The 72,089-nt window shown below is 39.6% G+C and overlaps 2 protein-coding genes, 1 long non-coding RNA gene and 1 pseudogene across 6 annotated transcripts in view; 1 reads left to right on the plus strand and 3 right to left on the minus strand.

Annotated features, from left to right (window-relative positions):
* Positions 1 to 11,953: 11,953 nt before the first annotated feature.
* On the minus strand, positions 11,954 to 47,823 carry CAV1 (caveolin 1). Of its 3 annotated transcripts, none has more exons than XM_061414042.1 (3): positions 47,428 to 47,823; positions 45,816 to 45,980; positions 11,954 to 14,153 (listed from the first exon to the last, which is right to left on the minus strand). In XM_061414042.1, exons 1-3 carry the CDS (start codon positions 47,455 to 47,457, stop codon positions 13,812 to 13,814), a joined length of 537 nt encoding a protein of 178 aa, XP_061270026.1. In that variant the 5' UTR covers positions 47,458 to 47,823; the 3' UTR covers positions 11,954 to 13,811. The 3 variants fall into 3 exon arrangements, with proteins under 3 accessions (XP_061270026.1, XP_061270027.1, XP_061270028.1); XM_061414043.1 differs by lacking the exon at positions 47,428 to 47,823 and adding an exon at positions 46,721 to 46,840; XM_061414044.1 differs by lacking the exon at positions 47,428 to 47,823 and adding an exon at positions 46,115 to 46,214.
* Positions 22,212 to 31,938, minus strand: LOC133246090 (uncharacterized). Its single transcript, XR_009735900.1, has 2 exons — positions 31,856 to 31,938; positions 22,212 to 23,697 (listed from the first exon to the last, which is right to left on the minus strand). It is a non-coding gene; the product is annotated as an uncharacterized LOC133246090 (long non-coding RNA).
* Positions 47,824 to 60,486: 12,663 nt separating the features above from the next.
* Positions 60,487 to 61,409, plus strand: LOC133246795 (mitochondrial carrier homolog 2-like; annotated as a pseudogene).
* A 5,989-nt stretch (positions 61,410 to 67,398) lies between these two features.
* CAV2 (caveolin 2) overlaps positions 67,399 to 72,089 on the minus strand; it is a 7,457-nt gene continuing 2,766 nt past the window's right edge. Inside the window, exon 3 of one of the 2 annotated variants that reach the window (XM_061414045.1) lies at positions 67,399 to 69,635. In XM_061414045.1, coding sequence (XP_061270029.1) covers positions 69,485 to 69,635 — 151 coding nt within the window. In that variant the 3' untranslated portion in view covers positions 67,399 to 69,484. The remainder of the gene's footprint in view (positions 69,636 to 72,089) is intronic. The other variant, XM_061414046.1, reaches the window with a different exon arrangement.

Consider the following 72,089-nt stretch of genomic DNA (forward strand, 5'->3'; position numbering starts at 1 on the left):
TTTGACCTTTTTTGGAAGGCATATGTGGGTTTTTCCTGTGTAAGAAAATACATATAATCATTTGCTCATAGCACAAGATCATTACTATAATAATCATTTTTAAATGTTACTTAATTCAAAATAAATAACAAGGGTAGATTAATGTTACTTATTTTGAATTAAGTAACATTAATCTACCCTTGTTATTTATTTTGAATTAAGTAACATTTAAAAATGATTATTATAGTAATGATCTTGTGCTGTGAGCAAATTAAAAGACACTTACTCCTTGGAAGGAAAGTTATGACCAACCTAGATAGCATATTGAAAAGCAGAGACATTACTTTGCCAACAAAGGCCCATCTAGTCAAGGCTATGGTTTTTCCAGTGGTCATGTATGGATGTGAAAGTTGGACTGTGAAGAAAGCTGAGCACTGAAGAATTGATGCTTTTGAACTGTGGTGTTGGAGAAGACTCTTGAGAGTCCCTTGGACTGCAAGGAGATCCAACCAGTCCATTCTAAAGGAGATCAGCCCTGGGTGTTCATTGGAAGGACTGATGCTAAAAGCTGAAACTCCAATACTTTGGCCACCTCATGCGAAGAGTTGACTCATTGGAAAAGACTCTGATGCTGGGAGGGATTGGGGGCAGGAGGAGAAGGGGATGACAGAGGATGAGATGACTGGATGGCATCGCTGACTCGATGGACATGAATTTGGGTGAACTCCGGGAGTTGGTGATGGACAGGGAGGCCTGGTGTGCTGCAATTCATGGGGTCGCAAAGAGTCAGACACGACTGAGCAACTGAACTGAACTGAATCTACCTTTGTTTAGCATTATATATTTTCACACATTTAGTCTTATTTGCTGTTGACCACATCCTGGGATGCAGGCAAGGCAGATAGAACTCCCTCAATTTACAGGTAAAAAAACAAGTAAAGTGCTTTTTATGTTAGTGAAGTGAAGTCACTCAGTCATGTCCGAGTCTTTGCGACCCCATGGACAGTAGCCTGCACCAGGCTCCTCCATCCATGGGATTTTCTAGGCAAGAGTACTGGAGTGGGTAACTGAGCTCCAAAATCTTTCAGCCAATAGACAGTTCAGTAGGATTAGAACCCAATAGGTTGTTTTTCTACATGACCACTCTGCACAAAGCTATAAGACTGGAAGTGAAAATAGGGTTTGTAAATAACTTATTCTTACACCAATCAGTTACTTTTAAGTCTGTCTTTCAAATTAGCCATAAAAGACTTTCCTCACAATATCCAGTGAATGATCAAATTGGCTCTTCCTTTAGATCACACACTTAATCCCAACTGAGACAAAAGAATTGTACACAGAAAATTATAAGACACTAATGAAAGAAATCAAAGATGACATAAACAGATGGAGAGATATTCCATGTTCTTGGATAGGAAGAATCAATATTGTGAAAATGACTATACTACCAAATGCAATCTACAGAGTCAATGCGATCCCTATCAAATTACCAATGGCATTTTTCACAGAACTAGAACAAAAAATTTCACAATGCATATGGAAACACGAAAGACCCCGAATAGCCAAAGCAGTCTTGAGAAAGAAGAATGGAGCTGGAGAAATCAACCTTTCTGACTTCAGATTATACTACAAAGCTACAGTCATCAAGCCAGTATGGTACTAGCACAAAAAACAGAAATATAGACCAATGGAACAAGATAGAAAGCCCAGAAATAAACCCATGCACTTATGGGTATTTTATTTTTTACAAAGGAGGCAAGAATATGCGATGGGGCAAAGATGGCCTCTTCAATAAATGGTGCTGGGAAAATTGGACAGCTACATATGAAAGAATGAAATTAGAACACTTCCTAACACCATACACAAAGATAAACTCAAAATGCATTAAAGACCTAAATGTAAGACCAGAAACTATAAAACTCTTAGAGGAAAACAGGCAGAACACTTGATGACATAAATCAAAGCAAGATCCTCTATGACCCACCTCCTAGAGTAATGGAAATAAAAATAAAAGTAAGCAAGTGGGACCTGATTAAACTTAAAAGCTTTTGCACAGCAAAGGAAATGATAAGCAAGGTGAAAAGACAACACTCTGAATGGGAGAAAAAAATAGCAAATGAAACAACTGACAAAGGATTAATTTCCAAAATATACAAGCAGCTCATACAACTCAATGCCAGGAAAGCAAACAACCCAATCAAAAAGTGGGAAAAAGATCTAAGCAGACATTTTTCCAAAGACATACAGATGGCTAACAAACACATGAAAAGATGCTCAACATTGCTCATTATTAGAGAAATGCAAATCAAAACTACAATGAGATATCACCTCACACCAGTCAGAATGGCCATCATCAAAAGTCTACAAACAATAAATGCTGGAGAGGGTGTGGAGAAAAGGGAACACTTTTGCACTGTTGGTGGAAGTGTAAACTGATACAGCCACTATGGAAGACAGTATGGAGATTCCGTTAAAAACTAGGAATAAAGCCACATATGACCCAGCAATCCCACTCCTAGGCATATACCCTGAGGAAACCAAAATTGAAAAAGACACATGTATTCCATTGTTCATTGCAGCACTATTTACAACAGCTAGAACATGGAAGCAACCTAGATGCCCATTGACAGATGAAGGGATAAAGAAGTTCTGGTACATATACAAAATGGAATATCATTCAGCTATAAAAAGGAACACATTTGAGTCAGTTATGATGAGGTGGATGAACCTAGAACCTATTATACAGAGTGAATTGAGTCAGAAAGAGAAAGATGAATATCATATTACAATGCATATATATGGAATCTAGAAAAATGGAACTGAAGAATCTATTTACAGGTCAGCAATGGAGAAACAGACATAGAGAATAGACTTATGGACATGGGGAGAGGGTGAGATGTATGGAAAGAGTAACATAGAAACTTACATTGCCATATATAAAATAGATAGCCAATGGGAATTTGCTGTATGGCTCAGGAAACTCAAACAGGGGCTCTGTATCAACCTAGAGGGTTGGGATGGGGTGGGAGATGGGAGGGAGGTTCAAAAGGGAAGGGATATATGTATACCTATGGCTGATTCATGTTGAGGTTTGACAGAAAACAACAAAATTCTGTAAAGCAATTATCCTTCAATAAAAAAATAAATTCAAAAAAAAAAAAAATCCCAACTGAGCCAGGCTAATGTTTAGGTATTTAAATGCTCCCAGTACTCTGGTAGGCTGCAGTCCATGGGGTCACTAAGAGTTGGGGACGACTGAGTGACTTCACTTTCACTTTTCACTTTCACGCATTGGAGAAAGAAATGGCAACCCACTCCAGTGTTCTTGCCTGGAGAATCCCAGGGTCAGGGAAGTCTGGTGGGCTGCCGTCTATGGGGTCGCACGGAGTCGGACACGACTGAAGCGACTTAGCAGCAGCAGCAGCAGCAGCACTCTGTAGCTGCCACCTGTTTGGAGGGATGTGGTCTTAGGAAGGATAGACATGTCATTCATTCATTCAGGAACATTTGAATAGTAACTACCATGTGCAATGCATCATACTAGGCTCCAGTGCTGCTCTGTCCAACATAATAGCTGTGAATCACAAGTGTCGACTTAAATTTAAATTAATTAATTACAATTTAAAATTTCAGTTTCTAGTCAAGCTAGCCACATTTCAAATGCTCAAGAGTCACATGTGGCTAGTGGTTACTATTGAACAGTGCAAATAAAGCTTTTTAGAGGGAAAACTTTCCTTTTGTTGCTCTCCATTTTTTGTACTGGAAATAAAGCATTTCTCTATTCGAATAAAGTTCATTGGATAGCACTGCTCCAAAGTGACAGAGATGTAAAGGGATCAGACTGAGACCTACCATTTGAAAAACTTATTATTATTGTTTGCCTATGGCTGAACAGAGTACATTGTGGTAAGTTCAATCACAGAGTGTCATTTTAACAGATATTTATTATCAGTCCTTTTGCTGAGCTCTATGGCCATACTGATGGCTAAAAATTGGTCTCTGCCCCATAGTAGCTTACAGTTCAGTGGAGATACGAATAAAATGTCCCAAAGCCTTGAGGGCAGAGCAACTTTCTCTGCCTGGGAAAGTTACAAGAGGAAAACAATTATGTCCATTTTCTTTCGGCTTCTCTATCCATGTACATGCCCCATTTTCTGAGCAACACAGAAAGTACTTTAATAACTGTATTATGTAATAAGCAATTATTATAATTTTGCATTGGCATTCTCAAAGCACTGGCCTCCCTTTGCTTTATTTTACAAATAATCCTGAACTATAGGGTGGGAACCGTGACAACTCCCAAATTGGCCTGGCGACATTATTCATAAGGCAGGCAGTTAGACCTCATGCCAGTGACGCTTCTCTTTGTACTCTGCTGCTTAAAGCTGAGAGAACCTTCCTCCCATCTTCTCTTCCCACTACGAGTCAGGTGCAGAAGGCATTTATGTTTAACATGGTCCCAGTGTTCTAAGAGTGGCCAGCGGTGATTTTTTATTGAAATTTCTGAGAGCTGCTATTTTGTGTCTCTTCTCCTTTTTTCATGTGTTATTTAAATTTGCACAAATAATGAAATCATTATATCTTTTAGAGTAAGATAAATCCTCATTTAATTTGAGGGTAGTGGCCGAAAATTAACTGTGTTTTCTGAGATTTATGAAAGAGACATCTATTCACTGGCTGAATTATTGGATGGGGTTGGGGAAGTTCTCCATTGCCCTCAGGGTTAGTGCCAAGCATTTAACCCTAGGTTCTTTCTGACTGGCATGGATATTCCTCTACAGAAAGAAGTTGCCCAGGAGTGAAAGCACAGTACTGTCAAGACACAAGTCCATGTCAAGCTGATTTTTTCCTTTACTTTAGTGACTTGGGGTAGTTCCTTCTAGTTGTACCTGTATTTCTGCCTGTACAATTGGTACTGATGCAATTGGTACTATACTTGTTGCCCTTGCTGTATTTAGAAATCTTTGCAATCTTAATTGTTAAAGAGAAACCAGGCTTTCTAAGCTCTCAGAAAATCTGGATTTATTTCCTGCTCCATCAGTCACTCATAAGTGACCCTAGGTAAGTCATTGGTCCTTGGTGTTTTATTCTTCCCATATGTAAAATGAGACTATGAGGCTACTTCCCTTCCTATCTCATGGGAACATGGAAGACACAGATGTGGAAGAGTTCGGAAGATTATAATTTTACAGATATTTAGGTTATAAGAGGCATTTGGCTAGTTTGCTGGTCATATCCCTATTTCTAATTAGCTTCCCCTTCCTTCCATTACATCTTAAATGGATAACTTTTCAAACCAGCTGACAGTGATGCTGTAGAGACCACTGATAGGTTCAGAATGGACAACTAATGTAGGAGAAGCCTATCTATGATCTAGTATGAGCCAATCAGATGTATGAATATAGAGACAAGAAATGGAAGTCGGACAATGACAGGTTCTTGAAATAAAATGTCAGGTATATTTGGGGCACTTTGACTCAGTCCATTTGATAAGCACTAGAGGAAATACGGTCCATGAAGACAGGCAAGAGGATGGCTCGGATGTATTAAGAAAAATCAAGTGACCCAGAGGCACTGGAAAGAATGAAATTGGGTGGTGGATTGAGAGACTGTTTGAAACCCTATTTCCCATGAGGTTTGGCTCTATTTTAGTCATTTTTCACATTTTTATTTGAAGCACAATCTCATGAGATTGGAGACATTATGACTGCTGGTTTAAGAGACTGTAGTTATATGACTTACCCAAGGTCTTATAGCTGTTTGGTTGCAGATTTGGTTACAGTTCCCCGCTTCTGTTCCAGGTTTTTTCTGCTACAGTATGGCTTATTATTCACATTCATTATTGTTTAAGGTTGATGGTGAAAAAACAAGGACTAAAGAAGTTTTTCTAACCCAGTGTAGATACTGAAGGCTGATTTTTTTTTTATAAGTTGCTTGAGCAATATTTGACATCATCTCGGATATTTGTCCTAATATCATAACCTCAGTGTTAAATTTGTTTCCTCCTCAGGAATATAAATGACACTCCCAGTTTTTTCCTACTCATCCCACTCAAATTCTCAAATTATTATTCATTTCTGTTAGATCTGGAGTATGAGATTTTACAAGGCTATTATATATTTATTATGATTTTGATAGATCTTGTCTGAGTTTTGTCTTTTCAGTTGAGCCTGGATTTTCAAAGAATATTGTTAGGACATATTTGAGTAATAATCACAAAAGCAAGCACCAGTCTTTCATAAGATCTAAGTTGGTATAAAAGATGTATTTATTTCACCAAGGCAGAGGTTTTCAAATTTTCTCAGTGATGGGACTGTTTAATCAAGCAAAATATTATGCTGAAAACTCATGAGAAAAAAATTAAAATGGAACTTGTTTGTTTGAGAGAAAGTATTTGATACTGTTCCTCTTGTCTCTACTTCTAACCCAACCTTGTTCTCTTAGGAAAGCTATCAGTGTTTATGGATTCTATAGTTCTGTGTTCTACAGTTTTAAAGCCATTGTACTGAACCATAAAATTTATTGTTAGTAATTTTATTTTACAAAAAACTTATTTTCTCAGAGAAAAATAGCAAAATATCAATTCTGTTGTATCTTAGAGTTGACTTCATTTGGTGCTTCACTGAGCTTCCTTGAAGACAAAGGCCTACCCATCTGTGTCTTACTTATTTTTCTATTTCCTACTACACCAAAGAGTTGCTTCCTGCTGAAGGAATAAAATAAATAACTATGTGAACAGATACTTGGATTACAGAGTATATTATTTGCATGACTTTTAACCATTTACTGTCTTTTTTTTAACCTTCAAGGACACAAAATGCTATTTTAATACTGCCAAATGATGCTCCACTTTAGCATTTTCTCCCAAGATCATAGTGAATTTCTCTATAAAGAAAAGCTTTGGAACTAATAGTTATGGGTATTAAAGTGTTTGGGTAACCTTGAGCATTTAACTATTTAATCCATCTGAGCTTCTGTTTTCTATCTCTAAAACAGAGCAGTGGCAGCCACTTGGCCTAAAGAAGGTCCCATAAGCCATAGGGATGTCATTAGGAATATTTATAAAATGCTTAGCATGCTGCCTTGTGTGTGGCGGTGGTTTAGTCACTTAGTGATGTCTGTCTCTTTGTGACCCCGTGAACTGCAGCCCACCAGGATCCTCAGTCCATCGAGTTTTCCAGACAAAATACTGGAGTGGGTTGCCATTTCTTTCTCCATCATGTGTGGTATATGCTCAATAAAGGAAAGGCAACGAGCAAAAGGACAAAATCACAGTGAAAATGCAAAGTCAGTCTCAAGCCAAATTATATCCATCAGTGTGAATATTGTGTTGTGCATTTCACAGAGTACTTACTTGTGTTATGCAGTTGATAGAAATTTATTTTAGAGTTGACAGGTAACGAAATCTTACCTTTTCCAAGAGGTTGTGTAATGTGATAAAGAGTTTAAGAAATGTCCTCTCAAGAAGGACTTTGACTGATACCTGGGACAGTTACTATTTTGTTAATATTTGGCATGATAATAATACAAATGAAGTAGAGGAGTAGATTTCTTTGCTGCCCATTCATAGAGTGGCTCAGACTGGCAGCTGTTGCCTTTTTAAATGACCACCTTCTTCCTGCTGAAAGTACTTTCCCTACTTTTTATGCTAGTTTCCACATGTTTTCAGTTGTTCTATTAAAGTACTGGGTAGATTATAGTTTTTTCATTTTGACATATAAATTACTTAATTTTCTTTTAAAATTTATTTTTTAATTGAAGGATAATTGCTTTACAGAATTTTGCTGTTTTCTGCCAAATATCATCAATCAGTCATAGGTATACATATGTCCCCTAATTACTTAGTTTTCTATAGCATCAAATCCTCATTTTTGTTGATTTTGTTCACTTTCCCCATGTCTAACTCTTCCCACTCCTCTCTGATCACAATAAGAAATCCTCTTTCTTGCATGTAACTTTCTAGCTCTGTGGAAGTTTGAGTGACTCATCACATAGTGGAACTGATGAAGTCAACAGCTGCTGGCAAATCATCTTTTTTCTTAATAACTATATCAACATGTGTTTTCCATTATTTAAGTAAGAAAAAAGTGTATATCAAATATCCATGGTAGTCCTCATTAGAATTTTCATTTGGGAAACTCATGTTTTGACATATCAAAGTGTTTAAATGGGTACAATAGAGAAAGTTTCAATGGAGGAAAATCATGGAGGAAAAAAATGAAGTTGGGGAATAAAAACAAATGGCAAGTATGTTTTGATAATGCTGTACTTTACTTCAGAATGGATTAGAAGACCATCTTTAAGACACTATTAGTGGTAAAGCATAAACATGGCACTTTATGCCTTCATAGTCTCCCTTTCTACCCATCCATCCATCAATCCATTCATTTACCAAATACTAATTGAATGTCTATTATGATAAAATCTATGCTTCATGGAGTTTATATCCTAAGGAAGACAAAGACAAAATATTGTAAACAGACAAAATAATTTCTTAATATGGCACATGCAGTGAAGAAAATAGGCAAGAGGCTAAGATAGTGACTAAGACAGGAGGACTTGCTTCAGATATGGAAGACCACTCTGAGCAGTAATATTGAGGCTGAGACTTAAAGGAGGAGCAGGTAGCAAAGTAGAGAGGAAGGTGTAAGAGCATTCCAGTCAGAGTGAACAGCTGTGCAAAGTCCTGTGACCAGATAGGACTTCCCATGCCCTTGGGAATGGAAGATCAGTGTATCTAGAGCACAGATAGTAAGAGGAGGTGGTGGTATGAGCTAAGATGGAAGATATAATTAGGGTCTAGGTCATGTAAGACTTTGTGGGTCTTAGATTTTATACTGAATACAGTAAGCTACTGGAGGTTTTTAAGCTGTGTGTATGTATGTGTGTACGACAGTTGTGTTTCTGTATCACAAAATGACCAAATGAGTTAGATTAAGGGGCAAGAGTAAAAACATAAAAACTAGCTAGGATAGTTCAGGATTTAAATAATGGTTGCTTACACTGAGGTAGTGACAGTGAAAACGAAGCAAGAGTTCAAAAGCAAGATAATAGTGAAGATGGAACTTCTTCACAGAATCCAGTGAATTAATGATAAAAGGGAAACCATCCTAAAGAAAAAATTGCTCATGATACATAAATGATACATGATATTTGTCTTTCTCTGTCTGACTTAGCTCGCTTAGTATGATATTCTCTAGGTCCACCCCTGTTGCCGCAAATGGGATTATTTCATTCTCTTTTTTTTTTTTTCAGACACAGCAGTAAATTAATTTATTTAAAGAAATTTTATTTTATATGTGAGTATAGTTGCTGTGGTGTTGGAGAAGACTCTTGAGAGTCCCTTGGACTGCAAGGAGATCCAGCCAGTCCATTCTAAAGGAGATCAGCCCTTGGATTTCTTTGGAAGGAATGATGCTAAAGCTGAAACTCCAGTACTTTGGCCACCTCATGCGAAAAGTTGACTCATTGGAAAAGACTCTGATGCTGGGAGGGGTTGGGAGCAGGAGGAGAAGGGGAGGACAGAGGATGAGATGGCTGGATGGCATCACTGACTCAATGGACGTGAGTCTGAGTGAACTCCGGGAGTTGGAGATGGACAGGGAGGCCTGGCGTGCTGTGATTCATGAGGTTGCAGAGTCGGGCACGACTGAGCAACTGATCTGATCTGATCTGATAGTTGATTAACAATGTTTTGTTAGTTTCAAGTGTATAGCAAAGTGATTCAGTTATACACATGTGTGTGCGTGTTAGTCACTCGGTCGTGTACAACTGTTTGCGACACCATGGACTGTAGCCAGCCAGGCTCTCCTGTCCGTAGAAATCTCCAAGCATGAATACTGGAGTGGGTAGCCATTCCCTCCTCCAGGGGATCTTCCCAACCCAGGGGTCAAACTTGGGTCTTTTGCATGCCAGGCAGATTCTTTACTGTCTGAACCACCAGAGAAACACAGTTATACATATACCAGTATCTGTTCTTTTTCAAATCTTTTTCCCATTTAGATTTTTAAAGAATATTGAGCATAATTCCCTGTGATATACAGGGAATTGTTGGCTATCTGTTTTAAATATAACAAAGTGTACATATCAATATGGCTTTCATTGTGTGTATTTATATGTCTTCTTTTTTCCTTTATCCATTTTTTTCTGTTGATGGACATTTAGGTAGCTTTCACATCTCTGCAATTATAAATAATGTTGCTATGAACATTGGGATGTGTGTATCTTTCCAAGTTAGTGTTTTTGTTTTTCTTCGATGTTTACACAATAGTGGAATTGCTAGATCATATGGTAGTTCTCTTTTTAATTTTTTGTGAAACCTTCATACTATTTTCCACAGTGGTTGTACCAATTTCCCACCAACAGTGAAGGTGGGTTCCCTTTTTTCATATCTTCTCCGACATTTGTTATTTGTGTACATTTTGATAATAGCCATTCTGACAGATAGGAGGTGATATCTCACTATGGTTTTGATTTGCATTTCCTTAATGATTAGTGATGTCAAGCATCTTCATATGTCTGTTGGCCATCTGCATTTCCTCTTCAGAAAAATATTTATTCAAATCTTCTATGTATTTTTCAATTGAGTTATTTTTTTGATGTTGAGTTGTATATTTTGAATATTAACTTATCAGTCATATCATTTGCAAATATTTTCTTCCCTTCAGTTGGCTGTCTTTTTATTTTGTCGAAGGTTCCTTTGTTGTGCAAAAGCTTTTCTTTAAAGTCACTTCATTGATTTTGCTTGAATTGGTGGAATAACTTTGGCCAAGTAATGACATCTTGCCATGGTCAAAAGCAGGTCTTTATACTGCATACTAGAAATGGATTTGCTGGATAAACACAAATACCAGGCTGCATTACTAAATAATGAGCTTCAGTGCATGCTTGAGAGCCAAGCAAGAGGGACTCTGTAAACCACATGAAAGGAGTTTCAGGGCAAAGAAGTTAGAAGATTCCTTTACAAAATTTTATTTGGAAGTTGTAATGATTAATTTTATAAAAGTGTCAAATTGACTGGAGCGTCCAGATATTTGGTCAAACTTTATTCTGGGTGTTTTCATGAGGATAATTCTTGGATGGAATTAACATTTAAATTGGTAGACTGAGTAAAGCAGATTGCCCTCTCTAACATGGGTGGGCCTCAGCCAATCAGTTGAAGGACCAAACAGAACCAAAGAGCTGATCTTTTGTGTAGGACAGAATTGCTCCTGCCTGACTTCCTTTGAACTGGAACACTGGATTTGTCCTGCCTTTGAACTCAAACTGAAACATAGGCTTTTCGTGGGTTTCAACCTGCCAGCTTTTGGACTGGAACTGTCCCATCAGTTTTCCTGTAGCTTGTTGACTCACCTGCAGACCTTGAGACTTTTTAGCCTTAACTTGTGTGGACCAATTTCTTACTCCTCTCTCTTCCTGTACTTTCCTTATATACTCACATGGGTATATTTCATATATATATGTATGTGTGTGTGTGTGTGTGTGTGTATATCCTATTGGCTTCTCTGGAGAACCCTGACTAATACAGAATATCTTAATGTAAACTTAGCCAAAGCCAAAATAAATTACTTCTGAAATGTACATCTTAAAAAATTCCAGTTAAGAAATGGCAAAGAGTCAAAGTATAACTGCCTCCCTGAATGTGTCAAATACCAATAGAGAAAGTTACCAATCACATAAAGTTGTTAGTGGCTCAAATTAGGTGACAAGTAACAAAATATTGATTAAACTGCTAAACAAATACTTATTAATTATAACTTTTATCTGAAGTAACTTATGAATGGTGATGACCTTAGAAGAAAGATCCCAACTAAATGACTTTTTAATAGTTGAAAAATGGAAGACCACCACCCCCTAAAACATACTCCAATAATGTACAGACTCTATGTACATGCACTTCACACACACACACACACCACACTACAGAAATCAACACATGCAGGCCTGTTTTGGGGAAAAATAATAAATCTGACTATTTAACTGTTAAACATTTTTATTGTGTAGACTTATTACAGGACATGCAAGATAAAAAAAGTGTAAAATATCAGTAAGCATATAAAAATTTCAGCAGTCTTTTGGACCAGCACTTGATTTGCACAAGGGAATAAGCATCTATATAGAACAGACATGTCTTGGGATACACAGTTTACAGATTGAATCACAAAACAATTTCCCAAGTGATTTTCCTCATATAAAGATAAAAAAACTTTTCACTTAAAAATTATTCAGTATAGTACATTTTCAGTTATGTACACAGTTTAAAAGTAAAACTATGTCCATGCCAGTGTCTGTTTTAATGCAGAAAACCTAAATAGATAACAGGCTGGCGATTAAAGTGCCAGGAAAACTGGAAGAGGCAAAAAAAGAAACCAAGCAGAATTCCAACAGGTGTATGGAAATAAAAGCATAACTGAAGGTTAAAAATAAAGTCCCCCAGGGAAGAATCTTACTATGAGCAGGAGGAATAAAAAGCTTTTGGATGTACCAGGCAGCTTTCTGTATGACTCAGGTTTACAGGTAAAATTCCTCAGTTTGAATTCAGAAGAATTTGAATTTATTCCAGCAAAATTACCTCCATCTTTTATTACTGCCTCCTCCCCCATCTTCTCTCTGAGCAAAGTGACGCTTGGCTTAAGTCCAAAGCTCGTGGCAGGGGGAGGGGCCATGTGTCACAGCATAACAGGCAGTTGCAAGTGCTTTAATTTGAAGGGGTCACATTTGCAACAACTCTGACAGTCTCACACAATGGCCTCCATTTTATGAGCCCTTCCCCGGAGGCCCACTGATCAGCTGAAAAGGGAACACAATGTTCAGCCACTAAACCACCCCGGTGATGGATTAGTTTGGAGTCAGGAAAGCGTGATTATTCTTGAAAATAAACGAAGCTGAATAGACATGCTGACCTCATTCAGCTAGTGAGAGGCAGGGAAAGTTGGCTTCCACTTCTGCCAGCCCAGAGGGCTTGGCCCCATTTATTCACCTTAATTCATTTAATGGGGCTGATGTGGACCATACCCCATATGGATAAATATGTTGTGTGATCAAGTACAGACATGAACTTCATCTGATCCCATATCTTGGAGTCAGAAATAAGTGTGAAGAACTAGGTAATGGATTTTTCTAATTTTGGTCTTCAGGAAGGCTGCTGACCTAATAAATGTTGATGAGGTGGACCCTATTTTAAAAGGAAAACCTGGAGAACAGGAAGGCACTTAGGTGTCATCATCTATGTAACAAATATCCAGGCATACAAGTATCTATCACAGGTTAAAACTTCAAGAAAGTAAGGCAATAGATCATGTGCAGATTATGTTTTCTAACTTGATGAATATCGCTAGATCCCATTGAATCATTACAGTGAATGGCAGCAATTCACTAAACACTTCAGAGGGAAGAGTTTGCTTAAAACTGCCCACATATCTGTACACTCAGTGACAATAGCCTGGAATACTTGAATACTTCCCTTACCATAAAATGATCGACATTTTAGAACAGGCAGTTGAGGTTGTTAGTTCTTTTTTTCCTCCTCAGTTCTTCATATTTCTCTCAAGTTATCTTTTAACAATAGGTTCATATCTCAGCCAATAGGACAATGATCCAAATGAAAGAAAAATATTTTAAATGGGTTTTAAAAGTTCAGACAACCCCCAACACAGACAACCCAATAGCTCAGAGGAGAAAAATAATAGTTATGAAGACTGAGAGAGTGATATCTTTGTTCTGAACCAGGAAATTCATTCATATGCTGTTGCTATACTAGCAACTTGAAATTGGCACTGAGAAAATTAAAAGGGAAGAAAGAATCATATATACTTCTATCCTTGAAATGTCATTTATATTTCTTTCTGCGTGTTGATGCGGATATTGCTGAATATTTTGCCAATAGCCTCAAACAGCGGGTCACAGAAGGTGTGGACGTAGATGGAATAGACACGGCTGATGCACTGAATCTCAATCAGGAAACTCTTAATGCATGGTACAACTGCCCAGATGTGCAGGAAAGAGAGAATGGCAAAGTAAATGCCCCAGATGAGTGCCATTGGGATGCCAAAGAGGGCAGACAGCAAACGGTAAAACCAGTACTTTGTCACAGTGAAGGTGGTGAAGCTGGCCTTCCAGATGCCGTCGAAACTGTGTGTTCCTTCTGGTTCTGCAATCACATCTTCAAAATCAATCTGAAAAGAAGAAGTGACAGAACATGAGCTTGAAATAGAAGAAACAAGAAAAAACCCATTTCTGAGTATGCATAAATATATATTAGCTTTTATGTACAGATTCTGTGTAAAATGCTTAAAGGCACCCAGCAGCATCAGCCTCACTCGGAATATGTGGGAAATGCAGATTTGGGCTCCACCCAGACCTCTAGGGGTAATGTCAAGGTGGATTTCTAACATGTTCTCTGGGTGTTTCTTCGCTATGTGAACGGTTAAGAACTGCTGCTCTAGGGAAAACTAAAGGGATATGATAAAATTCTTGCCTTCAAGTAAAGCCCAGCAATATGGATAAGTATACTAGGCATTCAGTAAAATGTAGATAACATGATCTAAGTTAACTGCATTCCAAGACAACTACACAAACAGTGTTAAGAGGTAGTTAGTTCATATGTGCTAAATCACTTCAGTCGTATCTGACTCTTTGTGACCCTATGGGCTGTAGCCCACCAGGCTCCTCTGTCCATGGGTTTCTCCAGGCAAGAAAATGAGTGAGTTGCCATGACCTCCTCCAGGGGATCTTCCTGATCCAGGGATCGAACCTACATCTTACATCTTCTGCATTGGCAGGTGGGGTCTTTACCACTAGCCCCACCTGGGAAGCAGTTCATGACTGATTGTCAACTCTCCAACACTCAGCTGGTAGAATATCTTCAGGAAATTAGATCATTGTGGGCTCTGAGGATTTAAGAAATCTTCATTGTGTGACGGGATTTGAGCAGGGATTGGAAAATGGGGTATGGCTTGGAAAGGAAGGAAGAAGGGATCTGGAAAATGCTGTGATCAAGGCCCCAGGACAACGAAGGATGATGCAGTGAGTGTCACAGATAGATAGACCTGTGTGGCCATGGCTGAAAAGAAAGGTTGAGGGCAGACTCAGTTTTACTTTATATGAAGTGGTGATGGGGGCGGTGGGGGGGTGAGGGGGTGGTGTCTGTTGAAGATGTTGGAGCAGAGGAATGCAGCCACAATCCAATTCAGTCATTTACCAACATGAATTTGATAGCAGTGTCTAGGCTAGGGGAAAAGGAAAAGAGACTCAAGGAAGAAAGATTCTTGCAGTATCCCAAGTTTGAGATGGCAGGGCCAAAACTGTAATAGTGACCATGAAAAAAGAGAAGAATGAATTTCAGGGATGTTAAAGGAAGAGTGCCCAGGACTTGGTTACTTTAAGGATAAGGAGAGAGAAAAGCCTAGGATGAACTTTGAGCTTCAGGTCTGCCTGCCAGAGAGAGTTGGGCATGCATGCCAAGTTGCTTCAGTTGAGTCCGACTCTTTGCACCCCTATGGATCATAGCCCGCCAGGCTCCTCTGTCCATGGGATTCTTCAGGCAAGAGTACTGGAGCTTGTCTGGACTGCTGCTTAATCTTGAGCTTTAAGGATTAAAGCCATGCCCTCTTTCAGGGGATCTTCCTGACCCAGGGATCGAATCTGCGTCTCATATCTCCTGCACTGATAGGCAGATTCTTTACCACTAGCACCACCTGTGAGGCCCATTACAGGTTGAATTTGTCTTTATTCAAAACTTTTACTGTTTCTTCAATTTAAAAACTAAGTTCTCTCTTAACATTTTCTTAACTGCCTTCCTAATTTTCTTCTTGCTGTTAATGTCACCTCTGCTCTCTCTAGGGGCTTCCCAGGCAGTGCTAGTGGTAAAGAACCATTTGCCAGTGTAGAAGACATAAGAGATGTGCGTTCAATTCCTGGGTCAGGAAGATCCACTGAAGGAAATCAGGGCAACCCACTCCAGTATTCTTGCCTGGAGAATCTCATAGACAGAGGAGCCTGGCAGGCAATGGTCCATAGGGGTGCAAGGAGTTGGACACCACTGAAGCAACTTAGCAGCAGAAGCAACACCTGTACTAGTCCCTTTTGGTGGCCACTAGAAAATAATCAAATTAGTTTGTAGTCATGTAGCAGTTAACTAAGTGCTTCTACATGTATTGTCTCCATGTGACCTAGGGTTTCAAACCAATCTGGGAAGGTAGGTTGTCATTTTACAAAAGAAGATACATAGATTCAGAGACATAATGGTGGCTTGCTAAAGTCAAACACAGCAGAGGTGGGGACAGGATGCAAGCCTAGCCCCTTTCCCAATAGCATTCTTTCCCACAGAATTAATTTGCAGGAGCTTTTATCCATCTGGAAGGATTATATACACTAAAGCATGGGGTAACAAAATTACCACCAGAAGTGTAGGACAGAGCCAGTTTAACTGCGGAGTGGTGGCAGCTATATGAAGGATATATGTATATATCCTTATATATAAATATATAAACCATATATATTATGTGGTTTGAAATATAAACACATTGATGACTGCCAGAAGCAATCCAGTGGCACCCCACTCCAGTACTCTTGCCTGGAAAATCCCATGGATGGAGGAGCCTGGAAGGCTGCAGTCCATGGGGTCGCTGAGGGTTGGACATGACCAAGCGACTTCACTCTCACTTTTCACTTTCATGCATTGGAGAAGGAAATGGCAACTCAGTCCAGTGTTCTTGCCTGGAGAATCCCAGGGACGGGGGAGCCTGGTGGGCTGCTGTCTATGGGTTGCACAGAGTTGGACACGACTGACACAATTTAGCAGCAGCAGCAGCAATCCACGCAAGCTCAGGATTAAGGAATGAGGACTTATGTGACTCCATGGAGCCTCTCAGTGCCAAGGAGCCACTTTTGGTTAAACACAATCAACTTCTTTTGGAAAAAAATACATGATGCTTACCAATAGTTAATGTTTATTTTCTAAAACATTCTGTTTCTTGATCTGTTGTCCAATGTCCTAAGAATATGTAATACATAGAAAAGGTATGTCCATAATTATCTAAAGGAAGTTAAATAAATTTATTGTTGTTCTAATGTTTTCTTTCCCTGTTTAGATCTACACTCAGAAGTAAACATGTGTGTGTTTTAAAAGATTGTTGTAAATGTGTGGCAAGTCAGATCAATCTTTCAATGAAGTTTCTGTGCAGATACTTGTTTACTATAGGGTTTTGTTCTGGTACTGGATTTTCCCAAAGCTGTTAAAAATAAAGGTCTGTGCTTTTCCTTTGAAAGGTCCCCAAAGAATTTTATTTTTAAAAGATGACTATTTTGTAAGAGGATTTGGTGAAGTCAAAATGAATGCACTAGAGCAAGATATTCTTAATCTGAATCAAAGGTTGGGCAATGGTGGTCCATGAATGCCCTGAAGGGGGCACTTAATAGAAGAGGGCCATCACTTTTATAGAAAATAGCCTATTGCCAAAGGAGGCTGGTAAGGACTTTACAGGAACCAAGGATTCCTGTCTCTTTACAGAACAGAATTTAAGCATGTTTGCCTACAGATTCTTTTCCAAGGGAATGGATAGTTACTAACATTTGTTGACTGGCTATCGTGATCAAACGCTGTTCTCATTTAACTCACAGCAACTCTGTAATTTATTATTGCCATTTAATAGAAAAATGTGAAGTTTAATAGATTGTCCAGGTAAATAAGAGGTAGATTTGAATTTCCAACCTGGTTTGAAAGATATTGATTCTTTCTTTTAATACCACATTGCTTAAAAAATATTTTTCAAATTTTCTCTAAGGCAATCAGTATTTCATAATTAAAAGGCAAATTGACCAAAAAAAAAAAGAGAGAGAAAGAGAGAGATTATTGAGTTTAACCCTCTGGTAACTGTACGAATTCCCATAGCCTAGTCTCTGAGAACAGTGTTAGGATGAGTTCATACACTTATATACATGATTGGTCCTTGTTGAAGATCTATAAACATGTGCCATCTATGTAAGATTTCTTACTGATAATTTAATTTTTCTAAACATAAATATAAATGCTTTTTTCAGTGAACATTTTAGAAATTCTTAAGTTTTAAGTTGCTTAAAAAATTTGAGTGGTTACTTTTTTAATGCTTTCCAAAACTGCAGTGAGTATGATTTATCTTCAAATATCCAAGTGAATTTAGAGCAAGTCTCCAGGGGTGGAAAGCAACATGACAAAAATAACATGTTATATAAATATATTCCTTAGTTAGTTGCTGCTTTAGTCTTAAGAATGTAACGTGGCTTAAAATAAAAGTCAATTAGATGCAGTTCAAGAGAGAAAAGGCAGGTTAAAGAAACACAGTGAAGCCAGAAATAATCTTTAGTTTCTCTCTACCTCCATTTCTGCAACAGTAATAGTAATATTGATAGGTGTTTGTGAGGAGGACATGAGAAAATTTACGTAAAGTGCTTGGCATGGGGATAGATCATTGCAATATAGTAAATACTCAATAAACAGCATTGAAAATTACTTGTTGTGGGTGACTACATTTTTAAATAGGCAATTGAAATAAGAGAAACTATCAGTTGCAAAGTACATGGTGGCTGTAAATTCAAACCTCATCAGTGCTTCAAAAGAGCTAACTTCCATCTGTAATAATCTTTACCACAACCTCTGAGGTACGTATCATTATTCTCATTTTACATAATGAGGCTACTGTTGGAGGTTAAGACATTACCCAAGGTCATATGGACGATAAGGGGCAAAACTGGAACTTGTCCTTCTTTAAGTCTAACTTCCTTTTGCTTTTGTATCCCTGGGACTATAAGCTCTTCTAATTAGACCTGTTTGCTTAATTTTCACCCAGAATGATATGCTTCCTAAAACATGCACATTTTGATTATTAAAGAAATTACTCTTGTTAATGTTTCTATTTTAAGTTAGAACATCTAGTAACTAGGATGTTTTGCCTTTTTGGTACTGACTGAATTTCCATGGCCCTGCACATCATGTTCTCACAATCCTGGGCACCTAGCCAAGAACTCTCTCTCTAATTGGCAGATAAGGAAACTGAGGCACAATTTAAATGGACCAGATTTCTCAAGGTCCTAAGTGAATCAGTGAAATTAGAACTCTAATTTCCTGATTCCCAGGCCTAGGTCTACCCCTAGCCGCCACACTATTTCCTTATGAATGTACATCTTTCTCCTTATGTCCCTTCTCTGCCTACCCCATTCCTAACTCTAGGTCTCCTGTAAGTCTCTCATTGTCTTCTAAGACATGGACTTGAAATATATCACTGTGTGAGGTTAGGAGAAATGTCCTTTTCTCAGCATGAATATAGACATTTCTGTATACCTATTTAGGGTGAATAGGTGAAAACCAGAGGGAATATTTTGGAAAATATCCTCATTATACATTTTGAAACACTCATAATCGATTGAACCCAACAAAATTCTGTTAGTAATCAGTCATTCCATTTAAAGGCAGTTCACAATTCCATCCAAGCATAGTTGCCTTAGCAGATTCATAGATATATAAAGCTGAAGGGATTCTTAAAGAAAAGGAGATCCACTTGAGAGAGAGAAATTGATGGACAAAGCTGTCAGATGACCAGATCAAGAATGCTGCTGTTGCTGCTAAGTTGCTTTAGTCGTGTCCGACTCTATGCGACCCCATAGACGGCAGCCCGCCAGGCTGCCCCGTCCCTGGGATTCTCCAGGCAAGAACACTGGAGTGGGTTGCCATTTCCTTCTCCAATGCATGAGAGTGGAAAGTGAAAGTGAAGTCACTCAGTCGTGTCCGACTCCCAGTGACCCCATGGACTGCAGCCCACCAGGCTCCTCCACCCATGGGATTCTCCAGAATACTTTCCCACTTAATGGCAGGCGCAGACTTGGAATTCAGGCTTAGAAACTTTCCTGGGCTTTTCCACTACTGTCTGCTTATCACCGCACGCCCTCCATCATCTGGATGCTACATTCCATTGCCAATGGAAAAGGCAACTAGGCTTGAATGTGAATTTGAACATCATTGAATGAAAAGTGGTGCCTTTTTCTGATTATCTCGTGTGCTCATTGTTCATATGCATCATGGGTTTGATTTATCCCTCATCAAAGCTGTCACTCTGGAGTCCCATTCCTCAGGGACATGACCCTCTTACCCCTCTAGAGGAAGTCTCAGAGCAGGTGTTACTCAGAGTGAACTGTATTTGCTCACATAAATTTGGAGCAGAGCAAGAATTAGAGGTTTCCTTTTGGACAAACACAAAAGCCAAGAAATGCAGGTGCCATTTAGTTTCTTAGAATGGGGATGCTTCAGATGAGGTTGAGCTGCTCCTCCAATGAGCTGATTTTCTGTTCTGTAAACTATGGAACAAGTTGCCCTTCTGGCAAGAATCAGACTTCAAAATCAAAGGCATAAATAAACTTCAGTATTTGTCTGTCTTAATAGATGCTTTATAAGGAGTCAAGAGTTTATGTTATTAGATTTTTATAAATGACATTAAATACTTTTGTACAACACTGACTTATGATGCTATAATTTTTGAAACATAAGTTAGCAAAAATCTAGCAGCAGGCGTCAAGAAAAGCAATCTGTCTCATTGTGTTTTAATAATAGTTGTTGGCTAGTGCAAGTCATTTTGTTAAATGTATGTGATGGAAATATTAAAAAAGAATTTTCCATGTACACAGGATTAAAAAACATGGGCTCATTTTTTTTGTCTCAAAATTTGGACATTTTATTTCTGGATAAAGAATTTCCAAGAAGGAAACTTTAAGTACATTTGGGATTTAATAAGCAAAGATGCTTGCCTATTCTGTTTCCATGAGAAAATATCATTTTAGATTTTTGTGAAAATTGTGATAAAATTATGAAACTGTGATTATACTGGATATATGGAACACATAAATAATAACAAACAAGATGTTTATAGAAGATGTGTGTTGTCTGCCTGACACCCACAGTCCCACTTTTCTGCCAGTGAAGCTTCATTTGTTCAGGTCATGGAAATAATTCTTTTATCTTAGAGATAAGTTATAGATGGTTTAGACTTGCCATGGTAATCTTAGTCTCCTTGTCAAGTGGTCAGTTTAGAGTAGACATGTCACCCTATTCTCGCCAATGAGATTAAGTAGAAGTCTGCCCGGCTAGACTTCCGGAAAGCTTTATCTTTCTTATGAAAAGAAACAGAGGCATTTGGTATGGCCCTTTGCCCTTCTTCCTACTTAGAAAATGATGTCTTGCCTTAATGTAGAGAAGTCATCTTTTGACCATGAGGTGACATATATAATTAAAAGACCAAGAGAATAGAAGAAGATGCTGCTTTTGTGCTACCAATCTACTGAAACAATTCAGTAGCTATCTGCCTCTAGACTTCTCCTTATGCTTTTATTTTTAAGCCACAGCTATTCAGATTTTCAGCTACCTATATCAGAAAGCATTCTGAAGTGATATAGTAACTAACACTCTTTCCTTTTGGTTAGCATAGTAGGTGTACAACTCCTCATTTATAAACCTAAGTTCAATTAGTAACTTCAGAATCTTTTCAGCACTACTATACTCTACCCTCAGAATACACTCCCTAACCTGTATCAGAAAAGTTTGTTTTAGCAAACCATAAGTAGGATGATAAATTGACAATAAAAAAAGCAAATTCATGTGTTCTGTGATAGACAACATCTAAGATGGCTCCCAACGATCCCTCCTCCTCAACTTCTTGGTATTTATGCCTTTGTGTAACGTTCCCCCCACTTTCGAGTGGGCTGGATTTGTTGATTTGCTTCTAAATAATAAAATGTGGCAAAAATGATGGGGTAGTCTCTTCCATGATCAGGTTACAAAAGACCATGGTATCATCTTCCTTCCTTTCTTGCTCTCTTGCTTGCTTGCTCTGCGGGAAGCCAGGTGCTGAGTTGTGAGCTGCCTTTTGGAGAGGTGTGTGAGGAAGTTAACTGAGGCAGAACTATAGCCAATAGCCACTGAGGAACTAAGTCCTCAAACCAGAAGCTTGGGAGGAACTGAATCCTACCAGTGGCCATGTGAGTGAGCTTGGAAGTGGGTCTTTCCCCAGTTGGGCCTTGAGACGAACTCGAGCCCTGCCACGTGCATGAAAGCCTGTGAGAGGCCCTGTACAGAACCATTCAGCTAAGTCACATTTGGATTTCAGATACACTGTTAGATTATTTAAATATTTGCTATACAAAGCCACTGAATTTTGAGGCCGTTGGTTATGCAGCTATAGATGACTAATATGATTCTAAAACAAACCACCTTTGATGATCATGTTTTATTTTTCATTATATTATTCTTTTTCTGTTATATAATTCCGTTTTCATGCTTATAGAAAAACATACACAGTCAGTCAGTTCAGTTCAGTCGCTCAGTCATGTCCGACTCTTTGTGACGCCAGGCCTCCCTGTCCATCACCAACTCCCGGAGTTCACCTAAACTCACGTCCATCGAGTCGGTGATGCCATCCAGCCATCTCATCCTCTGTCGTCCCCTTCTCCGCCTGCCCCCAATCCCTCCCAGCATCAGGGTCTTTTCCAATAAGTCAACTCTTCGCATGAGGTGGCCAAAGTATTGGAGTTTCAGCTTTAGCATCAGTCCTTCCAAAGAACACCCAGGACTGATCTCCTTTAGAATGGACTGGTTGGATCTCCTTGCAATTCAAGGAACTCTCAAGAGTCTTCTCCAAGTGATGTGATGCTTCAACCACAGTTCAAAAGCATCAATTCTTCGGCGCTCAGCCTTCTTCACAGTCCAACTCTCACATCCATACATGACCATAGGAAAAACCATAGCCTTGACGAGACGAACCTTTGTTGGCAAAGTAATGTCTCTGCTTTTGAATATGCTATCTAGGTTGGTCACAACTTTCCTTCCAAGGAGTAAGCGTCTTTTAATTTCATGGCTGCAGTCACCATCTGCAGTGATTTTCGAGCCCAAAAAATAAAGTCAGCCACTGTTTCCACTGTTTCCCCATCTATTTGCCATGAAGTGATGGGACTGGATGCCATGATCTTAGTTTTCTGAATATTGAGCTTTAAATCAACTTTTTAACTCTCCTCTTTCAACAAGAGGCTTTTTAGTTCCTCTTCACTTTCTGCCATAAGAGTGGTGTCATCTGCATATATGAGGTTATTGATATTTCTCCCGGAAATCTTGATTCCAGCTTGTGTTTCTTCTAACCCAGTGTTTCTCATGATGTACTCTGCATATAAGTTAAATAAGCAGGGTGACAATATACAGCCTTGATGTACTCCTTTTCCTATTTGGAACCAGTCTGTTGTTCCACATCCAGTTCTAACTGTTGCTTCCTGACCTGCATATAGGTTTCTCAAGAGGCAGGTCAGGTGGTCTGGTATTCCCATCTCTTTCAGAATTGAGTGAATATAAATATCCTGCAATCCGGTCCTGGAGTAAAGTCCAGGAATATATGAGAAGGAAATACAGCATTTAAACTTTCAACAATTCATATTAAACTGAATATTGGAAAAACTGTACACAGTTGATAGTGCTCTCAGTTCATATTGCTAATATGCTTGGATTTCTACCCAGATATGCACCAAAGACTAAGAGTCAGCTCCACCTTGAAGACATGCCACTGAATCTGGACTTTTGATTATGTGTTGAATGCACCAGCACAGGGGTAGTGTGGCAAAGTTAATGGGAGGGAGGGAGAGTACCTGTTAAAATGCAGATTCTTAGGCTCCTTTCAGTCTAGGATCACACTCTCTGGGGTGGGCCTGGTGAATCTTATACAAAAAAGTGAATTAGTGAATGACAACCTCTGTATGGATTTAATGACAGCTTCTTTCTGTTGTCAGTACTCTCTTCCCTCTGTGCCTGGAAGCCCTAATCTGCTTCCTGCTTCTTTCCTGAAACTCCTCCCGTGCCGGCTGGCATATGGAAATTGGTGGATAAAGAATGAATGGAAATTCTTTTGAAAAGCTTTCCCTAATTTAAACCTATAAATATTTATTGGACAAGGATGAATGACTGTTATTATGGAAAACACAAAAACTGGCAATAGAAATCCTGATTTATTTTTTATGATTTTAAACCCAGTATAAACAAATGAATGTTTTAAAAATCAAATACGTACTTCTAAAATCCTACCTACTACATGAACCAAGCCCACACATAGAGAAAGAGGGTTGAAACTAATTTCAAACTCCCCTCAGTGTTCTCATACATATTTCCAACATGTTGAATGGCCTTTGAAGTTAGTGGAATAAATGTGGTCCATGAGTGTGTGGGTGTAGAGAGGGTTGAGAACTAGCACAATTAAATGTTACCAGAACACAGGAACTCTGCCCTAATGCCTAAGTGTTTTCTCAGGGGCAAGGGCAGATATCCATTTGTTTATTGAACTGAGCTGGCATCATTGAGGGGAAAAAGCGGCAGTGAAAGCTGCAGTGTTCTTGCAGCCTCGACTGAAAAGAGGAGGCCTCTATTGTATCCTTAATGCTTGTGATTATTTGGACTTCCAGAAATCTACACAGAGAACTAGGAAGAGTTTAAACCAAGGGTGGGAACACTGAAGTGTTCTTGGATTGCCTTGGGGTAACAGGTGCTAGGCAACTTCACCCTGTGGGAGAGCACTGGGCTGCCTTTTGACCTAAAGGGAGAGGGCTGCATTAGTAATCAGAGTTTCAAACTAGAGAACAGAAAGGTGGGTATTTGCATACTTCTGAGTGACAGGAGAGGGCTGGGTGTACAGGGAAGGGTGCAAAGGGGACCTGTAGCCCTTGACCCGGGCTTCTAGCTGGAACCCTTGAGTCTCTCCCTCAGGATTGCTTCTCAGACATTACAGAGACCTCAGAATAGATATTATACACATTTAGTGTCCTACTTCACTCATCTGCTTCTCTTCACAAAGTTGTAAAGTTCTAGGTTATTTTCATAATAAGAATAGAAAATAGTCTATTAATTCCCTGACAGAAAAGGTCACTTAACTAATGAATGAATGGAGCAAACCAGGATCTAGGGCAAGTTGGTGTCCACTGCATCCATTTTGGTGTCCTCCACAATTCCTGGTAGTATTATGCATACATTAATTAGCAAACATTCCATTTATATATATTTTAAAGGTGCTATAAATAGCCATTGAAAGGCTGTAGGCGTACATTAACCATCATATTATCTACTATGAATTCTAATCCTGATTTCACAAGTACATTTTTATTATCAAACTTTTTGGTATTCTATTTTATTCAAAATTATATTCTTTTTTACCATAGCTCTGTGATACCATGATTTGATCAAAATGAAGTGGAGGGCAAGTTACTTGAAAGGCATGGAAAGCCTACAGAGGAAAGCCTCCTCCTACAGAGGAGGAGGCAATCTGGACTCAGAAGTTTTCAGATTTAAGGAAGAATGATTTAGAAAATACTGATTATGTTGTTGCTTGGTTGAGTTTTGCTGCAATGATCTGAATAACTATAATTGTACCGATGTGGCGCCAAAGCAAGGGGTGTGCACTGGAGTATGCTGAGGAAGGGAAGCAGAGGTAGAAGCAGAAATAGCAGCCCAGCTCCTCAGAGAATTAGTAGAGCACACCAGTGTGGATGAGATGGGGTGAGAAGAGTGAATTTGTCCTTTTGGTGTTTTTAGCCTCCACTTTTCCTTGTGTGTGTGTGTGTTTCTCCAGAGCAGGAGGCCTACAATGCAATTTGTACTTTAGAATGAATTTTGGTGACTATGTTGTCTTTCCTGGCAGAGGCACAGGGACGCACAGAGTAAGGCAGAGCATCATTTCCAGTTGCCCTTTGTTGTGTTATTAATGGTCTTAGGGCATGAGTGTGGCATATATATTCTGAGTCAAGAGATTTTTGGAGCCCTTGGAATAGCAATAATAGAGTACTATGTCTCAGTGAGTTCACATCCTGTATGTGAGGACCTTCAAAGCAGGTGTTATTTTCCCCATTTTACAGATCAAGAGCCTGAGCCTCAGGGAGGCTATAATCAGTGACTGAACCAAACACAGGACTTAAGTCTCTTGGATCCTCCATCATACCACTTGCTTTAATCTCATACCAGTACTCATTCTGTTTATGAAACCCTGCTCATTCAAATAGAGTCAGAGTAAGAATTTCTGAATCTATGTGCCCTGGTTGCTCTCCCTTGCCTGCAACCATGTTTTTCATCCAAATGAACAGAAAATGCTGTCCTGACTCAGCAAATAACCATTACTAACAGAACAGGGCATGTGCATCCAAGTCGGAGGCTATGGCTGGCCTATTTCTGCTATCAAACCTCCACGTTCAGCATTACCTTCACTCTCCAGCAGCCAAGTTCTTCTCTGCTCAGGACCCCCTGAGTCATCTGACCATTGATTACGAGGTCCCCATTGCCTTGTCACCTCTCTGTGGCTTTTTCTAGTTAACCTTAACATTGGACTTTTTTCCCTATTCCATTCCTGTTGGGCCAGTGGTTCTCAAACATTAATCCACTCATTTGTTTTCAAAATGCAGATTTCTGGCCACTGAGATTCTGAATCAGTTGTGTCTGAGGGTAGAGTCCAGGTGTGTGTACCTTTTCCCTCATTTTGATACAAGTGGTACAGGGAAGACACTTTGAAAAACAAACAAAAAACTGTTTGCTGTCTTAGTTCTCTACTGAGAGGATTAAATATCCTAAGTGGGCATGATAGTAAGTTAGTTACTGTGTTTCTCCCTACTGTTGAAAGGCAATATGGTAACATGGTTGGTAGTTTGGGGGCCACTTTGGATCTCAGCTTTGCTAAGATTATTAAATCTCCCTGTGCCTTACTTCTTACCTGTAAATTGTAGATATAATAGTATCTACTTCATAGGATTTTTCTGTGTATTAAATAACTTAGGCAAAATATTTGGAACAGTGTCAAGGGTAGTGATCAATACTGCATTGGGAGCTTCTGGCCCAGGCACCCAAACCGGGAGAAGTGGGGAAGTGTCAGGGATTTCAGTAACAGTGTTGGGAGGATGGAGGAGCTCTTTTGGAACGATAGACCCTCTTGGCATTCCTGAAATCATTTTGTGCAGGAGGGTGCTTATTCTGCATTCTGCCATTGAGCAAATAAGCAGAATTAGTTCATCTCTTGCATGTGCGTTAGCCTTCTGGAGTTTATTACAAACTTGAAGCATACATGCCCTGGGGGAGAAGACGCTCCAGCTGACGAGTGCATGGACGTGTCTGAAAGCGGCAGCAACACCAAGAAGACACGACTCTTTCTTTATATTAATTCCTTTTCGCCTTATTCTTCCTTTGTTTTCACCTTTAGCCTGAAGGGAGCCACCAGGTGTCTCCATCTTTTGCTCTTTGTATGAGGGAGTATAAATGATCCTTGGGTTTGTATTAAAGTTAAATTTCCCTGTTTTGATAACAAAAATATACATTCATAGTTTACATCCTGTTGTGCCTTGAAGTGTATTCCCTGTCAAAAAATATACTGAAGTCTGAATCCCCAGTACCTTGGAATGTGACCTTATTTGGAGACAGGATCTTGTAGATGTAATTAGGATGAGGTCACACTGGTGTAGAGTGGGCTCCCCATCTGAGATGGCAGGCATCCTTCTAAGAAGATGGTGTAATGTGAAGACACAAGAAGGCCATGTTATTGATTGAAGTTATGCAGCTGCATGCCAAGGAATGCCAAAGATGGCCAGAAAACCAGGAGAAGTTAGGGAGGGACAAGGATGGATTCCCCTGCAGATTTCAAAGGGCACATGGTCTTGCTGACATGTTGATTTTGGACATCTAGCCTCCAGAACCATGAAACAGTAAATTTCTATTGCTTTAAGCCCCTAGTTTGTGATACTTTTTAAGGCATTCCTTTGAAATGAATATACATCCTTCTGAAATTGTTAAAAACTGTCCTCGATGATGAGATGATTTGGAGGTTCCATAGCATTTTTGTACCTCCTTGAGTAAGCTCAGTACTCTTTCTTCTTGGGATCCCAGGCAGGAACCTAAAACCACATTTGGTGCACCTGAGACCAGTTGACCATAAGCCTTTTGCAGGAATCTGGAACCATCTCTCCCGTCTGCATGGCCTCACATTTTCATTATTACAAAAAATACCTAGCTTCAGATGGCTTGGTACAAAGCAGCCTGCATGTGTTTTGATTCCTTTTTTTAAATTTTCAGGCTTCTGGTATTTATTTATTTGGCGGCACTTGTTGATGTCAAATATTACCAAATAAATGACATGGAACAGCGAACAGTGTAAAAATAAGCCAAGCAAGGGCTGGTGATAGGAGCACTGAGACTAGAGCGCTGAACTTGAACGGGGAAGGAGTCATACCTTGGGGGAGTTTATGTTTGTTATCCTTGAGAAGTAGCTAGAGCCCTTCAAAGTGGTGGGAGCTTACTTCCCAAATAGAAAGTCTTGTACTGTTTAATGCATGGAAATCTTGTTTTATCCAAGCATACAATGATAAGGATTCATCCAGAGGTCTCACTCGCTCACAAAATTCTGTTTACCCTTGGCAGTTTGTTATTCTTTAAGCTTTAGGGCATGCCATAGGATAAATATGAATGATTACCACGCTAAAGAAAATAAAAGCTCTTTCCATTCTATCAAAGACATAAGAAACGGAAATGTCTTCACTGTTTTCAAGCTACCCATTGGTTCACATAGATATTTGTTTGAACCAGAGCTTTTTAAACACTCTTAACTTTTTTTTTCAGTTTCTACAACTCACTTCCTGATGGCAGATGTTGTTTCCTACTATTCACTTAAGTCAAACTAGGGTTACTAATAGCCTTCATCTTACTTCACTACTTGAGTATTTTTCCCTTCAGTGCTTCCAGTCTGTTTATTAAACAAATAGAAAATGAATGAAATAAATCTCTGCAGGTTTGAACATTGCTTGGCTAGTGAGGAAAAGGATTTACACTAGGGTCCTTGTAAGGCCTAAGCAAGGATAATCACAGCCCATTATGTGGCTCCCAAGACACAACTTCCAATCTCTCTTACAGGGTTTCTTCATCTGGGCACTGTTGGCATTTTGGGTCAGCTAGTTCTTTGTTGTTAGGGTGAGGGTTGGGGGGCTGTCCTGGGCACCGTGGTGTGACTCTCAACATTCCTGTCTTCTAACCACCAGATGCCAGTAGCACCTCCTAAATTGTTACAACTAAAAATGTCTCCAGACATTGCCAAATGTTCCCCGTGAGGGGAGCAAACAGTTATCCCTGGTTGTAATCTGCTGCTCTAGAAAATCAGAGTACGATTTGATGAGGCTGTAACCTAAACTTTAGAAACATTTATAGACTAGAATGCTTGCATATTTATTTCAGGCATTTTTGGTTTACAGTTCTGTGGCCTTGTGAGTTTATTCAGTAGTTATGAAGTACCTACTTTTTGAGGATGGAATAAATGAAATGAAGAAACAGAACCAGGATAGGATCTATGATTTGGGTACGAGTATCTTTGAAAAGGGGACAGTGCAGATGAAATAGGGATGGCTTCTGGCTGCTCAAGCTTGCTCAACAATCATTATCAAGGAGGAGTGATGTCTTTCTGGGGTACACTTCCTTACTTTTAAGGTAATAGAAGAATCACTTTTTTTGCCCCTCCCCAAATCACTAACCTCTTGAATTTAGACCAGACCATTTTTTTAATCCAACATACCCTACACTTATTTAATGGTTTGATTGTGTGTGTGAGGTTATTTCTGCTGCTAGGCTATAAGCTCGCTGGAATGTGGTAGATACTAAATTAATGTTTGTTGAATAAATGGATAAATTAATGAACACTTCCATTTGCCAAGTTATATTTCTCTCTTTCTCCTATTTATAAGAGCACAAACTTGATAAAATCTCCTTTAGGAAATAAAGTTTGGAATGTGTTATCTGGCCAGGGGCTAGTGATTGCGTTTGTTGACTGCATTCTATTGTCCTAATGCAGTCATAGTAATTTTGGGAAAAGAATGATCAAAGACAGGGAAGACGTCTATTCAGGTTTTGTTCATCATGAAATTTAGGTTGAAACCTATGGAGTTAGATTTAGATTTAAACCTATAGCTTTAGCTTAGGGAGCTGATGAGTTCCAGAGAATGTTCAGGGCATCTGGAATTCGAACAAATTCATGTTTTCCTTCATATTCATACAGCCAGGGTGCTAAGTGATGGAATTAAAATCACATAAGGTCTTAAATGCTGAACTGTATATGGGTCAGAGAGAAACAGACTCTATAGCTGGGTAATGGGAAAATCTGATTCAAAGTCATAGTGCTTCTGCCCTGTAGTTCTTAGTCATCTGATCCTATTGCTCACAGATGGGCTGTTAAAAAGAACTTCAGAAATGTGGCCGTATGAACTAGGTGAATTTGACAACTGTCAGCACTCAGAAAGTCTGAGCGTTTTCTATTTAGCTAGACCTTCTTAACACCATTGCTTTAACTAAAGTTGCAAGTGATGATGCACTCTTCTGTTATGTGAACCAAGAGGAATTGGCTGGTTAAAAAAAAATAAAAAGTACGGAAAGTTTGTAACCAACTTTGGAACTGATCTATCTTGGAACACAAACAGCCAATTTGGAGGCATGGGCAATAAAAAGAAAGACCACAGAGTTCTGAACCCAAATGAGAAGGGGAAATGAACTCCAGTTCTTGATCTTCTTCAGGACCAAATGTTTGTGTGCGGTATATTTCTATTCAGCACACCATCTGTTGATAGCTCAGTATTTCAAAAATGACTAAGTCCCACAGCCTTAATATTAAAAGTGAAAATGACAACTGGTAAAATCTAGGAAGAAGGTAATAAAAATAGTATTGATGAGGGGTCCTCCACCCTTCTCTATGCATGGACTTTTATGTGCTTTTATAGTGTTCCACACTTATAAATACTGGTTAACTGGAATCACAGAATTTTAGAAATAAAAAGTGACTTAGAAATCTTCCAGTTCAACTTCTTGATTGCTATAGATGATGAAACTGCTGTCCAAAGGATCCAAGTGACTTTTCCAAGGCCCAAGGTAATACTTGAGGTCAGTGTCCAAGAGAGAGCTGCAATTCAGGTTTCCTCTGAGACTCAGTTTCCCCATCTGTTCTGAGGAATGATTGGCATCAGTAAAGTACTTCTCAGTGACTTGGGGTCTCTTCTCTGTGCCAGGCCTGGAGAAATGTAGGACACTGCCATCCCTAGGTCCAGTGAAGCTTCCTGTGGCCTCTACACCATTAGGAGAGAAACCAGTGCATGTTGTCAGCTCCATTCCTAGTATATGCCTGAGCCATGAACCCAAGTTAAAAAAGGGATGACAAGGATGATGTTCTGACTCTTAACCAGCTGACCTTCCTCTTGGAGAGAATAGAAAGAATGAGCAAAAGAAAGGGAAAAACATAAGGACTGAATTACGTAAGTAACATGAGATGTATCCTACGTACAAAGTCTATCTTATATAGCTGCTAGAGCAGAGTTCCAGAAAGCATTTTTTTAATAGGAATTTGAGTGACAAGCATCATATTCCAATAAAAATTCTAAGGACTCTGCCAGATGAGGACCTAGAGAAGTAATAATTTTCCCACTGTAGTGCTTACAGTTTTGTCATGATGTGTGGTTTTATTATATAGAAATTCTGAGTTGAAACCAGACTCAATTCCAGCTGTACATTAGCATCACCTGGGGAACTTTCCAAAAAATAAAATTAATAATACATAGGCTTGGGCCCCATCCTAGACCAATTCGATCAGAATTTCTAAGGATGGGGCATGCACAACAGTATTTTAAAATATTCCCCAGATGATTTGCAACTAGTATAAAGAACCACTGGTCTACAGTCACAAAACAGCCACCCTCTGCAGAAGCCACACTGTCTCATGAGTTTACATCACAATAGGGGTTTATACAAGCTGCAAAATTGTGTGAATATGCAATGTGTAGGAGGGAGTGGATGGGCAGGCTTGCCATAAAGATAATGTTTCATACTGACCTTTTGGAACATACAATGCATGCATTTTTCAGTGTTCTACTTTCAGATGTTTACCACTTGCATTCTCAACCACTGTTAACACAATGCCACATCAACTCCTCTTTGCCCCCAAACAAACCAGGTATCCTGCAGGAATAGAGGAAAGTGTTCATACATATGCCTATGCTTAGTTATGAGACTCTGTGTCAGTATTCTTACACACCAAAATGTAATTGTAGAGATAGAAGGTTTTGAGAAGCTACATAGACAAATTAGGAATTTAACACACAACTGTTACAAAACAACCTCTTGTGACACATTCCTGGGATTAACCACTCATTACTTGGAATTTCTTCTCCCACGTAATCTTTTTTTTTTTTTTTTTTAACTAACTCTTTCCTCCTTTTTCCTTGTCCTGAGTGGTGATTGCATCTGAGCAATAATTCCCTTGTAAGTCTCATAAGATCCTAGCAATAACTAAAAGCAGCTGACATTTTATGTCCCTTTCAACTCTTGTAACAAATTGCCAGACAAGACAGTCCCTCCCCAGCCCTACCTGGGTGTTTCTCTTCATCCCTGTCTCTTTCCTTTTGCTCTTCTATAGGATCTTTCCAGCATCTCCACCTCCTTCATAAGCTCAAAACAGAACCCATATTTAGTAAGTCTGATTCGTAGTAAATAAAGTAGAGAATCTTGTCTATGACTTTTTTTTTTTTTTGGATTGCATTCTCCTTTTGAGTCTATTTATTATATTTCCTTTAAAATATCATTAAATTATTGAGATTTTTTCAGGAATAATTGATAAGACTTAGTTTGGGTCCCCTATTGCCCAAGGGGTATGGGACTTGATGGATTCATTCAAGGGTATGTTTACAATAGTGATTTTCACCCAGGAGACCTTGGTCCCTTAGCAGCTAGGGAATTATTACAAAGGGTTTCTATATCCATTGTATTCACCAAGCATCTTGATTTTCCACATCACAAGCTTCCACAGAAATACCAGGAGAAACCCTCTCCTGGTATTTTCTTATTCTTCATATTTTTGCCTATTTGTTTCCCAGTTAACAGCTATGTGTTGTATTCCCAGTCTTTTAACATTGTCTCACTTTGTATTGGTTTTGAATCTTATTTGTATCGAATATTTGTAACTTGCCAAAAATCAATTTGATATTATTTTTATCATAGATGTTAGCAAGGTTGTTATAATTAGTGTCATTTGTAAGTTGAGAGTCCTCTTAACTTGCTCATGCCACTCATTGATAAAATGGTAAATGTCTAAAACTGTGTTCCTGGTTGTGTATTAGATACGAGTCACATCTAAAATCCACATTACACATCAGCATCCTTTTTTAATGGCAGCTTTCTAGTTCTACCTATGCTTAACTGAATAATGATTTATATTATTATTTAATTTATATTATATTATTAATAATTATATTAAATTATTATTAACTTATATTAAATTATCCCGATTTCCTATACTTTCTTGATAGGGAAACTATTTGGAATCAAATTGACATGTCTTGGGGCTTCCCTGATGGCTTGGATGGCAAAGAATCTGCCTACAATGTGGGTAACCAGGTTTGTTCCCTGGGTTGAGACGATACCCTGGAGAAGGGAATGGCTACCCACTCCAGTGTTCTTGCCTGGAGAATTCCATGGACAGAGGAATCTGGTGGGCTACAATCTACGGGGTCGCAAAGAGTTGGACACAACTGAGCGACTACCACTGACATGTCTTACTCTTTTCCTTATTATAGTAAATCCACCTTGTATCACAGGAGATGAGAGAAAGAAGTGTGTCTGGAAAAGGAGCTAACATTCATTTGGCCCAGATAGCAATAATAAAACAAATGATGTCTGACTCCTAGAAATATTGAAGTGTTTTGCTTATTTTGTTTTGTTTTGTTCTGTTTTGCTCCTGAGAAGAGATCTGAAATCTCTGAGAGACCACCTATGAGGTACAAAGAAACTTCTATGCTGTTGAAATGGTAGATTAACAGTCACCACCTCCCAGCTAGTAAAATCTCAGAGCTCTGTATAATTAATATATAGAAGTAATAAAATGAAAGAGCAGGAAGATGAGGCTTCGGATTTTCAAAGCTGTTGTCTTCTTTAAGCTTTGTTTTTTTCTTCAGGTTTTGGATTTTTCTTCAGGGCTCTCTCCTGACCTAGTCATTCCTCTGATGTTGACCCCTGCAATTGCCCAGAGGTATATGGAGAGTCTGACAGGAAGTCCTCCTACCCCTCTCTTGGCAGGGGAGTTCTCACATGGCCTAAGACCCAACTCTCAGCCTTCATACTTCTGGCCGTAGGAGACAGTGCCAAGCTGTAGCAGTGGTATCTCTTGGCATTCTGGGAATCTGCCTGCTCTGCCTGCCATCTACTTAGGAGATTTGCCTTATCCTGCAGGCCCTGGGAGATTGTCCAGGTGTCTTAGCTGCTTATAGGAAGGCTCAGGAGAGGCATATTTGTGTCCTCTTCAAACTGAGGATTAAAAATAATTTTTAATAATAAATATATATACATGTTAGAACGAGTTTTCTCTTTACCTGAGATAGAGTGAATGTTTTTAGATTTATTTCTTAATTATTTGGAAATGTTTTTCCTTCTAAGGCTTTAAATGTGGCCACCACAGAGAAAAGGAACAAAGGAAGCCAGTGACATAACCCTACTGTCTCTTCACTCACGTAAAACAGTCAGTTAAAAAAGAAATTTCAGATTCTTTTCAGCAGATTCAGTTCGGCATCCGTTTTCTGATAGCAGACTCAGTCGGGGCCCTGGGTAAGCACCGGGCAGCCACAGTCCTGAGACCACAGGGAGCCACTATTCTGTTCTGAAGGACTCACACATGATGTGGGAAGAGAAGCGGAGAGAGAGCCATGAGGATAGGGAAGCAGAATGCTTAGAGGGCTGTGATACATGCTAAAATAGACACAAAACCGCAGTGTGCTGGGAGCCAAGGGAAGAGACGATCAGTTCTGATGAGGGCCGTCAGGGAGGGCTGACAGAGGCCCAGACATCTGAGGTGAGGCTTAGCAGGTGGCTGTGGTTCTGTCAGGCAGGTTCTGGTGTACCAGGATGCATGGCAGGCTCCATGCATGCTGCAGAGTAAGTGCTTCCTAAACATTTGCTGAATGGGCTTTCTGGGGAGCACTTTATCTGAGAATGTCTCTCATTCCTACCTTTATAGCTAGAATAAGAGAAAGGTTTACCCAAAATGTTTTGGTGAACTGGTGGTTGTTAACTGTTTTAGACAATTTCTCCCTACATATTAGCAAGAAGCCTGACACTAAGAACAAGTGAGAAATAGGGATCTGTTGACCATCCAAAATAACTGTCAGTGAAATCCAATGAATGCAGTTCCATTTCCTGAACACGTCTTGGTATGCCCATTTCCAGCTATATATTATTGCTAATAATATAGAAAAGGCAAACAGTAAGCTATGATTGACAGAACATTTTAATTGTTTTTCTGAGAGATTAATGGTGCCTTGTAAAATGCACTATTAAGTCTGTTCCTTACTTCTGGTATTTGTTTTTGAGAACAATTACGTAATTATAGGGAGGAAGTCTCAGAGAAACTTCTTTTAGGATTAAATAGGCATTTCTCCCACCAGCATAAAACTAGGGGTTTTCTCAACTGTTTCCTATTTTTACAATGTATTCCTGTAATGGCATGAATATCTGAGCAGACAAACTGAGAACCTTAAATGAAGCTGTTAAATGCAAAGTGCATGTCAGGACCTGCTTCATTTACTCACACCTACCCCTACAGCCCAGGAGCTATGGCCAACCTGGGCAGTCAGGGTGCTTTAAAGGTTCAGGTAATTCAACACAAGCTAGCAGCTTGTCTCATCCCAAACGTGTATTCCATTTCTAATCACTGGGACACATCCCTATTTTGTACCCCTCATCTGTCTTTGGGATTTGACCTTTGCTGCCTTTTGGGAGCTTGCTCACCCACCGTGAGGTTTTATCTTGGTCTTTACATTAGTCCTTTCTCCTCTTCCCCCAACTCACCTACCAGGATCTAAAGTTTGGCCTTAGAACTGTAGACCTGTCACTTCACAAATAGACCATGTCTGGAATCCCCCCTGCCGAATGCTGCTCAGCCGCTATGAGAACACGGTCATGTCTTTCCTTTCCTTGCTATGGAGACACCATTGTCTGCTTAGATCGTGATCTATTACAGAGAGGCACTGGAGCACGTGATTGAGAACCCTGGTCCTGAGGTCTGGGTTCAAATTCTGAGTGTACCATTTCCTACCTATGAAATCCTGAGCAAATGGTTAGACCTGAATTTGCTTATCTACCAGGTGAATATAACTGAAAATAATACTACCTCCTCAAAGGGCCATTGGAAGAGTAAGTAAAATAATCTTTACCAACAAGCTAGCTTATACAAAGTACTGGAGAAAGCTCTCCATGCCTATTTCACTATCACCTGTACATTTGGCACCCCTTGGTTTGCCCAGTGCAACTTTCTATTAACAGAAGTTAATTTCTATTCTATTCAAATTCCTTTCTATTAACAGAAGTCTTATCTCATCAGGTCACTTCCTGGCCTAAAAACACCTGTGTGGGTTGCTGTAGACTGCAAAGGGACAAATGCTCTGGCTGGGCACAGAAGGCCTTGCTGATCTGGCTCCAGCTTGGATCCCTTGCTCTGGCTACACTGACCTGCCACTGGTGCCCAAAACATGCTAGGTGCCCCCAGGCCTCCATACCTTTGCTCCTGCTGCTCCCTCTGGTGGCATCCATTTCCTGTCATGTGTGCCTGGTGTTCAGCTTTAGAGACTGTTGCGAACTCTCTGCTTTGTGCCCAGCTATAGGCCATCCCCAGGTTACGGTGACCACACTATTTCTTTGCACGTGTACTTTCCTGATAACCTCTAAACCCCTTGGGGGCAGGGGCTGAGAATTAATAGTCAGTGCCTAGACCTGATCATATCATTAGATAAGCCAGCACTATGCAAAGCAATGGATGTGGTGGGTCCTGGAGTTGGCATATGTAAAACCTAGTCCAGCAGAGAGTGAGTGGCAGGGCAGGGAGAAGGGGCCTTGTTGTCCTTTCTTTATCTTTATTTCTTTCCCTCCCAATTTCCTAGTTTCTCACTACTTGGGTTCAGAAGTCAGCATCTTTTTTAGTTCTTCACTATAAATGAGAAATTGTGTTTGATGCCTACATCAGTGAGATGACCTAGTGCAGTATCTGGATGTAGTTTATCTTTTTATATAGAATATATCAATGTCTATTTGTATTATAATGCCCTTGCTGGGCTCAAGAAAGGTTTATATACTGAATGCACTTTTAAAAATTTCACTTTTAAATTGCTATAATATATTAAGCACCTACATACACTATCAACACTTAAGTCTTATAAAAATTAAAAATGACTTGCTCTTCATTACCTAAATAGCTAACAATGACTAAGGGGAAGCTCAGTTGTTTAGGAACATGTACTTCCCTTGCTATGAAATAATGACTGACAAGAGACGTCTTCTCAAGGCTCAGTAAAGAAAACAAAATGTATTTTATATCTAAAACATCAACATAGGAGAGGCAGGAAATATGTATTATGTGCAGGTGTAAATCTGTTCTACCAATTAAATTCCCTTGGTAGTTGCACAGTACATGGATCATGCAGATTTCCTTTAGGACAAAATTAAAAGCACTTCCCCCACGCTAAACAATGGCTCATATGAAAGCACGCCATTTTATGTTTCCTGGACTGAATAAAAAAAATCAAAACTATTTTAAACATTTTAATCTTTGATTGATGCTGCTGCTGCTACTCTTTGATTGAGTACCTGACAAAATATGTATTGGAAGGATGTTGGTTTCATTAACCCTGTGTTGCAGGGAAACTTAAGGTCTGAGGGTAGAGGATAAGAGAAAGTGACACTGGCGACTGGAGAGGAACAAAAAGCATGACTCTCCTAGAATGTGGAAATTTTGCCCACTTGCTAAAAAAAAATAATGTAAGCAAGGACTTCTGGTGAATTCCAGGTATAGGAATCAGTTACAGGTCATTGCCAATTCATTCAAGAGGATATACTTTTTCTTCCAAACTGGGACACTTCTAAGCATGAAAAGGGCACTGTTAATAGTACTCAGGGGCGTGGGACAACCTAGAACATATGGCTACCCCAACCCTAGGTCATCCTGAGGCTCTAAGCTTGCAGCTGGTTGTAAGCCCAAGTGGCCTCAAGGGATGAAGGACCATTGAGCAAGGCTGATTTGGGAACTGTCTATGGTGTTTCAAAACTCCCTGGTTTAAACCGGCCTAACCTTCACGTGGGGCTTCCAGGTGGCACTAGAGGTAAAAAACCCACCTGCCAGTGCAGGAGACATAAGAGACCAGGGGCTGAGAATCAATCCCCTGGAGGAGGGCATGGCAACCCACTCCAGTATTCTTGCCTGGAGAATCCAATGGACAGAGGAGCCTCGCAGGGGTCGCAAAGAGTCAGGCACAACTGAGCTACTTAGCACGCATGCACGCAACCTTCAAGTATTCTGGCAGGGAGAACATCTAGACTACACAGTGTGACTGTTCTCTTAGGATAGTAACATCCAGGTGTATATCTTTAAGCTGACCTTGGGTACAATCATTTCTAAACTTGACTTCACAATCTAGGGATCCAAGACCCCCTAGTTTAGGCGCCTCATTCCTATATATGCCTAATTTAGTAGCTCTGTAGTGGGTCCAGGTATCTGTATTTTTAAAAACTCCTATGATGACTCTGATGCCCGGTGAATATAAAAGCCCTCTTGGGTTTGCAAAGAGGCAATGAGGTTTTTAAAAGGTTGGAAATTTTAAATTTTCAATAGAAAGATTAAAGGTTCAGCACTAATATGGGAATAGAGAATATTAGAGAACTGAAATATTTTCTATAATAAGTTAGTTACTATTTTTATAGGACCAAAACAAGGGCAAATTGTTTTAAAAAATATATGCTCCTTATTTCCGCTAGTCTTATTTACTGAGGCATTTTAAAAAGACAGTCCTGAAGGTTTAAGATCTTAATAGACAGTTCAGTTCAGTTCAGTTGCTCAATCATGTCCGACTCTTTGCGACTCCATGAATCGCAGCACACCAGGCCTCCCTGTCCATCACCAACTCCTGGAGTTCACCCAAACTCATGTCCATCGAGTTAGTTGATGCCATCCAGCCATCTCATCCTATGTCATCCCCTTCTCCTCCTGCCCCCAATCCCTCCCAGCATCACAGTCTTTTCCAATGAGTCAACTCTTCGCATGAGGTGGCCAAAGTATTGGAGTTTCAGCTTTAGCATCAGTCCTTCCAAAGAACACCCAGGGCTGATCTCCTTTAGAATGGACTGGTTGGATCTCCTTGCAGTCCAAGGGACTCTCAAGAGTCTTCTCCAACACCACAGTTCAAAAGCATCAATTCTTCGGCGCTCAGCTTTCTTCACAGTCCAACTCTCACATCCATACATGACCACAGGAAAAACCATAGCCTTGACTAGACGCACCTTTGTTGGCAAAGTAATGTCTCTGCTTTTGAATATGCTATCTGGGTTGGTCATAACTTTCCTTCCAAGGAGTAAGCGTCTTTTAATTTCATGGCTGCAGTCACCATCTGTAGTGATTTTGGAGCCCCCCAAAATAAAGTCTGACACTGTTTCCACTGTTTCCCCAACTATTTCCCATGAACTGATGGGACCAGATGCCATGATCTTAGTTTTCTGAATGTTGAACTTTAAGCCAACTTTTTCACTCTCCTCTTTCACTTTCATCAAGAGGCTTTTTAGTTCCTCTTCACTTTCTGCCATAAGGGTGGTGTCATCTGCATATCTAACAGACAGTAGAATTTGATAAAGGAATTTCAGCAAAAGTTTTCAAAGGAAACTGTGTGAAGAGAGGCAAAGGAGATAGTCAAAAACTCTGTGGGCCGTGCTCCTGTCTACTTTTGTTCCAACAGTCATGTGCAGTGCAAAATAGTAGGTATATAATAGTCATTTATTGAAAGATAAATGGGTTTGAGGGAGGAATGCTATTATATGAGAATGACTCTCATTCTTTGCTTTATGTTTAAAGAAACTGAAGCATAGATACATAAAATAGCTTTGCTAAAGTATTTTTAGGGCTGGGGTTTACTAGCTTTCAAACAAGTTTGTTCTTTGTTTCTAAGTTCCACTCTTGGGGACTGCTGAGGCTGAGAAACCCATTGTCCTGACATAACTTTCCCTCTTCCTTGGTGTTCAGTCCCACACTAATGGGATTAGACACTTTCCAGTTAATAGAGACCACAAAAGCATTTGGTCCTTAGGTTAAAACCAAAACTGACCTGATTATTGTGTGCATGCCTTTTCTTGATTTTTAAAGAAACAGAATTTTGTGTCTAATATATTTAAGAATCATTACTTTCAAGTTTTAAAAAATAAAGTTATCAAAGTCTCAAAAATGTATTTTCCTGACACAATACTCTTTCTACTGTCAAGGTGCCACTGAGCACCTATGGTTAAGCATATTTCTAGAGGCTGATGGTTAAGCTTTTGATAAAGGCTTTTTTAAAAAAATAAAAACTTCTTTTAACAGAAGTATAGTATGCAAATCTTTTTCTCTAGGGCCCCATATATATATGGGGTCCAAAAAGTGGAAGAAGAGAGTGTATTTCTTGGTCTAAATCATCTTCGTATGAAAAGAGCAGCCCTACCCTTTTCCCACTGCAAATTTGGCCAGGAGAATCATGAAAGAGCCCAGGACCCCATGGTTCAGGGCACACAGCCCTGTTCATCGTGGGACCAGCTCACTCTAAACATTTCATCATAGAGAATGATAACTTATGCTTAAAAGTAGGGCAAACTAAAAAGCAGTTTCATGTGGAATATGAAAGTGCTATTTTATGAACCTGAGTGGGCAGGATGCATAAGCAGGTGGTTTTATAAATTACTGAACTTTCCAGATGCTGCTTACTCTTGCAGCTGTTCTTACTTCAAGCCACTTTAAAATGTAGCCAACACTGCTATTAATTGGAAGAAAACTCCGCATCATGAACTTTTTAATAATTCAAGAATATTTGGTGTATTTTCTTAAATTTTAATAAATAATATGAAAGTTTATTCAGTTTGAACCAAAGCTGAGCTAATGCTTCAATAATTTTTGACTGAAATTATGAGGTAGAGAAAGAAAAAAAATAACACTTTCTTTTAACAAGCATTTAAAATGTATATCATTGTTGACTAACCTTGAAAATATTTCAGATGGTTAAGAATGAATAATGTCTCCCATTTTAATATCGTTATTTGCTTAGTGATGTGAGAATAATTTCCCACCAAACACGACCACAGTGCTCTTTTACAAACTGGGGATTCTGAATGTCATGCATGATCTTACATGTGGCAGAATATTAATAACCATCTTGTGCGCCTATCTCCTGAACAAACAAATAAACAAAACCAATACCAGTTCCAACAGAAGAGACTATTAACATGGTGCTGAGTGCTTTGGGTCAGTCTGATCTTTTAAATCTTGTGCTCTGATTATAAGTATAGTAAGCAAACATAAAATTTAAAATTGGTTATGTTGATATTAATCACTAATGGCTCTAGAATGCTTTATAATTGAAAGGGATCATGGTGGCTTTAGGCTGTTATTTTGAAACCAAAACTGGTCTGATTACCATTTGTATGTTTTTTCCTTGATTGCTAAAGAAAACTTTGTATCTGTGTATATTTAATAATATTACTTTAAAATTTTAGAAAAGAAAGTTATAAATGCATTATTTTTATTTTCAAAAATATCTTCTCTAAGATGTCTTGATTTGTCTCAGGGCTAGGCTCAGAATTCTCCTTTAAGGACAATAATCACATAATCTTATCTATTCATCCCTTATGATATGTGAAAATATCTGTTTTTGTACAGTAACCATGTGAACATGTGTATAAAAATTTAACCTTTCTTAACCCTTAGATTTCTCTTAATGTTAAAAAAAAAAAGGAATTGGAGGTTAACTTGATGACCATTACATTCTCTTCTATTTCTAAAATTCTGTCTTTTTGTGCTTATGTGGTTTTATTCCAATGCCACCACATCCTGTTCTTCTCATTTCATGTCTGGACCCTGATGCAGTTACATCATAACTGCTCCTCATCCAGACTGGCTACCTCTTTATTACATCTTGTACCTCCACCAGTCATCTTCCAACAAGCCCCACCTTCATCATGTCATCCCAAGCTTGAAGTTTTCTTGGCTTCCCACTGCTGACATAATACAGTTCAAACTTATCAGGAATACTGGACTTAGGGCTCTATCATCTGGCCACACTCAGTGTTTTCCTCTTTATGACCTGTGACTATGCCACATGAACTCTAATGTCAGTCAAAATGGGCTACTAAACCTCCTAGACTTATGTCCTGGGTGGGACATTCCCATCTCCATGCTTTTTCATTAAGAATGTTCTCCTGTAATTTTCTCACCTATTTGAACTCCATCTATCCATTATGACCCAACTCAGATTGTATCTCCTTCATGCCCTTCTCCATTAAACTTTCTATAGTATATCCTTCTCTCACTTTATTGCCCTATCCAAGTAGGGTCTCCCTAACAATATCAGTTCCATTCACTTTTTAAGAAACTTTTAAAAAAAACTTTAAAATAAAATAAAATAAACTTTACTGAGGGATAATGGACAAATATAATATTTAAAGTGTACAACATGATGACTTGATATACATGCATATTGCAGAATTATTACTAAGATCAAGATAATTGATATGATTCAGTTTTGAATAAACTTTTCATTATGCAATGCTACATACTATTTTCTTTTAATTTATTATAGTATCTGAGTGCATGCTAAGTCGCTTCAGTTGTGTCCGACTCTTAGCGACCCCATGGACTATAGCCTGCCAGGCTCCTCTGTCCAGGGGATTCTCCCGGCAAGCAGATTGGAGTGGGTTGCCATGCTCTCCTCCAGGGGATCTTCCCAACCCAGGTATTGAACCCAAGTCTCTGTCTCCTGCATTGGCAGGCAGGTTCTTTACCACTGAACCACCTGGGAAGCTCTTATTATAGTATATATTTGGTCTGTTTCCAAAATAATGATGAGAAGCATTATAATAGAGGGCACATAAAACAACATGCCAGTTGAAAAAGTGAAAATTCAAAACCATATGTGAGAGAATAAGTAACATGGATTAATGAAACTTAAAATCTAGTTATATGTTTCCTGGCAGTCAAAGTTAAAAAAAAAAAAAAAGGACCAATTAGTTAATATTTGGCAGTGACTTACTGTTGTGATCGTGTATGTGTGTGTGTGTGTGTCTGTGTGTGTGTGTATTTTTAATCTATATGCATCTCATCTTCATCACTTCTAATCTTTGTGATTTCTAGGGCTTATTTTAGGAATTACCCTTGTAGAACATAGCTCAGTGTCTATTCTAGCATATGTTAGGAATTTAATAAATTGATCAATGGCTATTGTGATACCAGAGTAATAAATCTGAAGCCATTTTCTTTATTAGAAAATCAAAATAGTACACAGTAAACATATGAATGAAGAAGATAGAAATCTCAGATGGAGAATGGAGGGTCTGGAGGTATGACTATTTTAATTAGAGGAAATTTTTAAAATAATCTATCACTGACTTTTTTTTGGATAAATACCTATACAGACATCTTACAACAAACCTTTAGTGAAAGAAGAAACCAGTTTTATTGGAACTAAATTGTAGTCTAACTTATGTTATTATCACCAGTGGAATAGGTAATAATACTCCACCTTCTTGAATATAAATTCATGGCACCTCTAGCTTTTGAGTTTTCTTCTCCACCCTAAATAGCTGTTTTATGAGACTAAAGGATACTGTGGAGACACACGGGGCTGCTCCTTACACTTACATCTATGTTTCATTTATTCTCCACCTACAAGTTTCTAACTTCGGTATGGGGACATTTTTAAAGAGAAGTAATTGAAATTACTGTCCAATAGTAATTTCCATGAAGGTGGAAATATTCTATATCTGTGCTATCCAATATGGTAGCTACTAACCTTAAGTGTTGAGAACCCAAGATGTAGCTAGTGTGACTGAAGAACTGTATTTTAAATTGCATTTAAATGCCCTTTCTTTGCAGGGCATTCTGAAAAGGCCTTTTAAGCAAGACCTCTAAGTAAGTGGTCCTACGAAATTCTTCTCAAAGTCGATTTTTCTGATTGTCTTGTTTTGCTCATAGTTCTATGAGAAAGTGGGTAGGATTTGTTTTCTCTAGGCCATCAGAAGCTTGCTCTATCTCCTCCTTTTAATTTATTTAATATGAAGATCCCCACACTTGCTCTTTGAAATGCTATTTTGTAAACTGCTATTTCCACTAAGCCTGTTATGCCTTTTTTCCATCTGTGTTGAAGTCTCTTTTCCCAGTGGGGCCTTTCTGTCTCAACTTAGTCATGCTATGTGTAGAGACCCACATCCACACTACTGGCCTCTCTGACTCATCCTGGGAGGTTCTCTTGCTCCAGGAATCCCTCTCCACTGCAGGGGAACAACAGGGAGGCTGAGATGAAGCTAGGCCTTTCTGAAATCTGCCTCTTTTCCTGACACTTTTCCTTCTTGTTCAAAGCTACATGAGAAGGGAAACAAGCAAAATGCCCTTTGCTCCTTTAAGGTAATGTTTTTAATAAATAGTTTTTAGCAATTCTAATTTCCAGTTTATAAGCTACTTTTGTTGTTGCTGCTGCTTTTAAGTATTCCATAATCTGGCTAGTAGAAAAGTCTGCTAAGGCTCCAATTTTCCTTTTTCCTCCACCAACAAGCCAAGAGACTCAATTCTGACTGTTCCATTTTCCTTCCAGTTACAGATTAAATTGTTCCCCTTTTTGAAATATATTATTCATAAATGTGAACAGTCTCTGAACTAAGGCTCCTCCCATCCTGGATAGGATGCTGAGTAGGTGGAAACTGGTCATCCACCCCATTGGCTGCCCCAGGGGTCTTCACACTTTAATCTGGTCAAGGGCCAGGAATTCCCTTGACCTTCCCTTTTCTTAAAAGAAAACCCTCTGCCAAGGATGGCTCAGGACTATGATTTCCCAATCAAGATGGGTTCAAGCAACAAATTCCTCTGATAAGATTTACTAAAAGGGTCAAAGTTGAATAACACAATGGTAATTAAAAACTGACCACCCAGTCAGGTCTAAGTTTAGCCAATACCCATTCAATTAATCTGTTTTTAATCTCACCAAGCACATCCTGGAAATATAAAAAGGAACTCCAACCTGAATGTCCCATAAGCTCAAGAAGCAACTCTCCACAACTAACTAGAGGTCTATAGGAGAAATCAAAAGGCACATATTATTTTTGGTTGTGTAAATATGCTTAGCTGTGTACAACAAACACCATGTTTTTTCCAATACCCTTCTTATAAATATTAAATATTCGATTCTATTATGCATATATATATGCACACAAACATATTTCATCTTTAGTCAGGAGCATTTCCATCCATATTTTTAAGAAAATTATTTCAGGTTATCTTAATTTTAACTGGGGGAACCTGCCCCCTTAGTACTCCGGTTGCTACCTTTGGCATAATACCTTACAAAACCATCTCACTGCTTATTAATTCTATATGCAGTGGAGCACCACGCTTCACTTAGACTTTCAACCTGAAGTCGGAGAGAGGATGACCTGCAGAGCAAACACCTCCCGCTCTCAAAGGGTGCGGGGCTGTCTGTTACTGAGACCTGGAGGTTCATATGCCAGGAGAAGGGTGCAGTTATATGAACTCCCACAAAACTCAAGTTAGCCAAATTCCAGCTGAACTAACTGGCAGGAGCGGGTAGGGGAGATGTGACATTTCTGACGACCGCGGTTCCCGCACATCAAGCCCCAGAAAATGGTGAGTGTGTGGCAAAGACAGGGAAAGAAACACAGGCTACTAGCCAGACAGAGCTGTCCTGGCCCTGTCAGCGTCTCCTCGGGGCACATCCCTTCCTTGCTGGCCGCCTCACCTTACCTTGACCACGTCGTCGTTGAGATGCTTGGGGTCGCGGTTGACCAGATCTATCTCCTTGGTGTGCGCGTCGTACACTTGCTTCTCGTTCATTTCCTCTGCCATAGCCTTGTTGTTGGGCTTGTAGATGTTGCCCTGTTCCCGGATGGGAACAGTGTAGAGATGTCCCTGCAGAGGGCGGACGGCCCGGAGGGAGAGGGTGGCACCGGCAGTGGGAAGGAAATTTCAAAAAAGAAAAATCCGCAATCAGAAAAGTTAGCCTTGGCAGCGAGGCAAACCTCAAGGCTCAAAATCGAACTAACCGATTTCGAAGCGGTGGCTCGGCGCACAGTAAACTCCTTGGCGCCGCAAGCTTTTTAAGAGGATCGGGGAGAGGACACCACACCCCTCGGTACCAGGCTGGGAGCTCCTGCCTCCCTCGCCCGCCACCGCCAGGGGTCAGGGCAAACCCCGCAGCGCGGTCCGCCCGGCCCCAGCCCAACTCACTCCCAACAGGCTGATTCCCGCGGAGACCCCCACAGGAGAGGGGATCCGACTTCCGACTTTTATCCAGCCCCTCTCTCCGCCAGGCCACCCTCTCCCCAGCTCTTCACCTGCTCCAGTCCCTGGTCCCTATTTCCCTTCTCTCCGTAATTCCTTCTAACTTCATCCTTAAGATCCACGATGAACCACCCCCAACCCCGGACCCACGCAGTGTTCCCATTTTCGTTCCTTTCTGGCCAAGTATCCTTTGCACCTGCCCGCGTCCTCCACCCTCCCTCTGCCGTTTCTGTCCCTGCACAGCTCCCCGTACACCCCCCTCCCCCGGTGCACACTAGCCAGCATCCCCTATCTTTGGATCGAGCCAAGTGTCAGACCCCCTATACTGTCTAGAACGATATTCCACCTGCACAATTCCTCAGACCCACCCTTAGGTCACTCCCAGACCCCTGGCCGGTTGCTGAACGGCGGCGGCTGCGTTTGGGAAAACTAGGTTTCCACACCCAGGCGGAGCCCGAGCGCCGGGAGGTGGTAGGAAGGTGGGGGGTGGGGGGAGTGGTAGTTAGGAGGAGGGTGCTTTATCCAAGCACCCCTGCCAGGCGCCGAGATGCAGGAAGAGTTCTAGAGGTGGCCCAAGAGCTTTGGAAAGTGCAAACATGACGCGCGCCGCCTCCTCGGCCAGCTGGTTGAGGCGCCTGGTGGGGAGTCGTGGGGGACTGTCCCCAAGACTGCAAGTGAATGAGTTCCCACCCTGCACTCTAGCTCTCCACTCTCCAGCAGACAGGGGCCGGACCTTGGGGGTCTCTCAATAAAGCAGTACCCCTAAGCCATTCAGAAACGCGCCCTCAGTAGTCCGACCAAACCAACTTCAGGACCCCAACGACCCCCTCTTTCCGCGACCTAGGCCCCTAGGCTCCCTTGGCCCCCTTCCTAATAGGAAAACATGAAACAAACATTCCTGCCTCCTCTTCACCTCCCCGCCCAAGCCCATTCCTCAGCAATGCGAGAGCCAGAGGAGTGCTCCAACGTCGAGAGAGGGCTGGGGCAAGCAAAGCAGTCAGAATATTTAGAGTGGAGATAGCAGAAGCAGCACTCCTTGTGCGCCGCGTTCCGGAGCGCACCCACCCAGGCGTACCTCTGAGTCTACGTATTTGCCCCCCGACATTCTGGCTCGTGGCTGGTTGAAGACTCTGGGTAGATTTCCCTGGGCTGTGATTTAAGGGAACTGAGGAAGGAAGATCTTGTATTGTATGGGAGAAAAAAAAAAAAAAAAAAAAGGCGCTGAGGGTGAGGCGGCCGGGTGGGGGGGCGGTGGCTGGGAGGGAGCCTCCTGGCTCTCCGCCAAGGGTTTGTTCTGCTCGCGGTTGGCCGGGATGTGCGCTGAGCCGGGTCTAGGCACATCCCCAAGGTTATGGCAGCAGAGGGCGGGGAGAGCCCGCAGGGAGTCAAGAGCAACGAGAAAGCGTTTCACTCGCGCTGGGCTCCTTGGGCAGATATTTTAAACCTGGGGCAACATTTTCTCAGCTATAAGCCACTGAGAGGCGTACTGGGGAGAGCTAATGTTTTCGCAGTGCATCATCCCAGCAAGGGTGGGGACGGGAGCAGGGAGACGAAGACCGTGTACGGAGATGCCCAGTATGGGCAACCGAGCTTCAGAAAGAATTCTGCCTTGTTTTAAGCCGCTTCTTCCTGTCGCCCAAGTTCCGTCGCTGCCTAAGATACAACTATCTCCCAGTTTTACAGTGGAAGGGATGAAAAGTGACCCAGAATCTTTAGGTGTAATTCATACCTAAACACAAGGAAGGAATCTGTGTGGGTGCGTGTGTGGTGTGCTTTTGGTGACACTGGTTTACATCTAGTCTGTGTGAATGGAAACTTGGAAAAACAGGCCTGCAGAATTTAACGTTTACCAACTGCTTCTGAAACGTCTCCCAAATGCTTTGAAATAAGAAATAAAAATGTTTAACTTTTCTATAATTGTATTACTTTTTTTTCTGGAACAAAGGAAATCTGTGGCAACAGGTTATGCTATGTTTACAAAACACACAAAATATTTACAGTTGTACAAATATTTAATTGGAGTTTCAAGTTTTCCAGACATTTTTTAAAGTACTTGACTGTGAGTTAAAGGAGGCTTGTTTTTATTAAGTAATTGATTAGAATTTTTAAAAAGTTTTTAGAAGTTAAAATATCTTATCTAAGAAACTTCCTAAATCGGGAGCTTCTCTCTTTGCCTTATTATAAATCAGCACAAGATGAATTGAGCAATAATCAGTCATTTTACTTTAGGACAAGTTCACTTATTATTGTTAGGAAATTCACTCTCCAAAAATGGAAAGGACATTTTACATTATGTTCCACATGCTATCAAAAGTCAGATTATGACTTGAAAAAGTTAGGACTATACCAGAAATGGCACAGGATACATGGCAGTCTAGAAAAGGGAATATGGGTACAAAAGGAGGAGAAGGAGAAGTAGAGGATGGAACTCCTAGAATTGATTATGGAGGTGGAGAGAAAACATAAACACATAAAGGGAATGACAGCGCAAAGGTTTTTGTTATTGTTGATGGCAGAAAGGCAATATAATTTTTTAAGAAAAGATAAATTTCAACTATAAGGGAGGAGAAGTGTCACAAATGTTGGCATGACTAATTATGCTGACTAGTCATCATTAGAATACTAAAATTTTTCCCAAAGTTGGGTTTTTGGTTTTACTTCTAAATGCTTTAAACAGATTACATGTTAACAAACAAGATATTCTAGCAAAGGGGGGTGTGTCAGGGTCAGTGTGTTGTGTAGTGCCTGTGTGTGTGTTTAGTCGCTCAGTTGTGTCCAACTCTTTGCAACCCCACCAGGCTCCTCTGTCCATGGGATCCTCCAGGCAAGAATATTGGAGTGGGTTGCTATGCCCTCCTCCAGGGGATCTTCCCAACCCAGGGATGGAAACTAGGTCTCTCACATCCATCTGAGCCACCAGGGAAGCTCAAGAATACTGGAGTAGGTGGCCTATCCCTTCTCCAAGGGAACTTCCTGACCCAGGAATCCAACAGAGGTCACATTGCAGGCAGATTCTTTACCAGCTGAGCTACCCAGGAAACCCTGTGTAGTGCCTAGTCTACCTCTAATAATTCTTAAAAGATTACCGTTCCTCTAACTCTTCCTGTTACCGAGTCTGCTCCCTGCACGGTAGGCCAATAAATCCGAGAAACTAGGGGTTAAGACAAGGAAGGGACTTTATTTAGGGAGCCAACTAACAGAGAGGATGGCAGGCTAGTGCCTCAAAATAACCATCTTGCCGTGGTCTGGATGCCAGGTTCTTTTATAGAGTCAGAGAGAACGAAGTAAAGAGGAACTAAAATCAAAAGGCAGAAAAGAGAGGGAGAGGCAGTGGGGAAGTCAAGTTCACGGGTCTTCAGTCTTGCAAAACAACTCCAGGGAATGGCCAGCCTTTGGAAGGGGTGTGTTAATCTCTTCTATTCACAGGTGGGCAGGGTCAGATTATCTATGAATTTAACAAAGGCACTTTAGTTTCAGGCAGAGGGACAGGGTCCTTTGAAACAAGCCCTAGTGTATGATTATAATAACAAAAGCAATGAAAAGCAAGTCAAACAGTTTCCAAAATGGAGTCAGAATTGGCTGCTTCTCTGCAGCAGGGTTAGAACTGGCTTCTTCTCTGAAACACTCCTTTGTAAATGTTGGCTGCAAAGCAGTTGAGTTTTATTCTATGGAAAAATGTGGAAGCTGTTTCCCATCTATTGTTATCCAGTCTTCAGCTGGGATGAGTAATCTTGATTGTGAAAAAAAGTCAACAGGAACAGGGAGACAGCATGTCCTGCATTCCAGCAAGGAATGGACTTTGTGGGGAGGCCTGAGTAATGCTTAACTAGCACTTAAAGAAGGGAAAGCAGCCTCCCTGGGGATTCCACCCCAAAGTCAGCATAGTACATAGAATCATAATGATCAGTGATATGTTGTCAAGGCCAAAATGAATTCCTAATGAGAGGAAAAACCACAAATTCTTCAATAACCTGCCCCAACAAGAAGCTGGCACCAAAGAGAAACAGATCATATTCTGGTTATAATAGCTGATTTAGATACTTGGCTGCATCCAACTTTATGAGATATAAAGAAAAGATGAAGTATGACATTGTTAGCAGAGTATAAGATTGAAATGAATAATCATGTTAAAAAATGTATATTTTTTATTTGATACCCACACAGATAACTTTAGGCTTAGAGGCAGGTTAATAACTTCTCTAAATCATTGACTAGGAAAAAAAAAAAAAAGGGTAAATGGAGACCCATTTGCCCTTTTTTTTTTTTAATAAGAAGCTGTCTTAAAGGTTAGCTCATGCATTCAATGTTACTGTATAGAGAGCTAAAGGATGTAGATCATCAAACCAGCCATCTTCAAAATGGAAAAACTGAAGTTTAAAGACAAGAAAATGATCTTAAGGAGTTTTGTGGGGCAATGAAACATTTTAAAGTTGGTAAATAACTATGGTACTGTTAACAGCTTAGAGTGTGACTTAAGACTGTGACGTTCATTGCCTTTTATGTTCTCTCACATCCTTCTCTTGGCCTCCTAAACCCCTTAGCTCAGCTTCCTCTTCCCATCCTTACCTCCCTGGGTCCTCTTCATACTCTCAGCTGGCTTCATCTGATTCCTGCTCCAGGATTAGGAGTCTAAGGTTTGACCACTTATAATGATATGAAAGTTTGAAAATGCAGTCATCTTTCAAAGATTTCTTAACACACAGAAAGCTGAGACTGCCCAAATGTGCCTTTGTTGATGAGTTCAAAAAGAATATCTTGGATTATAATAAGGATTATCACTAGGTGTGATATAAAAACAATTTAATAACCAGTATGCAGAGCCACCAAGGAGTCATTCCAGGGCTGGTCCCAGCTCTGGTGCTGTGCCTTAGCGTCCTGCTGGCTAGCTGCTGGCTCACGAGGAGTTGGGGCCCTTGGGAGAAGGACAAGAGGGGAGGGAGTACATTTTAGAGCAGTGACTATTTATATACAAGTACATAAATGCTAGTATTTTTACAGCCTGTATTTCCGCTGAGTATTCACCTCATTTTCACCACCACCACCTCTCATACCATTCCCTATTCACCCTCATACACCAAAGCCCATTGAGGCCTTCTTCCCTTACCTGCTATAACTTCTTCTATACCTTTCATTTTATACATGGAAAAAAATCGCTTTCTAGAGAAGTCTTTGCCTCATTACCCAATCCCTTCCTGTTCCTGTGCTGGTTTGAAGGCCTCACTGGAATCTTCCTGTTTGAGTCTTTTCATTTTGACTCTCTTAAATGATTTTTTTCTATTTATTTTCTTAAAAAAAAAAAAAAGACAACTATTTCTACATCTTAAAAATCTGATCAAGATGGCTAAGAAAATATTCTTTTTATACTGTTTCTTTAAATTAGCTTTCCTTTCTTTATTTGTAAAATAAAAAATATAATTGGCATCTACTCAAGAGGGGTGTCATGAACATTCAATGAGGTGATGCACTTAAAAGCACTGAGGATACTGCCTAAATCATAGCAGATGCCAGGGTTCAGGAGGCAAATTTCAGTACATAGATTCAGGATTGGAATAAATATATTTTCTTTTGCAAAATTTGTTTTGTAAAATAGTTCAACCATCTCAGATATACCAAATAGTATAATGAATACCTACCATCAGCTTGATGAAATAATTTTGTTTTGTCTGGTTTGATTCAGATTTTTAAAAGTAGAAAACATAGATTATTGAAGTCCTTTGTGAGATAAAACTTTCTCTTTTTTAAATAACTGAACTTAATTTCTTTTACAAATCCCCATTCCTTCAGGTGGTAGAAACTTCATCTCAATCAGTTCCTAGTTTCTTCCAGTTTGTTAAGATTGTATTGCATATAAATTCCAGGGGCTTATTGCCAAGGACTGTCAGGGTGGGTCTGTGGAGGAGAGTCTCTTCCTTAGTTTTACATCTTGGATCTGCTGATGGTGCATCGTCTTGTCTGTCCTCAGTCGCTGGTTTGTTGGGGATGCTGCTATAATGTCCTTCATGCTCATTCAATATGACCCGTAGGGCTAAAGACACTTTTTGATACTTCTTTCCTTTTCTTGGGGCTCTGTGCAAGTCTGATAAATCTGAGTGGGCAGGCCTGATGCAGCATCATGGAGCCTCATGTGTTGAATGTGGTGTGGAGAACAGAATAAATGCCCTGCCACTGTGCAGGGGAACCACTTGGAAGGAACTCCTCAGAGGGCCCTACTCAAGCAGGTGGCACAAGTACCTCTGCTTTTAAACCCTCCCTCATCTGGGTCAGTCCTAGAGGTGCACATGTGTCAAAAACTACTTTGCTTATTTTCCTAACTTATTCTCCCTTGACCGGGAAGTCTTGCTCCTATATCACTCAACAGTTCTTTTTCATGCCCTAAATTCCCCCAAGACCAAGGCTTTTGGAATCAAGAGAAACCTTCTCTCTTCATCTCTGCTTTTCTGTTGTATTAATCTTTCCCTAGGTATGGTGGGAAGTGGAGTGGGGGAAGGCTCGGTGGGCATCCAGAAAAGAACAAATATATCAAAAGTGTCATCATTCACTAGCTTTCCTCCTTCCCTTGGGATTTAGATGAGGGTAAGGAGGTATAAATCCCTAGTTATAAGATAAGAGTAATAGAGATCTGATGTACAATGTGATAAATATAATTTACATTGCTATATGTTATATATGAAAATTGTTGAAAGAGTAAATCCTAAGAGCTCTCATCAGAAAGAAAAAATTTTCACCCCCCCCCATTTATTTAATTTTGTATCTATATTAAATGGTCAATGTTTACTAAACTTTGGGATGGGCTTCCCTTGTGGCTCAGCTGGTAAAGACTACACCTGAAATTCGGGAGACCTGGGCTCATTCCCTGGGTTGGGAAGATCCCCTGGAGAAGGGAAAGGCTACCCACTCCAGTATTCTGGCCTGGAGAATTCCATAGACTGTATAGTCCATGGGGTCGCAAAGAGTCCAGCACAACTGAGTGACTTTTACTTTCAAACTTTGGGATAATCATTTCACTCTCTATAAAAGTCAAATCATTATGCTGCTGCTAAGTTGCTTCAGTTGTGTCCGACTCTGTTTGACCCCATAGATGGCAGCCAGGCTCCCCTATCCCTGGGATTCTCCAGGCAAGAACACTGGAGTGGGTTGCCATTTCCTTCTCCAATGCATGAAAGTGAAAAGGGAAAGTGAAGTCACTCAGTCGTGTCCGACTCCTAGCAACCCCATGGACTGCAGCCTACCAGGCTCCTCCGTCCATGGGATTTGCCAGGCAAGAGTACTGGAGTGGGGTGCTGTATATCAATTATATCTTAATAAAACTGGAAGAAAAAATAATCCTGGTGAGATATTGTTAGTAGCATCTAAGATCTATTTAGATCTGTCTAGTCAAAGCTATGGTTTTTCCAGTAATCATGTATGGATGTAAGAGTTGGACTACAAAGAAAGCTGAGTGCTGAAGAATTGATGCTTTTGAGCTGTGGTGTTAGAGAAGACTCTTGAGAGTCCCTTGGACTGCAAGGAGATCCAACCAGACCATCCTAAAGGAAATCAGTCCTGAATATTCATTGGAAGGACTGATGCTGAAGTTGAAACTCCAATAGTTTGGCCACCTGACAGGAAGAACTAACTGACTCATTTGAAAAGACCCTGATGCTGGGAAAGATTGAAGGCAGGAGGAGAAGGGGATGACAGAGGATGAGATAGTTGGATGGCATCACCGACTCGATAGACATGAGATTGAGCAAGCTCCGAGAGTTGGGTGATGAACAGGGAAGCCTGGCGTGCTGCAGTCCATGGGGTCGCAAAGATTTGGACACGACTGAGCGACTGAATTGAACTGAGAATCTATCTGGTCTTTTTGAATTATAGCAAACCCTTAAATTCCAAATATATAATTTATATAAAAGCTCAGTGGAAGAAAAACCATTTATTTTCACAAATCTATGGGTTGGTTTGGCTGGGTCCCAGCTGGTCTAGATTGGGGTGGCTGGGGCACCTCTGCTTCCCACTGCAGGTCTGTGCTGGCTTTGCTCTGTATGCCTCTCAGCCTCCTGGGACCAGCAAGTTAGTCAGGGCAGCTTCTTCTCAGGCTCTGAGAAGTAACGGAGGCACAAGAGTAAGACAAAATATGCCAGACTTCGAGAAGTCTACACTTGGAGATGACATGCTGACACTTCTGTTCTGTTGGCCATGGCAAGTCACCCAGTCAAGGGACTGGCAAATAAATCCCAAGATGAGGCCAAGGCAAGGGTGTGAACGCAGCAAGCTGTGAGGAGGCCAAATCTACATCAACTGTGTGTGGGTCACTAGAGACTGGATTTTGGCTTTCAGTTTTTCAAGTCTTAATCGAATTTCTGAGATATACCCTCTCAATTCAATTCAGTTCAGTCACTCAGTCGTGTTTGACTCCTTGCGACCCCATGAACTGCAGCACGCCCGGCTTCCCTGTCCATCACCAACTCCTGGAGCTTGCTCAGACTCATGTCCATTGAGTCCATGATGCCATCCAACCATCTCATCCTCTGTCGTTCCCTTCTTGTCCCGCCTTCAATCTTTCCCAGCATCAGGGTCATTTTCAATAAGTCAGTTCTTCACATCAGGTGGCCAAAGCATTGGAGTTTCAGCTTCAGTGTCAGTCCTTCCAATGAATATTCAAGACTGATTTCCTTTAGGATGGTCTGGTTGGATCTCCTTGCAGTCCAGGGGACTCTTAAGAGTCTCCTTTAACACCATAGTTCAAAAGCATCAATTCTATATACCCTTTGCTTCTTTTATTTCATTCTCAGAAAGCTTTATGTATTATTTTTAAAATCTATTAAACCATTTGTAACAACAATAACAAAATCTCTTCATCTTAAATGAAGATTTTCTATGTGAAGATTCTTAAATATTGTTGACTGAAAAATATAATCACAACCTGGAAGTAGAGTTATACTATTTGGTGGGAATGTTTAGGACTCCAAGCCCAGGAGACAGCATTTCAGTAGCTCTGAGAAAACTGCTCCAAGGAGGCAAGAGGCGAAGTCAGGTTATATACAAGTTTGCAGCAGAGGGAGCAGGCGGTCTGAACATCAAAAAGATCAGGTGTCAAGTTAAGGAACTTAGCTTATGTATATGGGTAGATGAACGGCTCTGGGCTCATTGAATTCATTCCTTTCATATATACCTCAGCTATCTGGGGCCAATCCTTGTTCACCTTGCTTCTTGCATTCCCTCAGCTCCTCAGCAGTCACCATGGGGGGTTACAGCATCCCTGGATCGAAGTTTTGGGAGCCCTCACTCACATTTGGAAGCCAGAAATTACTGATGGCTGTGACATTTCTTATTTATTAATATGGCCGGAGATATTTTCATTTCACAATATGATGCTTGACAGAGGGCCTCAGATTGAGGGTCCCAGCAGGTCACAAGGCACATTCTCTTGCCTTAAAGCAGAATATGGTTTTCAAGGCAGCTAAGAGTCTACCTTACCTTCAAAAAATTAGACCATCTTATTGTCATTGTCATTATGATTCCTCCAGCCTTAGAACTCAATATGATACATGATTTTTCTTTGAAAAAGCAGCAAAATTTTGTTTCTAAGAGTAGGTATTCAAAATTTAAAGATTTGTTTTTCTTTTATCAGTCAATTTTTCCTTGAATTTTTCCCCATAAATTACATTAAAAGCAAAATCATAATACAATCTGATTTGTCAGCATATAGGTAAATTTAAATATTGAGAAAATACTGTCTGGAGAGTGTGTAATTTCCTTGGTTCTATCTTGCTGCAACAAAGATTTGAAACAGTGGACCAGTGTTACAGCTCGGTTATGGCTCAGAGTTTTATTCAGCAAACAAGTTCAGTTCAGTTCAGTTGCTCAGTCATGTCCCACTCTTTGTGACCCCATGGACTGCAGCACACCAGGCCTCCCTGTCCATCACCAACTCCTGGAGTTCACTCAAACTCATGTCCATTGAGTTGGTGATGCCATCCAACTATCTCATCCTCTGTCATCCCCTTCTCCTCCTGCCTTCAATCTTTCCCAGCATCAGGGTCTTTTCAAATGAGTCAGTTAGTTCTTCCTGTCAGGTGGCCAAACTATTGGAGTTTCAACTTCAGCATCAGTCCTTCCAATGAATATTCAGGACTGATTTCCTTTAGGATGGTCTGGTTGGATCTCCTTGCAGTCCAAGGGACTCTCAAGAGTCTTCTCTAACACCACAGTTCAAAAGCATCAATTCTTCAGCACTCAGCTTTCTTTATAGTCCAACTCTTACATCCATACATGACTACTGGAAAAACCATAGCCTTGGATAGTACAACCACGAGGTGTGAGGGCCAGCCGACCCCAAAGGAGAGGCCTCAATCTGTCTTGGCTTCTTCTTTTTATACGTTTTGTTTCCTCCCTGCTGAGCCTGCCCTATGCAAATTGGGCTAGCCAGGAAGGGCGTGTGTTTGTTTCACCTAAGGTTCTCACTCTAGTCCTCAGATTTTCTTTTGTTCCATTTTCCCAGGCTTTTACCTTTCTTTGTCATTTAGCCACCACCATTTTGGACTCCTTTTCCCTATTCTAACTACCTAACAATACTAAATGTAAGCAAACACAAATCACATTGAATTCTCTTTTTTTTAATGCTTCAAATCCATTTAAAATGCCAGGTTCAGCTCATCATTTCATCATGATGCCATATAAGAAATCAAACTAACTGCTGTGAAATTGAGGGATCTACCTACCTTGACTAATAATTGGATTATAATAGCCCTACTAAAATCATCCTTCTAGCTTTCATTAAAGAGAGGAAAAGTCTTAGTCCAAACACTGACATAATTAAGGAGTAATATAGTTAGAAAGTGTGAGAAGAAATGTAAAAAATACTTGGCTCATTTTTTTTCATCTAGGTAGATTTATATCAATATAAAATTAATGATAATTGCAATCCTAGCTAATCCAAGATTGGGATTGTTTAATAGCAGGCTTAAGCATAGCCATTTTTCAGAAAAATTTGGGTCAAGGTGTGAGCCAGATTACCATATTACATATAGTTGAGAGAAGTAGAATATTTAGATATGTGGACAATGACTACATTTCCTCCTATTCAAGTGAAACAAAATTCTGATCACTCTTTAGGAAGATGGAAACTCCATAAAATCTTATTCAATGTGTGACCAATTCTCAGAAAACCTAATAAGCCAACAAAATGTATTATAGTATGATTTAATATAATGTCATATATAGCTGAGATATTTGGCATTTCATAGTATACTAGTATACTTATACTACATATATACTTATACTAATATCAGTTCAGTTCAGTCGCTCAGTTGTGTCCGACTCTTTGCAACCCCATGAATTGCAGCATGCCAAGCCTCCCTTTCCATCACCAACTCCTGGAGTTCACTCAGGCTCACGTCCATCAAGTCAGTGATGCCATCCAGCCATCTCATCCTCTGTCATCCCCTTCTCCTCCTGCCCCCAATCCCTCCCAGCATCAGCGTCTTTTCCAATGAGTCAACTCTTCAAATGAGGTGGAGTTTCAGCTTTAGCATCATTCCTTCCAAAGAACGCTTATACTATATGCTGCTACTGCTAAGTCACTTCAGTCGTGTCCGACTCTGTGCGACCCCATAGACGGTAGCCCACCAGGCTTCCCCGTCCCTGGGATTCTCCAGGCAAGAACACTGGAGTGGGTTGCCATTTCCTTCTCCAATGCATGAAAGTGAAAAGTGAAAGTGAAGTCGCTCAGTCCTGTCCGACTCCTAGCAACCCCATGGACTGCAGCCCACCAGGCCCCTCCATCCATGGGATTTTTCCAGGCAAGAGTACTGGAGTGGGGTGCCATCGCCTTCTCCGTGTTATACTATATATAGTATATTTAAACAGCATATGAGAATATTTTATTTTAACAAATAATTTTTATTTAGATTATAATGAAATGATAAAGAATAAAAATGATAGTAGTGCCTAAATATTACCATGAATTTATAAGGAGATATACACAGTAGAACTTCTGTTTTTTTCTTAAGTTAATGTAAATATTTGGGAGGAGTCCTTTACAAAAGCCCTTTGTTTTGTAACCAATCCATCTGGCTTAGTCAGAGCTCCATTATTTAACAAAGGAAACTGTCTTTCCTTTTGGCCCTTTCCCTAGTAAATAAACTATTTACCAGGAGTTGCTTTTACCTGGGGGAAATTTATGTCTACAGCCACTCCCTGTGAGGCAATGATGCTTAATCATAAAATATTTCACTCTTAAAAAGTACATATCAGTTAAAATTGACCATTTATTAAGTGTTCTGGTCTTCATAGAGAACTTCCTTTTACTTACATATTGAGGTTTTTTTCTTTTTCTTTTTTTTTTTTAACCAATTCCAGAGAAAATTTGGGACTGTAACATCAGCTTTTGTACATACTGGAGGATAGGTTTAATTCTGCACTGCTGACTTTTCTGTCAATTAATTTACCTTACTTCAGAGGGAATGTGAATGTGTTTTAAAGCTGGTATTGTTACCGAGTGTGAGCTCACTCTGCTTGCCACAGGACAGGCCAATGAATCCGAGAGATGAGGCAAGGAAGAGACCAACTTGGGAGCTGGCAGACCAAGAAGATGGCAGGCTAGCGCCTCAAAATAACCATCTTGTAGGAGTCTGGATGCCAGCTTCTTTTGTAGAGTTAGAGGAAAATCAATGAGGAACTAAAGTCAAAAGGTAGAATAGAAGGGGAGAGGCAGCGGGGAAGTAAAGTGCAAGGGTCTTCAGTCTTGCAAAACATCTCCAAAGGAATGGTCAGCCTTTGGAAAGGGTGTGTTAACCTCTTCTATTTGCAGGTGGGTAGGGACAAATTATAAGTGCCAGAAGGCACTGACAACCCACTCCAGTACTCTTGCCTGGAAAATCCCATGGACCTAGGAGTCTGGTAGGCTGCAGTCCAGGGAGTCGCTAACAGTCGGACATGACTGAGCGACTTCACTTTCACTTTTCACTTTTCATGCATTGGAGGAGGAAATGGCAACCCACTCCAGTGTTCTTGCCTGGAGAATCCCAGGGATGGGTAGCCTGGTGGGCTGCCGTCTATGGGGTCACACAGAGTTGGATGTAACTGATGCGACTTAGCAGCAGCAGGGACAAATTATTTATCTGAGCTGAACAAAGGCAGTTTAGCTTACAGTCAAGCAGAGGGGCAGGGTCCTCTGAGGCAAGCTATTGAGTATGATTATAATCACGTCCCTAGTGACTCAGCAGGTAAAGAATCCCCTGCAATGTGGGAGATCTGGGTTTGGTCCCTGGGTTGGGAAGATCCCCTGAAGAAGGGAAAGGCTACCCACTCCAGTATTCTGGCCTGGAGAATATTTTTTCCAGGGCTTCCCTGATAGCTCAGTTGGTAAAGAATCCCCCTGCAATGCAGAAGACCCCAGTTCGATTCCTGGGTTGGGAAGATCCACTAGAGAAGGGATAGGTTACCCACTGCAATATTCTTGGGCTTTCCTTGTGGCTCAGCTGGTAAAGAATCTGCCTGCAATGTGAGAGACCTGGGTTCAATCCCTGGGTTGGGAAGATCCTCTGGAGAAGGGAAGGGCTACCCACTCCAGTATTCTGGCATGGAAAATTCCAAAGGGGTCACAAAGAGTCGGACATGACCGAGCGACTTTCATAATAACAAAAGCAATGAAAAACAAATCAAACATTTTCCAACATGGAGTCAGAATTGGCTTCCTCCCTGAAATAATATGGGGGGTTATAGGTATGGGACAGACTGTAGAATCTTTTCAGAGGGCCAAGTAATCTCTCTTTCAATTTATTCTTTCCTCTGACTGACAGCTACTTTATTTTCACCTCTCTCCATGTCTTACTCAAGTTAGTGACTAGGATCTTGCTACTCAAAAGGACCTGCAGCATCCAGGTACAAATCTGAATCTCAGGTCCAATTTCCAGATTTACTGAGACAGAATCTGCTTTTTAACAAGATATCCAGGTAATTCATGTGCACATTAAACTTTGAAAAGCAGTGATCTAGGGGAAACTTGAAAATGCTTATTTTCTCAATGTGTTTTAAAAGGCAGAAGTTGGGCAGCGAGACGTACGCTGGTGAGTACGTGGGTGTGTATGAGATTGGGCCAGTGAAGCTGGTGGCCTTGGCATGTGATATCAGGCTGGCTCTGTTGCTTGGTGGCTCTGTCTGTCAGCGAGTGCCATATTGTTGGACTTGGCCAGTCACGTGCTACTCTGTTCCGATTTCTGTTCCAGCTGCTTATGTGTGTGAAGGTGCTCAAGCAGGTGGGATATGAGCCTCTAACTCCAGCAATAGGACAAATATTTTGGGGCAGCAAGCGTGTCAGCTTCCTGGTCTGTTTTGTTATGCTTAGCACATTGTGAACATCTATGGGCAGCATAGGTTGTTCACAGGCTTAACTCCAAGACTGTTCAGGAATCCTTGGAACTGTGGTCCATGGTAAAGTTTTACAGAATTACCAGAAGTGTAACAGGGTTGAGGAGTCAGGATCTGGAAACACAGAGAAAGAAGTTTCATCTTCCTTTGACAGAGTTATCAAGGAGACCGCTTGAAAGAGTACATTGTGCTATTGCTCTCATCACACATCCCTTTCACATGATCACTCTGAGTTCTATGGTACAATTCATTGGGAGAGAATCCAAGTATTATAGATTTTGTGACTCCATAGTAATTGTCTACTAGGAAGAGGGCATCCTAGGATTTTTTGCAGATCTTATTCCTTACCTCCTAGGTGACATCGTTTCTTTGTGGCTCTGTAACTCACTGGTCTACCTCATCAGTGTCCATGCGTTGGCCAGTGGAGTTTCCACCATGAATGAAATGAAGAGTTGGTTCCTAGTTGTCACATGATTTTTTTCCAGTATATTTACATATTCCTTTATGCTTGTCTATAGTCTTATGACTGTCAACAGCTGTGGACTTGCTCATGGATGCCCTCCTTATCCCCTAATATATACTTCTTATTTATATGGCTGGTACATGCTACAAAAAAGGGGATATATTAGCCAAGAAATAACGTGTCTTTTCCAGAAGTTCCCCTTTGGGAAGACTTATTGTTGTGATCCAAGAATGTTAATTTGAAGATGTAGGGCAAGGACAGTGACATTTCTATAGTCCCAGATGCACAGAAATACGGGAGAGAGTGTTGATTTCTATAAAGTGTGGCATATTTTTTTAATAATCAGTCAATCTTGAGAAAATGAATAAAAATGGCAGACATTATGTCAGCAAATAAACAAAAAAGCCAAAAAAAAAAAGAAAGTCCTCTCCTGAGTAAGAACCACAAATGAAGAAAAACCTTCAAAAATATGTACATAGAAGAGCCTATACATCATAATGGAAAGAGCAATAGAAAGGCATCCTGGATGACTTAACAGGGAATCCCAACTCTGAAAAGGAAGTGACATACTGTTAGAGAAATATTTGTAAGCAAATTGAAGGAAACATCATTTAAGGGGGAACCCGACAGGCTACATTTGCCAAGTTGTTTGCAGGGAACTGGCAGTTCTTTCCATTTCTATAAACTGAAGGCTTCTTGGAATGTGAAATCAAGAATTATAAACTGGGCGGCAGCCAAGATGAGGTTTTTTGTTGTTGTTGGTTTTTTTTCCCCCCTGCTTGTTTGTTGATGGTTTTTGCTACAAAAAGAGTTGAACTGTTTTAAGTTCTCCCATTTTGTGCTAAGTCGCTTAGTCCTATCCGACTCTTTGCGACATTATGGACTGTAGCCCATCAGGCTCCCCTGTCCACGGGATTTTCCAGGCAGAATATTGGAGTGGGTTGCCATGCCCTCCTTCTGGGGGTCTTCCCAATCCAGGGATCAAACCTGTGTCTTTTATCAAACCTTGCATTGGCAGATAGGTTCTTTACCACTAGCACCACCTGGGAAGCCAAAGTTCTGCCATTAGCCAGACCCAAAACACATTGACTGTGACGAGAGGTGAGGCAGACCAATCTTTAACTGTACAAGGAGACAGAGCAGTTTCTTAGGGAAGGCTTCAAGGTAGCCCAAACCCATCCTGCACTAGAAGTGTGTCATGCTGGGCCAGCTTCACAGAAGACTTTAAGACTGGGAGGACTTTCCCTTTCCAATTCTGAATACTTCTTCAACTCTAAGAATCATGAAATTATGGAAATCTTTATGTGAATCCCTAGTTCATCACGCATGATAAAGACTGCCTGCATCTGACCTGTCTCATCATTCTCAAAGTTCTTTCAGGAAAAAATATTTTAAGATCTTCTTTTTGCCATTTCCCCTTGTTGAATATATTTAGGATCACAATTCTTTTTATGTGTGTCTACTCCAATGAAATTATCACTTCGGATGACTTCATTTAGACTTTCTCTCAGAAAAAAGATAGTTTAAAAAAGGAATTTTTGTACAATATTTTTCATCTTTTAGGTGGCTCTTTAATTACCTTTCGACTTAATAATGCCAACAACTCTGTCTCTTTTTCAGGGGTCTGTTTTCAAATTTATGATTATCATAGGATCTTCCTCTTGCCTAAATAAAATATATATAAATAATTCAGTTAATTGCTCACTTGTTTTTTCTACATGATGAAAAAAGTTTTTTGGTGCTTTATTTCCAATGTTTTGATCATGGCCCTCCCTCACCCCTTCTGCCCTCTTCATGGCCCGTTCATGCAGAGGATCCCATGAAATTGATTGACTATGCTAGATGCTCTGAGGTGATTTTAGTTTAGTTTATATTCCCAAACCCTACATAATGTGTGCTATTCCTGTGACTGCTTCAACAAGGTCATACCTAAACTGGAGAGGAAGGCTTGCTTGCATGTTATGCTTCTTTTTCTTATATATTCCACTGACTTTTATATATTCCATGACATTTCATTTTCCATATTGCTGCCTATTTTGATATTGACTTTGTGAGGAAATATGTGTGTAATCTTAATCAGTGATTAAGTGACTGAACTCCAGTGTCAGATTCTCTTGGTTTAAATTTTGACTTCCATGTGATCTAGGGAAAATTGTTCAACTTATCATCTGAAAAATGATAATAGAACTTATATTATAGAGTTATTGTGCAAATTAAATAAATGCCCATGAATGCATGCTCAGTCACTTCCATGAAATTCTCCAAGCAAGAATACTGAAGGAGGTTGCCATGCTCTCCCCCAGAGGATCTTCCTGACCCAGGGATTGAACCCACATCTCTTCCATCTCCTGCATTGGCAGGGGGATTCATTACCATTGAGCCATCTGAGAAAGTGTAAGTAGCTCAGTTGTGTCCAACTCTGTGATCCCATGGACTGTAGTCTGCAAGCCAACTGGGAAGCCTCAAATAACCTCCAGCAAGTAATAAATGCTCAACAAATGGAACTATTATTTGTACCAGAAATCAGGATTCTCCCACTGTTGTAATGTATGAAGGATTCCAACCAGTTTCCTTCTCGGTAAACGAAACATGTTATCCTTGCCGCCTGCCTCCCTGGGAAATGGTGTTTATCCCTGCAGCTTTCCAAATGTCTCCTTGTTTCACTGCCCCAGTTAGCTGAGCCAGCCCTTGGCTGGAACTTATATGCGATTCAGTTAGAGGCAGGTCCTGCCTCCTGCCCTTTTCTCCCCTTTTGTTACTGGCAGGTGCTTGATGACAAGTTACTCAGAGGCAGGGAGAGAAAAGAATGCTCCAAAGATGACCTGTAGCTCCTATCTCTTCCTGCTCCGTTTATGTCTGGGAGAAATATTTGCCCTTGGTTACGTGCTCTTTCCCACTATGAGTCATGTCTCTTCCTTTCTCTCTTCTCCACCCCTACCTTTTCCTATAATGGCAAAACGACTTCTCCAGCTGTGCAGCCAAGCCAAATGACAAACACGTCCAAGTGCAGGCGGATAGGTGTCTGTCCTATTTTTGGATAAATGTTGAAGTGGTGTCCTCTGATTTCTCTGACTGCTGCCTGGTCTTTGCCACAGATACATGGCAACAGTCAAAAGCACAGAGAGGTGAGGTGGGAGAGAGACAGATGGTCACAAGTTGTAGTACAGTTTTCATTTTAACTTTTGCCATTGTCTTTAGGGTACAGGGTTCTAGGAGAGCCCTCATGCCCCCTACCAGGGCCCTTTTCATTTAAGAAGACATAAGTAACTTTTCTTTGTGGTCTTAACTGACTTCAGCTCCTTCCACTCAGTTCAGTTTCCTTTGACCCAATTCCATTGACTAGGGGTTTGAACAGAGGTTTCCAGAAACAAATCTGTGAAGGGTGAAGATTGTGTCATTGGAACCTCCTGTTTCCCCTTTTCTGTCTTGATTTTCTCTTTGGTGGTGTGTCTTTTAATCAGTGTTGGATGCTCTCAAGTGTCACCCCACTCAAGGCCCTCCTGCTCAGGTCCCTTACATAGTTTTCATCATTCTTTTTTTCAGATCATCCATTCACATTGAAGTAATGGATGTCTACTAATAGATTGAAATGTTACCTCACCCACAGCTACCTTTCATTTAAACAAGCATCACAGTGTAAAGTTTCAGAGGTGGCAGTTCAGATATAGTTTGAAGAAAGAAGCTGAAGAGTGGGTACAAAAATGATTTAAAAATACAACAGGGTGCATTCTTTTGCTCATTTGGCTATTTGGGGGTTAACAGGGAAGAGAAATTGGGAAGATTAGATATGGAAGTCCAAACTATTTTTACTCCTAAGAAGTATAACCTGAATATTTAGTATATCCTTATCCTTTGCTCCATCCTGCTTCAAATCCTTCTCTTGTCTTCTCTGTATACATATATACCTTGAAGGAAGGAATATACCAAATTCTGATCTATGATAAGTTGCAGTAGTAGTCTTAATTTTTCATCACAGCACTACCTATTTTTTATCTTAAAGTAATATGTAACCATGTAAAAATTCTTTAAACTCTTGTTATCTTAAGTAAACATTCAAAAATGATAAGATTGCAAGCTACAGAAACCAAGCTATCATTTATGTGATTTCTCCACTATGCTATTTATTTTGTCCTGGATTCAAATGAGACAGTGTATGAGACTGTGTTTTCTAAAATGTAAAATTCTATAAAAATAATATTTTAGTATTATAAATTTCAAAATGGGAAATAGGGTAGTAAAAGAAATAGCAACTTTCTAAAATGCCTGAGAGAATGATTCCTAACCAGTTTCTGTGTATTAATACTAGCATTTCCTACCCTGGAAGATGTGAAAATAAATTTCAGAAAAGAGAATTGAGAGTAGACAGGCATTACCCTGAAGGATGAAATATACTTGATGTACTTTACATATATTTTAATTTTCCTAACTTAATAGCTTATGAGTGAGAAAAACGGTGAGAAGGAACATCTTATTAGGATCAGTACTTTTCAAACTCCTCACTCAAATGAAGAAAATTATAATGTCAAAATGTGATTTTCACTCCAGCTCAGCAGTCATCCCAAATTTTCTTCAATTATATTTTCATGTAGCCATTCATTCAGAAAATATTGATTGAGCTTGTTAAGTGCTTGGCACCATTTTAGAATCCCAGAAAACAATAATGAAGTCACATTTTGGTTCTCAAAGACCTAACCAGCAGTCTAATGGGGTTAGGTAGCAGGCATAGTTTTACCATGTGGCAAGTGATAATAGGGGTTCTTACAAGATTTTATATGAAAACATAGAAGAGGCATTAATGTGAAGGAGTTTTGGAAACAGCAGGGGTTAGCACAGGCCGAGAGAGAGTGAGGCTGCCATGGAGACAGGGGAGGGATGGCACTTCAGTGAGTGTTCAGAAGAGAGTTGCTGAAGACCATGTGTGGATGGTGAAGGCCTTGTGAACACTGCTGAAGAGTTTGGATTTTATTATAAGGGCAATGACATGTAATTGGTAATTTACACAGGGGAGGGGCATGGAATCTTGATGAGATCACTTCTTTTTTGAAGGGGAACATGGATTGGAAAAGATCATATTGAAACTGGGAGTGAGACCAGTTAGGAGGCTATAGCAACTAGACAGGCAAAAGAAGATAGCAATAATCATGGTGGTGTGACAGTAACGTTAGAAAAAAAAAATCTACAAATAAAATAATTGTAATTAATTTAAAACATAGGGTAACATAATATTAGGGGGGAAACTTCACAATGATGGAGACAGAATTGTCATAAATCTAGGAATCCCTGTCATGAAAATCAAAGTCTCAGTCAACTTAACTGTGCGTTAATTCCTGTATTTATAGAATGCCAGTCCTTTGTTAGAAAATTCATGAATTAAAAAATCGATTTAAAAAAAATTCCTGGACTGAACAGCATGATTGCATATATGTAGCCAATCTTCATTCTATGGAAGTCACAGAAAACAAGAAGATGGGAAGCTCCTAAGAGATCCTTGAGTCCAATCCTCTCATTAAAAGTAGGAAACTGAGACCTTGAGATGAAACCATTTGCAGGAGCTGACATACCTCAGTAATGGCAGTGCTGAGATAGGCATCCAGATGCCTGACCTGGAGGGCAGGGCTCTTTTCACTTAAGTCCAACAATTTCCCAAGAAAATGATTTAAGTAAATTCATGGGATGTAGACAACTACTGAAAAGAAGGACTTCTAAATTCTCCACATTTTTAAAGAGCATTTTGCAAAGCAAAACACATACTTTATTATTGGAGGTAGGTCATTTTTCCAGATTAACTCACAACAGGAAAATCTATGCCAATATCAGCAGCTACTCTTCACATACTAACTTTCCAAAAATAATTTTGGACTCTGGTCTGGTACTAGTATCCAAATACATGTGATTTATATTGTTTTACTTTCTTATTTAAAAAAATTGAAAACAGAAATATGAGTTTATTTAGGATTAGCAAGAGACTATTTCATGAAGAATATGAAGTATAGTTGGTTTAAGAACATGCTATTCTATCATATTCATCAAGTGATATAAAAACTTATAGGGAACCTCTTAAGTGCTGGGAAAATAAAAAAAATTACCAATCATGTAATTTTTTACAAATATATTCCAGAATAAGCAATAACTCATGTATGTTTACCTATTATAAGTTTTTAATAAGGAAAAATTAGTTTGAAAAGGTTCTTTATTGATGAACTTGATATGTAATAAAAGCAATAAACACACTTTATAAGTTTTAAAAAGTTTATTATAGATACTGGGAAAGTCCCACCATCACCCACCTCTTCCCCACTCACAAATAAAAGAACCAACATATTTGTACATGAAACCTAGGTCCACTTGGTACAAAATTTCAGTCTCTGAAATAAAATAGTTAATGACAAATCTCAATAAAAAGTGATTTTGAAGATGATCAATGCTATTCAGAAATAAGAAAATCATATAGTCTACTTGTTACAAGTTGATAGGTTTTTTTTTATGTGACTATGTATGTATATTTTGGCTTTAAAACTTGCCAATTTGAAAAAACTTGCTATTTGAAAAGATAGAAGCCATGATTTATTTAAATAGATATTTTATTAATCAAATACTTTTGCTCAAATGACATATCCAAATATGTTTTAAAAACATCTTAAATATAAGGTATAACTATAAAGTCATGAGACTGATTGACCTTTTTGACTAACATAGTAATATCCATATTGTCAAATGAGAAATAATGCTGTAATGATCATGAGAGTGTTTTCTAATGATGCTACAATGACCTAAGACAGTTTTGAAAAAATCTCTTTGTAGCTACCTTCAAAAGGATATAAGCTTCATAATTTAATCATTCATTTGCTTGGTTCCCCAGTAGAAGTCCAGTTCAATCATCCTTTATATTCACCAGTCTTAGAAACTTGGGAAAATAAAATTAATTTTCACTGAATGAGGAGTTGTCATCTATGAAACTATTTAAAGGAATGTTAATCTAAGTTCTGATAGTAATTCTGAAATTTGAGCATTGACACACTTTTAGGGTGTGTAAATTATAGTTAACCACTCACATTATAGACAGCTTTTATGTAGGCCTATTATTTTAGAATAGAGATTTTTAAAACAACAGTGACTCATAACACTGAAATAGGACTCTACAGTTCAAAAATAATAAGAATAATTTTATACTGTGCAGTAAAACTTATATTAGATAATATCTTGAAAGTTTGTAGCTATTACTTTTTAATTTATATATACATAGCTCAGTAGCACGGACCCAATAAGTTAACAACTTTGCTGAAGTTAATACATGAATTACTGTAGCTGAAATTGTACTTAAGTATCAGAAATAGCCATTATTTTAAAATGTTATTTAATAGCACCAATATTACTTGAAGGTAAAGAGAAACAATAAGAATGCAGAATACAGGATTAATTTTTAACTACAAGACAGAAATAATCTCTTAGATGAAATATCAGTTAGGTTTGTATTAAGATCACAGCCAGATAAACATTAGCCATGAAACATTTCAGGATTTCACTTGGAAGAGTAAGAAAGAAAAGCCTTGTATATCTCTCTTTTACATTCAATTACCAAAGAAGATGCATATGCTTATGTAATCTGGACAGTGCAATCTCACCAATGAAGTTCCTTATGGAAGATACATTTACTCCTTCTATATATTAGTACAAGATAACAAATATAAAGAGTGCTTTAAAACAATCTGATTAGGGCAACATTTACAATAACTACAAAATATACAGTAGATTGAAACCTCTTGTTAAATATACCTGTAAGTTAACAATACCCTATTTAAAGGAACATGTTTTCATGAATTTATTTTCACATTTATTTGAGAGCCCCTATCATTACTTTTGTAGGATCTTTGTATTATCTTATCTCTAAGTATCCCCATGACTTTATCTGCAAAGGTTTTTAAAAGTATTACTTCCAGAGTAAAAAAATAGGAAATTCCATATTTTTATGAGCAGTTGTACACAAAACTATTGTAGTGTTTGAGAGAAATATCCCTTGATCATTACAGATTCATCATTATAAAATGCATACCTTTGTACTAAAGAAAAAACTGCCTGCCTTTAAAATTAATTGTTGCCTGCTGAATAATTCTGATTATAAAGTTAGATACGAAATCCTTGGCTTTTAATTAGAAAAGCATTATTTGAAAAGATCTGCCAATAAACATTCTACATGTGGTTACCCATCTTAATAGCTTTCTTAATTTGAACAGTTGGGGAATTAACAGAACAGTAGTGCTTTTATGTTATAAAAACAAGTATTACAGTATCCAGATCTCTGGACCTGGGGCCCAAGTATTCAATCGTGGCTCAGCTGCAGGCTGACAGAAGAGAAGCTGCGTCCTATGCTCGTACACAATGGGGCAATGACAACATCTGTCACACTCTTCCATATTGTCTGCACTGAAGGCAGGACCATTAGGCAGGTCTTTACAAAAGGCATTATAATCCTGGAACGGAGGAAGAGAGATACATAAGGATTACTGGTGTTTCCAAATAAGGCTGCTGACTCTTGCACATGCATGAAAAGATATAACAGTGGCCCAATTCACCTAAGCCAGGTTGAGCATTTGAAACAAATGAACAGTTACCTACATCGTGATAAGATACACAGAAAATATGTTTAAAAAAATAAACAGGCATGTACGTGATCAACACCAATATTATTTCTATTGGTAGCAGGCAATTTAAAATAGTAAAGCAAAATTAACCAAAACAGTAAATTTATTTACTTGATCTCTGGCCCTAAATATTAACCTGCCTAAATCTTCTTATTTCTCTGAATTTCCACTTCCTGGTAGCTTTTCCTGTTGTCTTCCCTCCCCATTGGACCACGCTAGGTTGGATACTCCTTTTTTGTGTTTCTGAAGTACTGAAAAAAATTTCTTAATTCTCAAATTTATCAAAAGATATCATAGATGATTATATCTCTCTTTCGTATTAGAATGTAAGCTTTTAAGCGAGGATATCCTTTACCCTTGGTAAACATTTTAACTGAAGTGAATTTAACATTCTCTTATGCTTTATATTATTAATTTTTCATAGTAATTACGCACACTGAAAAGAGTTGTGTAGTGTAGCTAAAAGAGCCCTGCAATTATGTCAGAATTCTTAGACAAGAAGAACTCGAATATCCTGAATTTATTTTTTCTGTATGCCTTTTCTTAAAGTAACTTCATATTTTCATATTCCTCAGGTTGGTGAAGTTTTTCAGTAATCCTCTGCATAACGTTCTTTGTCACAGTAGTGCTTTTTGGGCACAAAAGTATTTGTGAACTCTCAGGCATTGCTGGAGGGCTTCATTAGAATTTTTATTATTACTTGGGTGGGCACAAAGAAGTGAGGTTGATTTTCTTGGTTTCCTATTAAACAGTGACTTAAATAAAGGTCTGTTGTATTTAGCCGAAAATGAAGAGGAGATCAGGCATTTGTCTGATTTAGAGATATTTTTAAACTACTAAATTATTCATATGGACTTTCTACAAAAATTATATTTATCTTGTGTTTTTTTCCCAAGTGCTAAAGATTTGAAGCATTTTTTAAAAAAAGAAAATTAATTACTAGGTGTTTTAGAGCTAAATGGTTGAATAGAAACCTGAATGATGGTAACTTTTGACTTCTTATCCCATTATGTTTCTCATTTGATGTGTGGCTTTGGGCAATTCCCTCCAAATTAATGTAAGAACAGGAAATCTTAGAAAGCAGCTATCAGGCTTACCACTTACTATGCATCTCTGATATGTCCATATGATGCAGCCACTATGATGAACAATAAATAGAACTATTTTGAAGGCAGAATATATAATAAAAACAATTATGACAAAATAATCTCAAAGTGACTTGTTTAGATTGGAAAGCTTCCTAACCAAATTACTTCCCTCAGAATATAATGCATTTTCCATTCTTTCTTAGGCTGAGAAATTTTCTAACCTCTAGTGCCTTAGATCTCCATGTCCTAAGAGGGAATTAAGCACAGGACAAAAGTGTAGTTGCCCACATTTGAGGATTCAGTTCACAGGATTTTAACTTCATTTTCTTCAAGTTGTTCTCTCACTTTGGATCAGAGGATCCAATGATTCTTTGACAACAAACTTAAATTGTGTTCTAACATTCCAGCTGGTTCCCTTTCTGAAACTCCAGGCAATATGGAGTGACCCACAACTTCGTTCAGGCTCAGTGTCAGCCTTAATAGTGTCAGCCTCAGTGTCAGGCTCAGTCGTTTCTTAAACACATTTTATAATTAGCAATATTATATATTCATCCACTGGACAATAAATCCGTGAGAACTGGGACTTTTGTTTAGCTTTGTATTTATAGTGTCACACAGATTGCCTTGTCACAGCAGTTAGCTATATTAAAACCTTCTGGGAAATGAGACTGTTACTACTGCATTTCTATCAGTTAGATTATATATTTGAATTACATTCAAGCAAAAATAAAAGGCAGAGGGGTTCAAGTTACATTTCTTTGATATGATACACTTATGACCTGTGGTTGTCAAATGGCATACAGATTCAAACCAGTCTCTGATATGAACTCAAACCAATTCACCTGTTCCTAATGTCCTATACTTCTGGCCTAGGATCCAACATCATCAGACTGAGTTGTGAGTGCTTTGTTGTTGTTTGTTTAATCTAAAGTCAGATCCATTGTGACCAAGGAGTGTGGTTCAAAGAGCTTATAACTGCATATTTTCATAGCCTTGACCACCAAAAAATAAGGTTTTAAAATGTTTGCTCTTCTATGAGACTTTTCCTTGATCTGGTCTTATCGTGTCATGGGAATGTAATCCATTAATAATAAACCTATTTTATCAAGGTATAAACTAACTTCTAAACATTTTTGTTTGAAGTCACTCCTCCACTTGCAATCACAGCTGCCTGATGACATATGTATGACAGTTA

The sequence above is a fragment of the Bos javanicus genome, chromosome 4 (genome assembly GCF_032452875.1).
Source record: "Bos javanicus breed banteng chromosome 4, ARS-OSU_banteng_1.0, whole genome shotgun sequence".
NCBI lineage: Eukaryota > Metazoa > Chordata > Mammalia > Artiodactyla > Bovidae > Bos > Bos javanicus.

Coding starts and splice junctions, on each gene's coding strand:
- CAV1 (XM_061414042.1), bottom strand. CDS start 47,457: ATGTCGGGGGGCAAATACGTAGACTCAGAG. Junction 45,981..47,427: donor GCAAATACGTAGACTCAGAG/GTACGCCTGGGT, acceptor CGCCCTCTGCAG/GGACATCTCTACACTGTTCC. Junction 14,154..45,815: donor TCAACGACGACGTGGTCAAG/GTAAGGTGAGGC, acceptor TCTTCTTTTCAG/ATTGATTTTGAAGATGTGAT.